This window comes from Primulina tabacum, chromosome 12, assembly GCF_025594145.1.
Source record: "Primulina tabacum isolate GXHZ01 chromosome 12, ASM2559414v2, whole genome shotgun sequence".
NCBI lineage: Eukaryota > Viridiplantae > Streptophyta > Magnoliopsida > Lamiales > Gesneriaceae > Primulina > Primulina tabacum.
In genome coordinates, this window is record NC_134561.1 from 9504174 (window position 1) to 9576262 (window position 72089).

Genomic DNA, 72089 nt, shown 5'->3' on the forward strand with positions numbered 1-72089 from the left:
CACAATCGCACGCAACATATCCTCTAACGTTTGAATCGTACGCTCAGTCTGGCCATCAGTTTGAGGATGATAAGCAGTACTCATAGCCAAACGCGTACCCATCGCTTCCTGAAAACTACCCCAGAATTTAGAAGTAAATATGGGATTACGATCAGATACAATCGAGACTGGCACATCATGCAGTCTCACAACATTCTCAATGTATAAACGGTCCATTCTCTTATAGGGATAAATCCGCTCATACGGAATAAAATGCGCAGATTTCAAAAGCCGATAAATAATCACCCAAATAGCATCACAGCCCTTGGGCGAACGAGGTAAATGAGTCAATAAATCCATAGCAATATGTTCCCAATTCCATTTCGGGATTTCAAGACTATGGAGTAATCCTCCAGGTTTCATTCTCTCGGCTTTCACTTGCTGGCAAACAAGACATTTAAAAATAAACTCAGCAATGTCCTTCTTCATACGTTTCCACCAGAATTGAGGTCTCAATGTCAAATACATCTTTCGACCTCCAGGGTGAATACTGTATTTACTACAATGTGCTTCTCGAAGAAGGGCAGATTTCAAATCAGAATCGTCAGGGACTACCAGCCGACCATTAAGTCATAAAGAACCATCAGACGTAATCTGAAATCCAGACTGATGTCCTGCAGATACAATTTCTTTCGACTTTTGGATCTGAGCATCGCTTCGTTGGGCCTTTTGTATCTTCGATATCAAGTTCGGCTCAATTTGCAATGCTGAGACAGTGACATAATTCCAATTCGAGTGAAAAGTCCAGCCAGAAGTACATATATCCTCATGTACCTTGGCGACATTGACAGAAGCTAACACAGAATCATGAACTTTACGGCTCAGGGCATCCGCAGTAACATTCACCGATCCAGGGTGATATTGAATCTCACAATCAAAATCCTTCAAGAGATCCATCCACCTGCGTTTCCTCATATTCAGATAAGATTGAGAAAAGAGATATTTCAGACTTTTATGGTCCGAATAGATAACAAACTTTTCTCCGTACAAGTAATGGCGCCAATTCAAGATCATGAACAGGATAACGTGTTTCATGATATTTCAATTGACGAGATGCATAAGCAACCACTTTGCCATGTTGCATCAGAACACAGCCCAAACCTTTACCAGACGCATCTGTACATACCACAAATCCTCCGGTACCTGAGGGAATAGTAAGCACAGGTGCTGTGGTCAATCTCGTCTTCAATTCAAGAAAACTAGCTTCACATTCATTTGACCAAATGAATCGCTGATTCTTCTATGTCAGTTGAGTAATAGGTTTAGCTATCTTCGAAAATCCCTCAATAAAGCGACGATAATATCCAGCCAAACCCATGAAGCTACGGATCTCAGGAACATTCGTAGGTCTTGGCCAATTCAACACAGCTTCGACCTTCGAAGGATCAACAGATATGCCATGTCTCGAAATGACGTGGCCCAGAAATACCACTTTGTCCATCCAGAATTCACATTTGGACAATTTAGCATATAAGTGACTAGTACGAAGAATTTGAAGCACCAGTCTCAAATGTTCAGCATGCTCCTTTTCGATTTCGAATACACAAGAATATCATCAATAAAGACGATAACGAATCGGTCAAGATAATCTCGGAAGACACGATTCATTAAGTTCATAAAAATAGCAGGAGCATTCGTAAGACCAAAAGGCATAACCAGAAATTCATAATGGTCATACCTCATACGAAAAGCAGTCTTGGGCACATCTTCGTCTCGAACACGTACTTGATGATACACAGAACGAAAATCAATCTTCGAGTATACAGAAGTACCCTGAAGCTGATCAAACAAATCATCAATACGAGGAAGTGGGTACTTGTTCTTCACAGTAGCCCGATTCAGTTGCCTATAGTCGATACACATCCGCATCGTACCATCTTTCTTTCGAACAAATAAAACTGGAGCTCCTCAAGGTGATACACTCGGTCGAATATATCCTTTATCGAGAAGATCCTGTAATTGTTCTTTCAATTCTTTCAATTCCAGAGGTGCCATGCGATAGGGAGCTTTAGAAATAGGCGCAGTCCCCGGCACAAGATTAATACTAAACTCAACTTCTCGATGAGGAAGAAAATCAGGAATCTCATCGGAAAATACATCCGGGAATTCTTTCGCAACAGGAATCTCATATAAAGAAGACTCCTTTTTCGAAATATCAATAGCGTAGATAAGATAACCCTCATCTCCACTAGTCAACAATCGGGACATTTCCAAGGAAGATACCAATGGAATCTTGGCTTGAGAACCCTTGCCATAAAAATTCCACTTGGGTCCACCAATCGGTCGAAAACGAACCACTCCATGACAACAATCCACAGTAGCTTGATTCGTCATCAAGATATCCATGCCAACAATACAATCAAAGTCGTGCATTGGGAGGACAATCAAATTCAGAAATACCACATTATCCTCATATATCAATACACAATTATGCACAACTTTCTCAGACAAAATAATCTTTCTTGATTCTGAGTCGCGGGGCAGGCTGCTGAGCTGACACTTAAGGTGGAGGAATATACTGTAGACCTCCTCGCCTTAGTCCAACTTCGGCTGCCTTTGCTCGTTCAACTGCCTCTGCGTAGCTGGTAGGCAACCCAGAAACAACATAAGTATATAAGATAGGATGTAATCCATTTACAAACCTGTTATATTTTGCCCTCGCATTCCCAACTACGTGAGGTGCATACTTCAACAGAGTAGAAAATTTCGAATCATATTCTGCAACAGTCATCATTCCCTGCTGCAGACTATTGAATTCATTCTCCTGAGCAGTATAATAAGAAAGAGGGGAATACTTCTCCAAAAACTGGGCCTTGAAGACATCCCAAGTGATTTCAATCCCGGCCTCTTTCAATCCAATCTCAGCGGCTTCCCACAAAGATTTATCTCGGTCCTTCAACTGATAAAGAGCAAGTTTCAGTCTCCGAGCCTTAGAATATTCCACAATATTAAACAAGTGCTCGATATCTTTCAACCAGGCTTAAGCTCTTTCAGCACTCTCAGTGCCAAAGAACCTCGGTGGTTTCAAATCCTGGAATCGAGCCATCACTACATCCATGGACAATCCTTCAAATTGCCCAACAATCCTCTCAGTACTGCTACTCGCAGTCTCATTTGTGGGATCCATCTACAAATCAAAAGATGAATATCACAAATCAATAACAATTTCATAATCTCATCATATCATATCGTCAATCTCATCAAATACTTACTCAATTCAAATCAAGTAAGAGCAGGTAATACAAATAAATCAAACACATACGCACAATTCATTTGTGCCTATTACGTGTGCACAGGACTCAATCGAGCATTCCCAGCTATGCTCTGATACCATAATGTGTGGGGTCCTTAGCTCCTAATCATTATTACAACACAATCTGATTAGGATTAACTAATTACAGCGGAAAACGAGTTTAAATTTTCTTTACAATGAGCCCAAATCATTTCTTCTATAATTTGAATACTAAAAATAGTATTTCATCTCACGTCATAAATATGCCCACACGTAATCAAAACCAATCATATACAAACAAATCATATCCTCGGGACATGCCCCGGTATATAGATACATATACATATATACTGGGAACAAGACATAAACATAAAACCTCAGCCCAAGCTGTGGCTCCCTCCAGAAGTACCCTCTCCGGTCTCCTGATATCCTGGAGTACCTGCCATTGTCCACACACAAAGACAACAACAGCCCCCCTTGGGGGTGAGCAAAGCTCCGTATGGAACAACCATCATATATACCACAGATATCTAAACGATGATATATGGTATGCAATGCATGTATGTCGTGGAGGTATCAGGTCAAATGCCCATCCACTGAGCACATGTCAGAATCAATCGAATCGCTATCAAATCAATGCTCGAGCTGGCACACCGGCCAATATGGGATACTCGTATGATAGCGTCGGCAAAGCGCCATCAAATCCCAAATCTCATATCCAATCATATGGGGCCACAATTGTCTATGCTTTACGGGTCATATAATACCGGCATAGCGATTGTGTTCACAAACCCCGGAATCCAATCCAATCATATCAAGGTATCCAAGGATCATAGCTCAACGTGCATGTCATGTATCGATTATGCATAAAATGATGTGTGTTAACAAAACATTTATTTTATACATCGATATCTCAATCTCAATATCATGTATGCCACATCAATCAACAAATAAGGCATATAGACACATAATCTCATTCCAATCAATCAAATCAATCCAACATATATCATATAATACAGATACCTGTCGTATGTTACCTAGTCGCAACATACCTCAATTCTTCGTTTCCAGTTGATGTAGCCTGAAGATATTGATATTACACTTTATCTACATCAATAACATACTCATTCCAATCAATAACATACTCCAAAATCATTAATATGAGTTTCAAATATCATTTGAAACTTCAAAAATTCATATCAAATCAAATTCATATCATAATTCAATTCCAACTTCGAATATAAGTTTCTTGTCGATTATTCTACTACATATCAGAAATTCAACTTCAAATACATGCTATTCCAGCACTTTGATATTTAGAGCTGCTGGAACTAGAAGAAAATTACTTCAGTCAGAATCCCTCGACGCGAAGATCACAAATATATAATTTGTTTCGCGTTTAGACAACGTTTCAAAGTCAATTCGGACGGAAGAAAATCGAATTCTCTCGTTTCTCTCTCTCGACCTACGGTTAGAATGTAAGAAAAGAAGAAGAAAACTCGTTCTTATCATCACCGCTTCGGCGCTCGTGCGGTAGAATTCTCGCGCCCGAGCGCGAGAGGTTCTGCCCCCGAGTCAAATATATACCGCGCTCGAGCGGTCACAAATTACCACTCGGGCGCGGCATGTTATGTCCGAGAACACACCATATTCCACACTGGCGCTCGGGCGGTCATTTTCTACCGCCCGGGCGCCACATGTACTGTACCAAATGTTGGTTTTGGTATTATATTGGCGTCCGACCTCTCCAATCGAGCTCTTACAACGTCAATTCATATTCAATATTCATTTCATCAATTCCATTGTCACGATATACATCAAATACATAATCACATGACAATTTCATTAATTATCGATAATCACATAAGATGTACGATAATACAATACACGGTCCTTACAGCTAACTTCCTAAAGTTGAGATGAAAAGGTGAAACTCTTGGCATGATAATAAGGTTACTAAAAGGTAAGAATCTATGTTTTATATTATTTAATCATTATTTATTGTTTATGTTATATTTATTTCTTTAAGCATTTTTATACCCTACTTATAAGTGGGAGTTTTGATTTATTGTTGCTATATGTTACACTAAATTCTTGGAACCATTTAAATGTTAGTTTGGTATTACCAACCATTTAAAGTAGATGCCTTGATTTATTATATATGAATATATTATAATATTAAATTACTTGGAACCATTTAAATGTTTGTTTGGTTTTACCAACCATTTAAAGTGGGAACCTTGATTTACTATATATAAATATATCATAATATTAATTTCTTGGTACCATTTAAAAGTTAGTTTGGTTTTACTAACCATTTAAAGTGGGAACCTTGATTTAGTGTTTACAAATATATATATAGCACAATAAATACTTGACAACATTTATAAGTTTTGGTATATATTATATACTTATAAGATAATAATATATAACATAATATAAATATGATTATTTAATATATTGGAACCATTTTATTAAGTGGATTTCAATAATGTTCGTTAATGTTAACTTTATTAAAATACCAAGAGTGGATCCTTTAATCTCAACTACTTAAATTAAAATTTGAACAATTAAAAATTACCAATTAAAGATTCAAACAACTAAAAGAAAAAATAAATAAAAAGACATTGTAGTGGACTTGTAATTATCTTAGCTTCCTCGTGGATACGATATTCGAACTCATCGAATTATACTACTTGTGGACAACCTGCTCTTGGGAGTGCAACAATCAAAGTCGCAACAATTCCAGAAAGGTGACAAAGTGTTTTTGAAAATATCTCTCCTTAGAGGCACTGTTCGATTTGGCATGCGAGGGAAATTATCTCCTCGATATGTTGGTCCATATGAGATCCTTGATCGAGTTGGTGATCTTGCTTATCGATTGGCATTGCCACCAGCTCTATCTGCCATTCACGATGTATTTCATGTTTCTATGTTGAGAAAATATGAACCAGATCCATCACATGTACTTGAACCTGATGAGGTTGAACTTGATCATTCTCTTTCCTATGTCGAACAACCTGTTCGCATTATGGATCGAAAGGAGAAGATATTGCGTAATGAATCGATTCCGCTAATTCGAATGCAATGGACACCACATGGTGGAGAGGAGTCAACGTGGGAATCATTGATTATGGACACGACAAGATGCGAGAATCATATCCGCACTTGTTTGATTATATTCCACATGTTCCAATGTATTCAATGTATAGTGATCCATTTACTGATTTTAGTTTTGATATGTACTATAACTGGTGACATTATATGTTTGCCAATGTTATGTATATAGAGATGTTTGGGATTTCGAGGACGAAATCTTTTAAGTTAGGGAGAAATGTGAGACCCCGAGAATAAAATAGTATTGATGGCATTTTTGTAAATAAGTTGAAAAATAATGAATTAATTTTAAGGGCAAAATGGTAATTTGTGACCTATCTTAGTCATATGAAGTCCAAATGATTTGAGATTTGGATATATCGTAGAAAACTCAAAGATATAGAAGTTTCATGTTTTGAGTTTTGGAAAATTTGATCGTTTGACTAGTCTAAAGAGATATACCGGCGTTAAAATTTTAAATATTATATATTATATTATATTATATTAATTTATAATATTAAAAATTTAAAAAAAATTAAAACTTGAGGCGGTGGAAATTCAATTCCACCAACCTCAGTAGTTTTCGACAGAGAGAGAGAAAGGTGCGGAGAGTGATTTCGATTTTTTCTTTCTGTCGTGCGACTTATCGGTTTATCCAATCGACGAAGCGACTTCAGTTCTGGGATCGTTGACACGAGGTCTTCGATTTGAGGTATAAATTTTATATTTTTGGTGATGTTTGAAATTCGTCGATTTTTGGAATAAATCCGATAAATTGTTAAATCATACAGAAATTGAAGATTGTTGAATAGTATATGATTTTAACGAAGAAAAGATGATTATAATGATGTTATTTTGAATTATTCCTAATTTATTATAATTAGGGAATTTTAATAGTTGGATTGAGATTGAAGAATTATTTGTCAGTTATTATTAATTCTGATAAATATATGTAGTAGAATAAACGACAAGAAACTCGTATTCGAAGTCGGAATTGAATTATATTATGATTTGGATTTGATATGAATTTTTGAAGTTTCAACTGATATTTGAAACTCATATTAATGATTTTGGATTATGTTATTGAATAGAATGAGTATGTTATTGATGTAGATAAAGTATTATACCGTTATCTTCAGGCTACATTAACTGGGAACGAAGAATTGAGGTATGTTGCGACCGGGTAACATACGACAGGTATCTGTATTATATGATATATGTTGGATTAATTTGACTGATTTGATTGAGAATATGTGTCTATATGCCTTATTTGTTGAGTTTATGTGTCATACATGACATTGAGATTTGAATATCGATGTATAAAATAAATGTTTTGTTAACACACATCGTTTGATGCATACATCGATACATGACATGCACGTTGAGCTATGATCCTTGGATACCCTGATATGATTTGATTGGATTCTGGGGTTTGTGAACACAATGCTATGTTTGGTATTACATGACCCTTAAAACATAGACATTTGTGGCCCCGACGATTGATATGAGATTTGGGATTTGATGGCGCTTTGTCGACGCTATCATACGAGTATCCCTTATTGAGGCCGGTGTGCCAGCTCGAGCATTGATTTGATAGCGATTCGTTTGATTCTGACATGTGCTCAATGGATGGGCATTTGACCTGATACCTCCACGACATACATACATTGCATACCATATATCATTGTTTAGATACTTGTGGTATATATGATGGTTGTTCCATACGGAGCTTTGCTCACCCCCAAGGGGGGCTGTGGTTGTCTTTGTGTGTGGACAATGGCATGTACTCCAGGATATCAGGAGACCGGAGAGGGTACTTCTGGAGGGAGTCACAGTTTGAGTTGAGGTTTATATTTTGTTCCCAGTATATATGTATATGTATCTATATACTGGGGCATGTCCCGAGGATATATAAGTTGTTTGTATATGATTGGTTTTGATTTCGTGTGGGCATGTTTATGATGTGAGATTAAATACTATTTTTAGTATTCAAATGAAATATTTTGGGCTCATTGTAAAGAAATTTTAAACTCGTTTTCCGCTGTAATTAATTAGCCCTAATCAGATTGTGTTGTAATAACGATTAGGAGCTAAGGGCCCCACAATATAGGTATATGTGTTTATATACCGGGACATGTCCCAAGGATATGAGTTGTTTGTATATGATTGGTTTTGATTACGTGTGGGCATGTTTATGATGTGTGATTAAATACTATTTTTAGTATTTAAATTATAGAAGAAATATTTTGGGCTCATTGTAAATAAAATTTGAACTCGTTTTCCGCTATAATTAGTTAACCCTAATCAAAGTGTATTGTAATAACGATTAGGAGCTAAGGGCCCCACAGCTATGATCCTTGGAAACCTTGATATGATTGGATTTGATTCTGGGGTTTGTGAACACAATGCTATGTTTGGCATTATGTGGCCCTTAAAGCATAGTCTTTAGTGTCCCCGCTGATTGATTGAGATTTTGGATTTGATTGCGCTTTGTCGACGTTATCATACGAGTATCCCTGATTGAGGCCGGTGTGCCAGCTCGAGCATTGATTTGATAGCGATTCGATTGATTCCGATATATGCTCAGTGGAAGAACATTTGACCTGATACCTCCACGACATACATGCATTGCATATCATATATCATTGTTTAGATATTTGTGGTATATATTGTGGTTGTTTCAGACTTAGCTTTGCTCACCACAGAGGGGGCTGTTGTTGCCTTTGTGTGTGGACAATGACAGGTACTCCAGGATATCAGGAGACTGGAGAGGGTACTTCTGTAGGGAGTCACAGTTTGAGCTGAGGTTTTATGTTTTGTTTTCCAGTATATATAAATATATATATATGTGTGTGTGTGCATCTATATAGCGGGACATGTCCCGAGGATATGAGTTTATTTGTATTTAGTTGGTTTTGATTATGTGTAAGCATATTTTATGATGTGAGATGAAATACTATTTTTAGTATTCAAATAATATATTTTGGGCTCATTGTAAAGAAAATTTAAACTCGTTTTCTGCTGTAATTAATTAACCCTAATCAAATTACATTGTAATAACGATTAGGAGTTAAGGGCCCCACACAGTGTAATATTAGAGCATAGCTGGAAATGCTCAATTGAGTCTTGTGTACACGTAATAGGCACAAATGAACTGTGCGTATGTGTTTGATTTAATTGTATAACTTGCTCCTACTTTATTTAGTTTGAGTAAGTTGTTGATGAGATTGATGATATGAGATGATGATGTGTAATTGATATTTATTTCTGATATTCATCTTCTGTTTTGTAGATGGATCCCACGAATGAAATTGCGAGTAGTAATACTGAGAGAATTGTTGGACAATTCGAAGGAATGCCCATGGATCTGGTGATGGCTTGATTCCAGGATTTCAAACCACCGAGGTTCTTTGGCACCGAGAGTGCAGAAAGAGCAGAGGCTTGGTTGAAGGATATCGAGCACTTGTTTAATATTGCTGAATATTTTGAGGCTCGGCGAATGAAACTTGCTCTTTATCAGTTAAAGAACCGAGCAAAATCTTGGTGGGAAGCCGCTGAGATTGGACTGAAAGAAGCCGGGATTGAAGTCATATGGGATGTCTTCAAGGCCCAGTTTTTGGAGCAGTATTCCCCTCCTTCGTATTATACTGATCAGGAGAATGAATTTAATAGTCTGCAGCACTGAACGATGACTGTTGCAGAATATGCATCAAAATTTTCTACTCTGTTGAAGTATGCACCTCACGTAGCGGCAGATGCAAATGCAAAATATAACAGGTTTGTGAATGGATTACATCCTGCTATATATACTTTTGTCATTTCAGGATTGCCTACGAGCAACGCGTAGGCAGTTGAACGAGCCAAGACAGCCAAAGCTGGACTAAGGCGAGGAGGTCCTCGGTATGCTCCTCCACCTCCAGTGACAGCTCAGCAGCCTACCTTGCATCCGAGAGGTAGGAAATTTAAGAAGACTGATTCTGCTGCTTCTTCATCTTCTTCGAGTTCCAGTGGATCCCAGAGAGGGAGTCCCGTGATTGCTCCTTATTGTGGCCATTGTGGAGTCAAACATACTATCGAGCAGCGTCGAGATATGTTTGGTACTTGTTATCATTGTGGACAAGAAGGTCATTTCTCTCGAGTATGTTCGAATAGGGGTACGACTTCTTCCCAACCCCAGCCAGGATTTCGAGGTGGCCCCAGTATGATGAGACCTGTTGTTCTTGTTTCCTCTTTCCATCAGTCGAATGTTAAAGAACTCATGACTGCACGCTTGTGAGAGGGGACTTCGGTCCATGAGCATGGTGTTAGGATGATTGGGCTTATCGAGAAATTCTTGGGACTCGACGTGGTTATTCCTAGTGAGCTCTCGACTGTTATTATCTTGCTGTCATTGTCTGCCTTGTTAAATGGATTTGTAGTTAACTTTAAGATGAACAAGCTTGAGGCCATCCTTGAAGAGTTGGTCAATATGCTTATCAATTATGAGGCCACAATTAAAAAGGAAAAGCCTATTTTACTAGTGGGTTCTTCGTCCAGTACAAAAAAGGGAGCCCCAAATAAAGGCAAGAAGCGTTATGCCCCTCTGAAGAAGAACAAGCCCAACAAGAAACCATACAAGAAACCAAATCCACGGCCCAAAAAGCCTGACAAGTCAGAACAAGTCTGTTTCCACTGCAACAAACCTGGACATTGGAGGCGTAATTGCGAGGAGTATCTTGCCCAGAAGCGTTCTAGCCATGGTATGTTTTATATTGAAGTTAATGTTTCTATTAATTCTTCTTCTTGGGTATTGGATACAGGGTGTGGTTCTCATCTATGCAATAATTTGCAGGTGATGGGAAGAAGCAAGAGGCTTAGAGATAGTGAGACCTTTCTAAGACTAGGAAATGGAGCAAGAGTTGCTGCCACAGCCATTGGCTGAATTGGTTAAAGACATTATTTCTATTTCTATGCTTGATAGGGATGGTTAATCTTGTGTTCTTGCTAAAGGTGTTTGCAATTTATATAAGAATGAATGTTTGATTGGAATTTGAGAATTAACAAATGATCTCTATAACTTAAAATTAAAGGATATTCCGTTAAACAATTTCCAAGCGCATACGAAAATAACAACAAACAAAAGAAAAATAGAATATCCAAATCCCGCACAAATATGGCACGCTAGACTAGGTCATATTTCCCAAAGAAGGATGCACAAGCTAGTGGGAGAAGGCATGTTTGGCTTGTCAAACATAAATTCTCTACCTACTTGTGAGTCATGTCTAAAAGAAAAGATGACTAAGACACCATTCAATGGAAACGTGGAACGAGCACATGGTCTACTGGATTTCATCTACACGGACGTTTGTGACCCGCTAAGTGTTAGCACAAAATTTGGGCATTCCTACTTCATTACCTTTACTGATGACCATTCGAGATATGTGTACGTTTATTTGATGAAACACAAATATGAAGCATTTGAAAAGTTCAAAGAATTCTGATCTGAAGTAGAAAACCAGCTAGAGAGAAGTATTAAGGCACTTCGATCTGTTCGATGTGCAAAATACTTGAGTGCTGAATTTTTGGGTTATCTAAAAGAGAATGAGATTCTCTCACAGTGAACTCCACCAGCAACACCACAATTGAATGGTGTTTTTGAACGTCGAAATCGAACCTTGATGGACATGGTTCGATCTATGATGACATTCACTGAATTGCCTACGTCGTTTTGGGGCTTTGCGCTTGAAATTGCGGCAATGTTGTTGAATAATGTCCATACTAAAGCAGTGGATAAAACAGCTTATGAGATATGGATGGGAAAAACTCTCAAATATTCTTAAATGAGAATATGTAGATGTCTTGCTTACGTGAAGAAGACAGCGGGAGACAAATTGGATAGTAGATCCACTTTGTGCTACTTTGTAGGATATCCAAAGAATTCTGTTGGATATTATTTCTATCATCCCGATGAAAATAAATTGTTTGTTTCATGAAATGCCACTTTTTTTGAAAAGGAATTTAATTAGATAGAAAAGGCAAGATGATAGAATTTGAAGATATTCAAAATACTCACTCAACTATAGAAGTTGAACCAATTTTCCAACAACCAGTAGTTGAAGTACAAGATCCTAGAAGGTCTGATAGGGTTATTAGACCACCTGCAAGATATACGCTTCTTCATGAACAAAGTCGTGATGAGCATTGTGTTGGATGTGATCCAATGAATTTCAAAGAAGCAATATCTGATACTGATTCAATGGCTTGAAGCCATGCAGTCTGAAATGGACTCTACGTATTCAAACCAAGTCTGGACATTGGTGGATCCACCTAAGGGAATTGTTCCCATAGGAAGCAAATGGATCTACAAAAAAAAGCTTGGGGGGATGGGAAGGTAGTGACCTTCAAAGCAAGGCTGGTTGCCAAAGGTCATACTCAAAGGCAAGGAATTGACTATGAGGAAACTTTTTCACCAGTTGCTAAATTTAAGTCAATTATAATACTACTAACCATAGCAGCATGGTATGACTATGAGATATGACAAATAGATGTAAAGACTGCATTCCTCAATGGAGACATCAAAGAAGAAATTTATATGTCTTAATATGAAGGATACACGTTAGAAGGAAGTGAGCATAAGGTATGCAAACTTCAAAGATCGATATATGGTTTCAAGCAGGCGTCAAGGAGTTGGAAACTCAGATTTGATAGCACTATCAAAGAGTTTAGTTTTGCTAAGAATCCTGAGGAACCATGCGTGTACAAGAAAGTTAGTAGGAGTGCAGTGACATTCCTTGTGGGGACCCGGACGCTAATTCATGTCTTAATCATTATTAATATCAAAAATAACAATTAAGAAAAGTGGGACTAAAATTTTTTTCTTTTTAAAATATTAATGCGGAAACGTAATGTAATCTATTTAATATACATATCAGTATAAAAGTACAAATCATGTACTAAAAGTTTCTATCTCAACTAGGTTCAACATCTATACATCAAGTGCTGAATCCTATTCTGCTTCTGGGCCCGGATCTCCACGCTAACTAACATCTCTCAACATCTTCCTGATCCTGATCCTGTTCCACCTGTTGTCATGCACACATACAAACAAGACAACAGCCGGATAACTCCGGTGAGAATTACATTCCCAGTATAAATCATGCATACATGCATTTCATATAAACAGATATAACAGCATGAAACAGATATTCATAACATGTATCAAAATCAGAACATGAATCAATATAAACTCCGAATCACACTCTGTGATTCTTAGACTCTGACTCGACTCATCCTAATCTAGGGATCCCAATCTGAATAAAAACGTAACAATCTCTCACCTACTCCCTCGGTTGTGGTGACGGTACGTTCTTATTACGGACTTTGGTCCTAGCTATACTGAATATCGAAAATATAAGTCGCTCTTCTTCTAAGTCACATCAATATGACCAAACGTCCGGTGTCTTGGCGGTTCTGTCCAAGACTAGGCACATCCGCCCTGGCATATCTTGTCGAACCTCTGTGACAATGTGCAATGGCCCAGTGACGATTCTTTCACTATTTGGTACCTCTGTCACGAGATCAATAGTCTACGACTAGGCGATCCGCCTATGACTCAAGACATAACTCAATAGATCAAAGATATCAATCACATCAATTGAAAATATCAGTGCAATAAAGTAAAGTATGTGATTTTGGGAAACTCAAGTCAAATCTAACTCGAGTTGTGCAATCCCGCATCAACATCAATTTATACCTTTCTCTTCTCGGTCTGACGAAGTCGAAGTCGAAGTCTCGAAGTCAAACCTGTCCATATCAAATCTGAAATGACAATATCGCATAGGCACAATATCAATATGCAACTCGATTCAAAACCTGTTCTGATCAATACTCAAATCAAACATAATCTGATCCATATCAACGATATCATGATACAATCTCAATCAATACTGAATCTGATCACAATCAATCTACAGATGTTTCGATGGCATAATAATACAGTCTTGATCGCCCCGTCAATCTCAATATCATAGAAATAATACCATAACTCCTAATCATCACAAATGTGTTCCATAATCTCAAAATCCATATAACTCAACTCAAGACATGCTGGAATTTGAACAAAATTCGCATATCATATCCGTTCTTCGATCCGGTTACGAATATAGGTATCTTGTAATCTAAAGAACATAATTTAGAGTTCAAATTATACTTCCTCCCATATATCAATTTCGAAACATGCTGAAATGGAGTAAAACTTACATCCTTTAGTAGCTAGTAACAAGAGGAGCAAGAATCCCAACTCGGATCGCTAATCAGACGGTTAGATTCTTCACAATCAAATGTCTAAGTTGGAATGAAGTTTGGAGGAATTTCTGAATTTGCTCTCGGTCCTTGGCTGCTGAAATGAAGGAGATGAAGACAATTCATATATATATCTTGCATGGTGAAGACACATGTTTCATTCTTTATTCTGCACGTCACACCGCGGGTGCGGTCACTCTGCACCGCGGGTGCTCTGAGCGTACTGGATCACTTCCATAATTTTAGAAGGCACGACCGCGGTTGCGGTGCATTTTTGACCGCTGGTGCGGTGACTATACTGTACCAACACCGCGGGTGCGGTCACTTTTATGGCGCGGGTGCACTGACTCTACTGTAACACCTCCAAAATTTCAGAAGAACCACCACGGGTGCGCTGGTTCTTTTACCGCGGGTGCGGTGGTCTTTCTACTCCAACACTATACTTTGCAACTAAACTCAAATTGCAACGTCGCTTCTCCGTGTCTATTCTTCCATTCCCTTATTCATAATACATAGTAACTCAAATGTATTACACTAAAATCTTAGGCGTTACATTTCTCCCCCTCTTAGATATGAGTTCGTCCTCGAACTCGCATGCAATCAATCAAAGCAAGTAAAAGAAGCAATATAATCAAAAGCTGAATAAATACTCACATCATGGAAATAACTCTGGATATCTCTGTCTCATTTCTGATTCTGTCTCCCAAGTTGCTTCTTCAGTGCCATGACGACTCCACTGGACTTTCACTAGCGGAATGATCTTCGTTCTGACCTGTTTTTCTTTCCAATCAAGAATCTGAATTGGCTGTTCAATATAACTCAAAGTGTCGTCAAGCTCGGCTTCATCAAGCTGAATGACATGAGAAACATCAGGCATATATCTACGCAACATCGATAGATGAAATACATCATGTATCCCAGATAGAGAAGGAGGAAGAGCAAGTCGATATGCACGATCACCAATTTTCTCAAGAATCTCGTACGGACCAATGTATATAGAAGACAATTTCCCACGTTTGCCAAATCTGACCATACCTCGGAATGGAGAGATCTTCAAAATTATTCTGTCTCTCTGTTCGAACACTAACGGTCGACGACGTACATTCGCGTACTTGGCTTGCCAATCCTGTGTTGTCTTCATTCTTTTCTGGATCAGTTTAACTTTCTCAGTCATTTCTCGGATCATATCAGGTCCAAGTTCTGGTACTTTAGATATATCATCCCAATACAGAGGAGATCTGCTCATTCTGATCAACTTTCTGAACTGTTTCAACTCTCAACATCAGCTCTGATTCGGCTTGTACGGTATTGAGTCTCAACTGTATACAATCTGTATCAAATACTGCTGCAGAAAATAATCATTCTCAAGCAATTCAGAATAAAAATCAGATACAGTAGCCTGCTAACTCATGCAACTACAAATTTCTGACACTGATGTCGAGCTCAGTCAACTAATCACGGCTTCACTGTACTAGAATCAACAGATATATCATCTTCAGATATAACAAACCCTGAGTACAATCTGTCGCAATCAAGATGCACATTTCAACAGTTTCTGTATCCTACTTTCCAGTTTCCAGAATATTCAATACAACACTCAGATATTCAACAAAATCAGTCATAATCTTCGAATATTCCAGAATATCATAGATCAACTAATCAGAGAATCATCAAAATATTCTGAACACAGAGTTTATCAACTCACAACCATAGCTGATACATTCCGAAAGAGAAATACTCAATCAGATGTAACTCTCGGTTAATAAATCTGTTATCTGATTTTTTTTTAAATCCCTCAATTCAATCAGTATCATTCAGTACGGTGTTTTAAAATAAAACAGTACCTGGTATCAAATCAAGGCTGAAATCAATCTCCCTGGCTGGAATCAAACTCGGAATCTCATCTGGGGAAAATCATCAGTAACTCTCATGTCACTGGCAAATCAGCCAATGATAGACTCGATTTCAGTAATCAACTGAATAGACAAGGAATCTCTCCGCTCCTTTCTATAACACTCGAGTCCTCAATATCACCCCTATCCAAGGAATCCTAACGTCCCGAGAATTTGAAGGGTCACGTAAACCACATGCATGCAAGTTATTAAATTTCTTTGGTATTTTATTAAATTGTTTTAAAGCATTAAATGCTTGTTTATTTCATTAAATTGTGTTTAATTATTTTTATGCATTTTATGCATAAATATTGCATGGTAGAATTTATTTCATGAAATTTTAAAGGTTCATGCATTAAAGATTTTTAAGTTTCATTTCGCGTTCAAACGAGGATCGGAGACCGGAGAATTTTCAGGAAAATTATTTTAATTACATGATTCATTTTTATTAATTAATATAAGTGTTTTTAAGAGTATTTTTCAAAAATGGGATTTTTGGGTAATTTTTACCCGCATGATTTTATTTTATCCGGTACGCAAATTTTATCGTATCGATGGACTTTTTCAGGGTTCGGCTATCATTTTCAAAAACTTTTCAACACGAAATATTTTTCAGGAGTATGTTTGGATTTAATGGGCCAACTTTTAAGCTTATTGGGCTTAAAACTCTTCTTACTTATTTTTCATTTAAAATTTGGAGCCCATTAACTAAATTATTCCTATATAATAAATTCCTTAACCAAACCCCAACCCTACCACCCTCACACCAACCGACACCCCCATTTTCAGAAATTTTATTCTCGGTTTCAGCATTCTCCAGCTGAGGAAGCTTTGGTTTGATCTTGTTCTTGCGAAAGGAATTCATCCGGGTCTCCCTCGTCTCGTTTTTGTTCTTCAAACATCATCAGGCACGCTTTGCACTATTTTTTTTGCATCATACCCGTGGTATATACTGTTGATGTTGTTCATGCATAAAATGTTTCGATCTAAGCATTTCCATGAATGATCTTTTCGTTTTTATGTGTGTATCGTTTCTATGAGTGTGGCTCATGTTTTTTTCTGAATATATGTGCAAGGGGCTGCTGTGTGGGGTTGTCAAGGACAGGAATACATCGAGAGTGAGAGCTGTAGGTGCAGGAGTGGGAATTTGAGCGAGTTTTGTCCTAAGCCGTGGAGGCTGTGTAGATCGGGACTTGGTGTAGTGGTTCGATCCTTTGCTTCTGGTACACCAGCCGTGCAAAGGCCATCTCCAGCCCTGGACCAGACCCTAGTGGATCTGAGTCAGGGTCTGGAATGGCTCGAGCCATGCTGGAAACAAGAGAATGGGTGATCGGGCGAGAGAAAGGAGAGTGAGTCTCGGTAAGGAACTTGTTGCGGATCCGGGTTCCTAGCGATTAAGGGTGTGCATGGGGTGCATGGCCTGGTTCAGGGACGTTCCTGGGTGTCTGGTCTAAGTCCACAGTACGTGGGTTTATTGCTGGAACGACAGGGTAGCTTGAGGTGTGAGTTTTTTAGAGATATGTGCACATGAGGGGGGTAATGGGATAGGACCGAGAGTGGATTTTAGATTCTGGAAATTTACAGCCGTGGGGTAGCAGCTTAATGAAATTGTTTAGGGCCTATCAAGTGGTTTTTATAATATGGTAAAAGTTGGGAAAGATTTGGATAAATGTTGAATCGAATCGGGTTAAAAACGGAACCTCAGTCTAAGTTTTCAAACAATTCGGTTAAGTTATGATATGGGCTCGAGTTTACGTATAGGAATGATTATAAATATGTTTTGGGATGTTTTAAGGAGTTTGGTATGTTTCGGATCAAAATAATAAGTTTTAGATTTATCCGGGATTTAGTCGCCGCATGAAACATTAATTAAAGAATTAAATTGAAACGCTTAGATTTAAGATTAATAAAATTATGGAAAATTTTATTTAAGTTCAAATAATTATTAGAAGTCTAAGTTTTTAATTTGGAAATTTTATGATAAGGTTTGGTTTAATTCGGGATTAAAACGTATTAATATGTTATAGTTAAAGATTAATTTTTAAGTCATCGATTTAAGCCAAATAAAAATATGGGAAAGTTTATGTAGGCTTAAATAATTATTTGGGACAAGTTAGAGTCAATGGAATTGAGAAAATGTCAAAGACGTGAAATTTTACGTCTAGGAAGAAAACGATAATTTTTGGCTTTACAGGGGAAAAATGGTCATTTTGCATCCGGGGTGAGATGTTGGTCCTGGCAGCACCCTGAGCACATTTTATCATGTTTTAAATTTTTATGCATCATGTTTACGATTTTTACGCAATTATAATAAATACGGTGCATGCTTGGTTTAAAGGAAAAATTACGTATATGCATTATTTTATTAAGTGATGAATATGATGACACGTTTTAAAGGAAGTGATTTAGTTGTGACTAATACGATGACATGATGATATGATTGGAGATATCGTGAGGGAAAAGGCCCCAGAGGGAGCCCGTTTACGGGAGAAGGCCCCAGAGGGAGCCCGACGATCGTATTTCCATTGACATGATATGAGATATGATGAGCTGAGGCCCGGGCTCAGTGGACGGGTAATACTGTCGCTGATGTCTCTCGCCGTCGGGTACCACGGTTACATGTAGATGGATCCATCGATAGAGCTGATACGAATGTCACAGCTAATGAACTGAATTCAATTAAAAAGAAAATGTATACGTATATTTTGACATGAGATGACATGCTTTAATACGATATGATTTTACACGACACGTTTACGAACATGATAACAAGAGATGACATGTTTTGACACGTATATGATGATATGAGATGACATGATTTGACACGACTTGATTTTATACGACATGTTATATTCATGTTTTTAAAGTTCATGAAAGATATGTTTACGTATATGATGATATGAGATTACATGCTTTGACACGACATGATTTTACACGAGACTTTGATGTTCATACTTTTAAAGTTCATGAAAGATATGTTTACGTATATGATGATATGAGATGACATGCTTTGACATGACATGATTTTACACAACACGTTTACATTATGCTTTTAAGTTCATGAAAGATATGTTGAGTATGATATTTTTCACTTCTGTGTGCTAGGTATATGTACTTGTTATTAACGGTGCAGGTGTGTTGAGTCTTTAGACTCTCTAGGCGTGTGTGATGCAGGTGAGCTTAATGATGAGGAGACTGGAGGTGCCGAACTCTGAGTAGGCAGACCTAGTAAGGTGACACGACCCGAGGACCACATGTTTTTCCGCATTACAATTTATGAGATTGAGAGGAGATGAATATTTTCATACGTTGATGATTTTAAGAATTTTACACGTTTATTTTTACGTATAATTTTAGACGAGTTGGGTTATTTTAAACTACGCTATTTTTACTGAAAAATATTTAAGATCATTTTTGTACATGTTATATTTTTCTATTACGATTTTTACTCTTTTACGTTTACGTTTGATGTTGGTCATTTTAAACTGTGATATTTTTATGGTAAAATAAAGACAATTATTTTAAATGTTATTTCGAAAATGCGAGCTTTTATTTAAAAAAAATGTCCAGTAGAATTTTAAAAATGAGCGAGACGTTTCAAAAATTCTTACCGTAAAATTTCCATTTATCAGCCATATCCGGTCTGAATTCCACAATCTGTTGGAAATAATCAACGGTAATTCTGTACTTGGTCAACATATTAGTCCCAGTAATGTAATCCCATTCAGATAACTCAAGTACCATATCATCTAACTCAATCTCATATATGTCATACAGTAGCATACCATGTCTAACAGATATCACTAATACAAAACCTCTCTCAAACATAAAAGAGATCGATACTACAGCATATAATAACTCCATATTCAAAGCATAGATCAATGCAATTCATTCAAGAATAATCGTATGGAATGCATTAGTATCCTCAATACATATGCAAAATAACCATACAATAAATAAGTACCTGCCACTACCTCGTCAGGTATGTCCTTGCCTTGGTTGTGATTGAGAAGTCGTCGGTGGTTGAGAAGAGTGAACAACCGGTGATTGTCTATGCAAAGGCCCTAGAACTCCTTGCTTGAAAAAAATTTGCGAAAAATTAAAAATTTTCTTTTTAAAAATAAATGGAGTGCCTCATTCATAAAATCAACTGATAACTCAAGTTCAATGTTTAAAATATAGCAGCGGAAGAAAATAAAGTTTGCCGAAAATAACAATTTAAAAATATTCAACAGCTGATAAAATGTCTGAGCATAAAAAGTGGCAAGTGCTGAAACTGAGGTCCTCGGGTGCCATTACTGCCGACCCAAGCTGGCTCACTGGTCCCCGCCCTCGGCCCTGGCCTCATCAGTACCTACAACAATCAAGTCTAGTGAGCCTAAAGACTCAGCATACAAATATCGTAGGTAACGAGTAAATACTGAAGTAAAATGTGCATGGGATAAAATATCATGTCATGAGGCATACTGAAAATAACCTGTACTGAGCAATTATAATACGTGCATAACTGAACTGAAATCATAGTAAAAATGTTTGCTCCTTGGAGCCCTGTACTGAAATAACTGGTAAAAATTTTCTGTTGAGATTATGGTCTACGCCTGTGGCCCCTGCACTGAACTGAACTGATCGGTAACTGGCTACCGGGGAGTATCAAACTGAACTGAGCTGGCCGGTCACTGGCGACCGGGTGGTACCAAACTGAACTGATCGGTCACTGGCGACCGTATAAAATAATGCTCCCATAATAGTGAATTGACCACAAGCCATATCGCATAAATCTCAAAAATAAGTATTTTTTATTTTCATGCACGTAATATTATTAATTGGCATAATGAAAAATCCTGTAATTTTACCAACTGGATTGGGTTGGATCGTCCCCAGGCTCGCTGCAACCTAACTGTCATGAAGAATATGCAATAGCTTAAACTTGACCAACTATGCAATTTACGTTTGAAAATGCGACAATTACGTCTACCGACTTCGTATTTAATCATGACTCCGAACCAACCCGAACCAACACTGAACCGACGTATAGTCATGATTAAAATACGTTTAAAATTATGAACTAATGCTCCTAAAATGATGAGGGTCGAAATCTAGGTGAAATGGAGGCCAAAACATGAAACGCTCTTTCGAGAGTCAATTTGGCACATCGCACCGTAAATTCTCGTACGACCTCAAAAATGATCCGAATAACAAACGGTCAAAAACACGACCTTCCCAACTCAAAGGGGCACTGTCCAGTCCAAGGCCATAGGCTAAAAGCCAACCGAGAACTCGAACGAGCCACCGAACCGACACAGCAACTTGCTGTAAAATTCCAGCAACTGTACCATTGCGTAACTTGTGTTGTTTTCGAGACTACCGGCCATTGGAGACGTGAACCACCGACCAGAGACTCTAACCAACATCCCAAGGAGTGATTTGAACCATGGCTAAGGGCCCTAGGCCAGCCACAATCCGCGTCACACCATAACTCAACCGAAACTCCAACCGAGAACCAACGTGCATGCGTGTGTAGTGTTTTGCTTTGATCGATGTCTTGCGTCGTTCCAGTGGCCATTTGATTGACCATGGCACGATCTAGACATCTAAGAGCATGGTATGAACCGTGGCTATGGGCCATAGGCCAACCAAGATCCATACCAAGCAACCCAAAACCGAAATGCATATGCTGAAATTTGAAGGGGCCGAAGGGACATGGGGCTGTTGTGATGTTTTTATTAAACCGATGAGCCATGGACCAAACCACCAAAAGGGCGACTTAGTCACGTCTTAGACATGCTAGGGGAGTGATCTAACCATGGCTATAGGCCCTTGGGGCAGCCAAGATCAGATCCTTCTTCCTTGCCATCAAAACTGAATTTCGAAACTCATAATGGACCAAATGAGAGGTTGCTGTCCATTTCTGAATTTCCAGCAACCAGGGGCTTGAACGAACGGACAAATCTGATCCTAATGCATCCTATTACGTGTATAGATGTTGCCTTGGGAGCCTGGAGTCGAACCATCCACCTGAATATACACAAACAAGCACAACCGTGAAGAGCATCATGAAGGGGCCGAAATCTGCACTTTGTATTTTTCTTAAAATTCTTGATATATTTCGGTTATGCTATAAAATGATGATCATGTAACGTTAAAAATATGATAATAGGACTTGATTGAGGTTTTGAAAGGATCTAGACATGCCTTGGTTATCGTTTGAAATAGAAACGAAAAGAAGAGACGAGACGGCGCGGAGGAGACGGAGTTGCTTGCTTCTCTACCTTTCTTGGCTCTCGATTTTTTCTTGCCTTTCTCCCTAGCTATGGCTCACGATTTTCTAATCTGAATACACTCTAAATTTCGAAAAGGAGAGGGGAGAAATGATGGTTATGAAGGTGAGGAGAAGGGTGCACTATAATAGGATCATATCAAGACTAAGTCTTCTCATTTGAATTTTGAATTCTAGTTTGATATCAAATGATTTGTTGGTGCTTGCTAGGTGTAGTGGCCGATTATTTCCATCCTAATCTAGACTAGGATCATGCTAATTAATTAATAAATGGAGGTTGATAGATAATTGGAATTATTAGCATGCTAAAAGATGGCAAAGAATTGGTCAAGGGTGAGTTGGCAAATGAGTTGATCAAAAATCTAATGGGGGCCGAAATTTTAAAAAAAAAAAGGTAGGGGAGATGTTGATTATCTAGTCAACTAATAATCCTTAAAAGCCTTACTAATCTTTTAATTAATTAGTGAGCTAACCCCTTAATTAAGCAACTTAAATGGGTTTATTTCTTAATCACCTCAAGCAACTTAAATTAAATCCTCACACCTTCTTTTTAACTTAAATGAACTTACTTGCTAGCTAAATTAACTTCTGGAAATATTTCTCAAATCTTAAATTCTATCTCAAAACTCCCACTCCAGTCCGGCCTCAATGAAATAACTGAAATGCTAAAAATCAAACTACTGAACTGAAATAATAAATAATTAACTTCAAAGAAATGCATTTAAAATAATCATGCAATGAAGTCAATTAATTTTTAAAAATCTAGAATTATGCATGGCTTATACGTCTACTGATTTACGGGTTCTACAGTCTATCAGGCGGTACCACTGATCCAAATGGTTCTGCTCCCTGAGATCGTCGAGAAGCTCTCAGTGAACATACTCTAGCAAAATGTCCTGGCTGATGACAGACGTTGCAACTACCAACCACACCTCGGCATTGCTCTGTGGAATGTCTTCCTCCACAAGTTCTGCAGTACTCTCTTGTATAACCTGGGCTAGAACTACTGGAGCTAGATGAACCACTCCCTAGCTTCTTAAACTGTTTCTTGCGAGCTTTCAGGAAATCTTCTTTCCCCTTACTACTACTACCACTATCAAATCGAGACGGTGCTTGCAAGAATTGAGCTGGAGGTTGTTGTTTCTGCGGGTGAACAACATACGATATTCCTCGTTGTTGAATCAAACTGGCCTTAGCTCTCTTTGCCCTGTTCAAGGCGTCGGCAAAATAATGGGGTCGTTCTACATATACCAATGCAGATATTTCAGGATTCAATCCGCTAATGAACTGCTCAACTACAGCTTTATCATTCCCAGCCACATTAGGAGCAAAACGTAATAAAGTAGAGAAGTTTGCCACATATTCTTCAATATTCATCTGGCCCTGTTTCAAGTTGGCAAACTCGGTACTCTTATCTTGTCGGTACGATACTGGAAGAAATCTTTTATGAAACTCAGCTTTAAAGATTTTCCATGTAATCACGGTACCATGCTGTTCCAAGGCTTCCTTGGTTGCGATCCACCAACTCTTTGCGACCTTGTGCAACTGATGCCCAATCAATCTAACTCGGCGTTCATCTGAGTAGTCCAGTGAATCAAACAGCACTTCAATATCAGTCAGCCAACTCTCACAATCCTCAGACGTCTCAGTACCCTTCAGACTCGGCGGTTGAAATGACTGGAATCTCTTCAACATTATTTCCATCGGAGTTTCTGACACATCTATCTGATAAACCGAAGTACCACCGGATTCTGGAATTCTTCGAGGAGGTATATCTGATTACCAAAAGAATTAGTAACCAAATACAATAAACCTGTTTCAGTCCTCCTCTGATCATCTTACTACTGATCAAGAATCGGTTCTGATTAATTCTCAATAATACATATTACCAATAAAATCGAATCATTCAGGTAAACATGTATTATAACGCAGTAAAACATGCTAGCAATCAAAAGCAGGAAAGAAAACTCAATCTACCCCGCTCACTAGTTCCTATCTCAGTCGAAAGGATCTATCGCTCTGATACCACCTGCTGTGGCGACCCGAACGCTAATTCATATCTTAATCATTATTAATATCAAATATAACAATTAAGAAAAGTGGGACTAAATTTTTTTTCTTTTCAAAATATTAATGCGGAAACGTAATGTAATCTATTTAATATACATGTCAGTATAAAAGTACAAATCATGTACTACAAGTTTCTATCTCAACTAGGTTCAACATCTATACATCAAGTGCTGAATCATATTCTGCTTCTGCGCCCGGATCTCCACGCTAACTAACATCTCTCATCCTCTTCCTGATCCTGATCCTGTCCCATTTTTTGTCATGCACACATACAAACAGAACAACAGCCGGATAACTCCGGTGAGAATTACATTCCCAGTATAAATCATGCATACATGCATTTCATATAAACAGATATAACAACATGAAACAGATATTCATAACATGTATTAAAATCAGAACATGAATCAATATAAACTTCGAATCACACTCTGTGATTCTTAGACTCTGACTCGACTCATCCTAATCTAGGGATCCCGATTTGAATAAGAACATAACATTCTCTCACCTACTCCCTCGGTCGTGGTGACGGTACGTTCTTATTAAGGACTTTGGTCCTAGCTATACCGAATATCGGAAATAGAAGTCGCTCTTCTTCTAAGTCACATCAATATGACCAAACATCCGGTGTCTTGGCGGTTCTGTCCAAGACTAGGCACATCCGCCCTGGCATATCTTGTCGAACCTCTGTGACAATGTGCAATGGCCCAGTGACGATTCTTTCACTATTTGGTACCTCTGTCACGAGATCAATAGTCTACGACTAGGCGATCCGCCTATGACTCAAGACATAACTCAATAGATCAAAAATATCAATCACATCAATTGCAAATATCAGTGCAATAAAGTAAAGTATGTGATTTTTGGAAACGCAAGTCAAATCTAACTCGAGTTGTGCAATCCCGCATCAACATCAATTTATACATTTCTCTTCTCGGTCTGACGAAGTCGAAGTCTCGAAATCAAACCTGTCCATATCAAATCTGAAATGACAATATCGCATAGGCACAATATAAATATGCAACTCGATTCAAAACCTGTTCTGATCAATACTCAAATCAAACATAATCTGATCCATATCAACGATATCATAATACAATCTCAATCAATATTGAATCTGATCACAATCAATCTACTGATGTTTCGATGGCATAATAATACAGTCTTGATCGCCCCGTCAATCTCAACATCACAGAAATAATACCATAACTAATAATCATCACAAATATGTTCCATAATCTCAAAATCCATATAACTCAACTCAAGACATGCTGGAATTAGAACAAAATTTTCATATCATATCTGTTCTTCGATCCGGTTACGAATATAGGTATCTCGTAATCCCAAGAACATAATTTAGAGTTCAAATTATACTTCCTCCCATATATCAATTTCGAAACATGCTGAAATGGAGTAAAACTTACATCCTTTAGTAACTTGTAACAAGAGGAGCAAGAATCTCAACTCGGATCGATAATCGGACGGTTAGATTCTTCACAATCAAATGTCTAAGTTGGAATGAAGTTTGGAGGAATTTCTGAATTTGCTCTCGGTCCTTGGCTGCTGAAATGAAGGAGATGAAGACAATTCATATATATATCTTGCATGATGAAGACACATGTTTCATTCTTTATTCTGCACGTCACACCGCGGGTGCGCTGAGCGTACTGGATCACTTCCATAATTTCAGAAGGCACGACCGCGGGTGCGGTGCATGTTTGACCGCGGGTGCGGTGACTCTACTGTACCAACACCGCGGGTGCGGTCACTTTTATGGCGCGGGTGCACTGACTCTACTGTACCACCTCCAAAATTTCAGAAGAACCACCACGGGTGCGCTGGCTTTTTTACCGCGGGTGCGCTTGTCTTTCTACTTAAACACTATACTTTGCAACTAAACTCAAATTGCAACGTCACTTCTCCGTGTGTTCTTTCATTCCCTTATTCATAATACATAGTAACTCAAACGTATTACACTAAAATCTTGGACGTTACATTCCTAGTACTTTATGTTGATGACATCCTACTAATTAGGAATGATGTAGGATTACTGCATTCAACTAAAGTATGGTTAGCAAGTAAATTCTCCATGAAAGACATGGATGAAGCATCTTATGTATTGAGAATACAAACCTATAGAAATAGATCAAAAAGGATGCTAGGATTCACCCAAGCCACTTATATCGATACCATTCTGAAGCGATTCTCTATGGAAGAGTCCAAGAGAGGATACTTACCAATGTGTCATGGTGTTACTCTATCTAAAGCTATGTGTCCCAAAACTGATGAAGAGATAGAGATGATGACACGTATTCCATATGTGTCAGCCATTGGTAGTATCATGTATGGTATGATATCGACACGCCCCGATGTTGCTTGCACTTTGAGTGTTACAAGCAGTTATCAGGCGAACTCTGGTCCAATACATTGGAAGGCCGTGAAGGATATTCTTAAGTACTCGAGAAGGACTAAGAACATGTTCATGGTCTATGAGGGTGGAGAATTGAAATTGGAAGGCTGCACTGATTCTAGCTTCCATGTGACGTAGATGATTCGAAATCGACCTCTGGTTTTGTATTCATGCTTAATGGTGCGGCTGCCTCTTGTAAAAGTCCCAAGCAAGACACCATTGCGGATTCCACCACTAAAGCTGAATACATTGCTACATCTGCTGTAGCCAAAGAGGCAGTTTTGATGAGGAATTTTGTCCAAGAGTTGGGTGTTATTCCTAATAGAGTTGATGCAGTTCCGGTGTACTGCGACAACACTGGTGCCGTTGCGCAAGCAAAGGAACCAAGGTCATATCAGCGATCCAAACATGTACTGAGGAAGTTCCACATCATCCGGGAGATTGTGAGAACAGTAGATATATCAGTCAAAAGAGTCCCCTCTACAGATAATGTTGTTGATCCACTTACAAAGCCCTTGCCAGGACCATTGTTTGAAAAGCATCGCGAAGCAATGGATTAAATTTTATGAGTAGTTGGCTCTAGGGCAAGTGAGAGATTGTTAGAGTAGATGTCCTACAAGCTAACTGTTGGCTAGGGATTTTATTGACTCAGTTGTATCAATCAACAATCTTTATTTTAATATAATTCATTATTTCATGGTTTGTTATTTCTTTATCTGTACACCCATTTTATCAAACATAGATAAAGACCTTGATTATACTTTAATATAAATGAATCGTAATTCGATGTTGAAATTCATTTGTAAACATTATATGATCTAAATTCGTTCCTAGTCGATTCAGCCACCTAAAACATGGATAAAGGTCAATTGAGCTCGAGACTAGCATCTGTGATGTTGTGTACTGCGTTTCTTGATAAGGGCATAAAGATGTCCAAACATGCATATGGGTAGTCATATGATGATTATAACGAACAACCCTCCCTCAGACTTTCCAAATGGTTATCATTCATCGAGAGTATAAGTCCGTGGTTATGATTGTACACCATGAGTCCTTACGACCCAGGACAACACTGAGGCTCTATATGCTAGGAATGTGCTTTGACTCGTTTACCGGCTCCAGGAGAGTAATCAGGTGGCGAGATTGGGTAAAGTTGCGACACATGTAGGAGCCAGTGCATTGTAGTCGAGAATTCACCGCTCACCTACGGGTGTGGATATCCTATGTGATCTGATGAAATAATTGTGTGTGGAATCTCTGGCCAGAGTATGAGATGTACATTGGACCTTCTCCAATGGTACATACGATGCCACTATTTATATGTATCACATAGTTATCGAATTAATATGCAACCCTCGATGAACCAATGGTTGCAGATTCGATCGGGATATATGAGATGAAGAAACCATACTATACGCTAATCATAATCGACTGGTTCTTGCAGGCACTATCAGTAATACCTAGGGAATCATGGGACGATGCTACTAGACGTTTTTCCCATTATTCGATGGGGTTTAATCAGAAATATGATTTCTGACATTCTCATTATCAATTGTTGATACATAGAATGGAGCAAAAAAGGATAAGCCCGAATAAAGGATTATGTCCTAAATCACAAGGAGTTGTGAACCCACGACTAGCTGTATCCCTAAACCATTGAGGGTCACACAAGCACTTAATCGTTTGTTCTCATTGATAGAGAATAAATTCAAGGATTTTAATTTATATTATGATATAGTAAATTCAAGGAGTTGAATTTATGATAATTAAATTTTGAGAAAAATAAATTCAAGGAGTTGAATTTATGAAATAATAAATTCAAGAAGTTGAATTTATGAATTTATAAAATTTGAGAGAATAAATTCAAGGAGTAGAATTTATAAAATCTGATAATTTAATTTATTAAACTCAAAAGTTGAGTTTATTAAATATTAAATTAAAATCGGTGAAAAGTATGTTTAATAAGTTTGTAGGAGTACAAGTCCAACATACTAAATAATTAAAGTTCTTAATGGAAGTTGATTAATTAATTAAACTAGTTGGACTAGCCCAATTAATTAATCAAGCTCATTAATGTTAATTATGTGTATTAGGTCTTAGCTTAATTATAAATAGAAGTGAGCAAGCCATAACTCTAGCCTCCATCACCTTGGAATTTTTTAATTTCCCTTCTCCCATAACACTCAATATTTCGGCCACTTCTCTTTGGAGGAAAGTTTGAGCCGTCTCTCAAACTTTGATCTCCAACGTAAAATCTCTTTTAATTTTTCTAGTGCAAATTAGAAGAAGAACAAATCATCTAGTCGTGGACCTGATTAGAAAAATAAAGAAAGGAGTTTCTGAAGAACGTTCGTAGGGAATTCATCAAGAGCTATATCTGCTAATCCCAAAAAAATTGGAGCCGTGTGAATATTTCACCAAAGGTATAAAATTCTAACGCCCTATGAATGTTTGATTAATTAAACCATACGAGTGCCCAAAACAAATATATTTTGAATGTCAAAATAAAATAAAATAAAATATTTTAAAACTTACACTGCGTTTGGATACAAGAAAACCGAGATCAAACCAAAAATTGGGACGCAAAAGCATATTTTATTGCATAAATTTAAACTCAAATATAATGTATTATCTTTGAAAGTTTCAAGAATTTAATGTACATTCAAATGTAAAATGTTCTTGCAAAAATGTGCAAGAAGCAATACAAGCATTGCCATTTCTAACAAATCGCTGAAGGCATTGGTCAATCATACAAATTATTGATGCTAAAAGAATGGTAAAATTTCTTCAATTGTCTTCTTCTTACCTCATAAATAGATTGTGAGGAGTCTCCCTCCATAACCCCTGTAGTATATTGTTTGCAGTTTACCACCCACCACCTAAACTATACACCGGTAAACATGTTATACATCAGCACACTTAGAAGGCGCGAATCCAAGCCTCGACTTTTTGACATCATACAAGATATGGAAATTCTGCTGCTGATAGTTCCCGATGATTGACAAAGCCGAACGAGGGGTCCCCAAGATCGCTAGGCAAACTACATCATCCGGCTCGAGCTTAATGAAATAGTTCTCGACCGGGAAATTCCATATGGCACCGTCCCCGAACAAAATCCCAAAACTGGGCAACTCCTGTTTAGCCACCCCAGACACGTTGTAACAAGGATCGAGAATTGGGAAATCTTTCACAACCGGATAGCCCCCCACCTTCTTTTCGAAAGCCTCCTTAATAATTTGATAGGCCGGATCAGCAAAATAACTGAGTGTCGTACCCGAGTCGATGATTGTCCCACCAGCACCTTCTGGAGATAAACTCCATGTCTCCTCCGGTATGCTTAGCACCTCCCCTCCAACAAGAATCGACTTTATTTGCACATAATAGAATGTATCCACTGGATTCTCTTTCCCCTTGACAAAAGACGTGAAATTTAAATTAGGGCGGCTGAGGAGGTCTTTGTCCTCCCCAAAAATAAGCTTGCTGCTAACACTAGTATTGCTATTTCTATCCACCAGACAATACGAAAACGAGTGGCCATATAAAGCTTGAAGCTGCGACGAAAAGGATAAAGGCCCTCTCCCAAGGCCTAATAGCCCAGCAGCACCATGAAAGAGCCCTCTATTCCAATGTCCACAACCAAACATCACATTTTCCACTTTCCTGAACTCAGATTTCCCACTCGGGGTCGTAAGATTAACTGTAAAGGCCTCAAGCGCAAAATCACCGGTAGTATTCGAGCTATCTCCATACCAATAATAATAAGGGCAGCTCTGATTCTCAGCCATGCAGGGCTGTGGCGGGTCGGGGGACGAAACAAGGTGACACCGTGGATCACTACAGCTAATATTTCTATATGAACTCGATTCTTTCGGAGTATAATATTGACCAGTTTGTTCAAAACAATCATAACAAGGTACACATTGAATCCAATTCAAATCACTGCCAGTGTCAAGAATCAAAGAGAAGTGTTTAGGAGGTGTACCCACAAAAACATCCATGAAGTACTCCCCGGAACCGAGACTCACCCCCGACTCCAGAGTCGCCATAAGCTGGCCGGAGAAACCGGCGGAATAAGCTCCCGGCAAGTCGTCCTGTCCGACAACTGGCTTCGTAAGCTGTTGATCACCATCTTTCTTCAATCTTGAAAGGGCGTTCTGATTTTTTCTCTCGATGATTCTTGTTTGGAGGGTTCGAATTCGTGTTAAATCCTTCGCTGTGGAATCCGCCACAGAATCCGAGGGCTCAACCTTTAGATTGAGCTTCACCGTTGGCTGGCCAGACTGTGGCTTCGAGTCTTCTCCAACATCATCTTCTTCATGAACCAAAATCTGATGGGTCGCTGTTTTCCTGGATTTCGAGAAGCTGCAATCCGAATCCACCGAAGAAGATACAGCATTGAAGCTAGAACGATCGGGCAACTCTATGGCCGAAAAATTCAAAAATCTGAGACCTAACACCACTCCATCCCCCCTGGCTAGAAACCCACAGAAGAACAAGCAAAAGCATCCAAGAACGCAGAAAGATTTCGACACCATCAGAAGAAAAGATGGAAGAAATTCTAAAAATCTTGCAGAAACAAGAGGATAAATTAACAACAACCCAGAACACAGAAAACAAAATAAAATCTTTAATTTTGAAGGAATCCAGGCCAAAGATTAGAACATGAAACTTTTAACAAGTAACAACAAAGAGCTTAAGACTCAAGATCCAGAAATCTCCTCCAGGATGAGAAATCTTCTGATTTTTTGGGCAGAATTCGAGGTGGAGAGAGAGAGAGAGAGAGATCAAACAACTTAATTGAATATGGAATTTGGAAATGGGAACAATTAAATTTGGAGGAGGCGTAAAAGTTGAAGAATATAGAAAGAATGAATGCTGGGAAGTAAGACTTTGAATGTCGCACCTTTTCTTTTCAATCCCCCCTATGCAACTTTTACGCGGTTTCACGTTATATTTCTGCACAAGTTTTTTTACTTTTCATTTTCTTACCTGAAAAATAAAACTTTATTTTTATTAGCTCAATAAAGAAGGACAAATTTGCAATAATTCTCTACTTTTCTTCTCAACTTTCTCTTTATTCTCTATACCTACAATTCTTTGTTTTAACTCTCCAATTTTCTAAAATTTCCCAAATTACCCTTACACCTCATGCTTATGGTACGTGGCATTATTTGACATATCGAGCATGTTCTTAAAGGCTTGTAGCCTCAAGACATACAGCTACGCAAGATTTTCAGCCTACATACCATGGTTAAATGATCGATTTTTTTTTAAGAAAATGTTCATCATGCTTCCGTATAATAAATTGAACATTTTACCTTTTTGACCAGAATGTCGTCGGGTTATATCCATCGGATTTTTACATACTACTCCTCACAGACTAACCACGCAGTCGCAACAGATGGTTCCTGACGCAGATTCCTTCAACAGCACTTAACACAAAACCCTGTTTCGTTTCCTACCTCCGGATGATAGTAAATAGTTCAATCTGAAACTAATACATGAGAGGGGCAAAAGTCTTGGTTCTTTTATTCAAACATACAAAATATTGTTACATAATAACCTCCTGTAGAGGAGGAGAAACTAGTTAAGCTACTAATAGTAGCTGAACGTACAACACACATAAACTTGAAAGAGAAAATATTCAGATTATTTTGAAGAAAAACGTAGAGGTTGAGTGATGTTTTCATCTTCATTCTGCCTTCTTATTTATACAAGCCCTTTACGAATTTGAATCTCGAACTTCAACTCTTGCCATTAGTTTTTCTTCGTTGTCATCCAGATGTGTTTGACACTATCTCTTGAGTGGGTTGAGTGGGTGGTTGAATGGTCCCTCTAACTTTTCTTGATTTATCTTTTTTCTATATCATTAATCTAGAAATAACTCTGTAGAGCTCAAATTTAGTACATGTAAAACCCATGCATTTATTTAAATTGTTAAATCATTTATTTACTTTTAATTGAGTTTAGCGGTGCATGATTTATGAAATTTAATTATTTTAAATTATTTATGTTTATGAGATGCACGTTAAAATACTTTCTTGAGTTTCATGTTTCAGGCGATTATTCGATGTGGTATCGAGGAAAAGAGACCGGCGACGATTTTGACGATTTTAAAATGTGGTAATTGATTTTTAATTAACAATGGGGCATTTTAAATGATTTATTTAGTTTTATCATTTTTTTCAAGACTAATTTAATTATTAGGTGACTTTACGACGTTAAAGTTTTTAAAAATTTGTCACTTGTACATTTTATTTTAAATTAAGAGATATTATTTAAAGTTAGAGGAAGATTAATATTTTAATTAGTTGTTAATTATCAATTAAGCACATAATTACCCCTAATTACCTACACTACCTCACGCACACACACATTTACACACACACCCCTACACGTTAAACACACAATATATGAGAGCCCGGAAATAAAATAGCATTGATGGCATTTTCGTAAATAAGTTGAAAAATAATGAATTAATTTTTATGGATAAAATATGACATATCTTGGTCATATGAAGTCCAAATGATTTGAGATTTGAATATAAAGTAGAAAACTCAAAGATGTAGAAGTTTCATGTTTTGAGTTTTGAAAAATTAGATCGTTTGACTGGTCTAAAGGCGTATACCAACGTTAAAATTTTAAATAGTATATATTATATTATATTAAAAAATAAAAAATAATAAAATTGAGACGGACTTTCAATTCCACCGTGACAACCATTTCGTGTGACAGAGGTGAGAGGGGAGAGGTGAGAGCTTTTCGATTTTCTTTTTTTATCGTGCGATTTATCGGTGTATCAAATCGACGAACCGACTCCAGATCTAGGATCGTGGACATGAGGTCTTCGATTTGAGGTATAAATTTTATATTTTTGGTGATGTTTGAAATTCGTCGATTTTTGGAATAAATTCGATAAATTGTTAAATCATACAGAAATTGAAGATTGTTGAATATTGTATGATTTTAACGAAGAATAGATGATTGATGCTGTTTTGAATTATTCTCAATTTATTATAATTGGGAAATTTTAATCGTAGGGTTGAGATTGAATAATTATTTGTCAGTTATTACTAATTCTGATAAATATATGTAGAAGAATAACCGACAAGAAACTCATATTCGAAGTCGGAATTGAATTATGTAATGATTTGGATTTGATATAAATTTTTTAAGTTTCAAATGATATTTGAAACTCATATTAATGATTTTGGGACTATGTTATTGATTGGAATGAGTATGTTATTGATGTAGATAAAGTATTATACCGATATCTTCAGGCTACATCAACTGGAAACGAAGAAATGAGGTATGTTGCGACCGGGTAACATACGACAGGTATCTGTATTATATGATATATGTTGGACTGATTGAAATGAGATTATGTGTCTATATGCCTTATTTGTTGATTGATGTGGCATACATGACATTGAGATTGAGATATCGATGTATAAAATAAATGTTTTGTTAACACACATCATTTTATGCATACATCGATACATGACATGCACGTTGAGCTTTCATCCTTGGATACCTTGATATGATTGGATTGGATTCCGGGGTTTGTAAACACAATTGCTATGTTGGTATTATATGACCCGTAAAACATAGACATTTGTGGCCCCATATGATTGGATATGAGATGTGGGATTTGATGGCGCTTTGCCGACGCTATCATACGAGTATCCCATATTGTCCGGTGTGCCAGCTCGAGCATTGATTTGATAGCGATTCGATTGATTCTGACATGTGCTCAGTGGATGGGCATTTGACCCGATACCTCCACGACATACTTGCATTGCATACCATATATCATTGCTTAGATATCTGTGGTATATATGATTGGTTGTTCCATATGGAGCTTTGCTCACCCCCAAGGGGGGGCTGTTGTTGTCTTTGTGTGTGGACAATGGCAGGTACTCCAAGATATCAGGAGACCGGAGAGGGTACTTCTGGAGGGAGCCACAGCTTGGGCTGAGGTTTTATGTTATGTCTTGTTCCCAGTATATATGTATATGTATCTATATACCGGGGCATGTCCCGAGGATATGAGTTGTTTCTATGTGATTGGTTTTTGATTTCATGTGGGCATGTTTATGACGTGAGATGAAATACTATTTTTAGTATTCAAATGAAATGATTTGGGCTCACTGTAAAGAAAATTTAAACTCGTTTTCTGCTGTAATTACTTAACCCTAATCAGATTGCATTGTAATAACGATTAGGAGCTATTGTGGGGCCAGAGCATAGCTGGGAATGCTCGATTAAGTCTTGTGTACACTTGAATAGGCACAAATGAATTGTGAGTTTGTGTTGATTTATTTGTATTACTTGCTCCTACTTGATTTGATTCGAGTAAGTATCTGATGAGATTGATGATATGAGATGATGAGATTATGAAATTTTTATTGATTTGTGATATTCATCTTTTGATTGTAGATGGATCCCACGAATGAAACTGCGTGTATCAGTACTGAGAGGATAGTTGGACAATTTGAAGGATTGTCCATGGATGTGGTGATGGCTCGATTCCAGGATCTAAAACCACCGAGGTTCTTTGGCACTGAGAGTGCAGAAAGAGCTGAAGCCTGGTTGAAGGATATCGAGTACTCGTTCAATATTTTTGAGTATTCCAAGGCTCGGAGACTGAAACTTGCTCTTTATCAGTTGAAGGACCGAGCTAAATCTTGGTGGAAAGCCGCTGAGATTGGACTGAAAGAGGCCGGGATTGAAGTCACTTGGGATGTCTTCAAGGCCCAGTTTTTGGAGCAGTATTCTCCTCCTTCTTATTATACTGCACAGGAGAATGAATTCAATAATCTGCAGCAGGGAACGATGTCTGTTGCAGAGTATGCTTCAAAGTTTTCTACTCTGTTGAAGTATGCACCTCACGTAGCTGGGAATGCGAGGGCAAAATATAACAGGTTTGTAAATGGATTGCATCCTGCTATATATACTTATGTTGTTTCTGGATTGCCTACCAGCTACGCAGAGGCAGTGGAACGAGCTAAGGCAGCCGAGGCTGGACTTAGGCGGGGAGGTCCACAGTATAATCCACCACCGGTGTCGCTCAGCAGCCTACTTTGCGGCCGAGGGGTAAGAAGTTTAAAAAGACTGGTTCTGTTTCCTCGTCTTCTTCGAGTTCGAGTGGATCACAGAAAGGGGGTCCTGTGATTGCTCCTTACTGTAGTCATTGTGGAGGTAAACATACTATCGAGCAGTGTCGAGGTATGTTTGGTACTTGTTATCAGTGTGGGCAGAAAGGCCATTTCTCTCGAGTATGTACGAACAGGGGTACGACTTCTGCTCAACCCCAGCCAGGATTTAGAGGTGGCCCTGGTATGACGAGACCTGCTGTTCCTGTTCCATCTTTTCAGCAGTCGAGTGCCCCATGATATCGAGGACCGGGTGGTCAGAGTGCCCAAGTTCCTCCTCAAGTTAGAGTGTATGCCATGACTGAGGATCAGGCGAGAGAAGCTCCTGGAGGCGTGATTGCAGGTATTTGCACGCTTTGCAATTATCCTGCACGTGTTTTATTTGATACAGGAGCATCTCATTCATTCATATATCATGCATTTGTTGCATCTCACGATATTGAGTGTACCCCGTTGTATGATACTCTGTCGATAGCCACGCCAGCAGGGAAGATTATTTTGTCTGAAAAAGTTGTGCATAATTGTGTATTGATATATGAGGATAATGTGATATTTCTGAATTTGATTGTCCTCCCAATGCACGACTTTGATTGTATTGTTGGCATGGATATCTTGATGACGAATCGAGCTACTGTGGATTGCTGTCATGGAGTAGTTCGATTTCGACCGATTGATGGACCCAAGTGGAATTTTTATGGCAAGGGTTCTCAACCCAAAATTCCATTGGTATCTTCCTTGGAAATGTCTCGACTTTTGACTAGCGGAGATGATGGTTATCTTATCTACGCTATTGATGTCTCTAAAAATGAACCTTCTTTATCTTAGATTCCTGTTGCGAAAGAGTTTCCAGATGTATTTCCCGATGAGATTCCTGATTTTTCTCCTCATCGAGAAGTAGAGTTTAGTATTGACCTTATGCCGGGGACTGCTCCCATATCTAAAGCTCCATATCGCATGGCACCATTGGAATTGAAAGAATTGAAAGAACAATTACAGGATCTTCTCGATAAGGGATATATTCGACCGAGTGTATCACCTTGGGGAGCTCCGGTCTTATTTGTTCGAAAGAAAGATGGTACTATGCGAATGTGTATCGATTATAGGCAACTGAATCGGGCTATTGTGAAAAACAAGTACCAACTTCCTCGTATTGATGACTTATTTGATCAGCTTCAGGGTACTTCTGTATACTCGAAGATTGATCTTCATTCTGGATATCATCAAGTACGAGTTCGAGACGAAGATATGCCTAAGACTGCTTTTCGTACGAGGTATGGCCATTATGAATTCTTGGTTATGCCTTTTGGTCTCACGAATGCTACTGCTGTTTTTAGGGACTTAATGAATCGTGTCTTTCGAGATTATCTTGACCGATTCGTGATCGTCTTTATTGATGATATTCTTGTGTATTCGAAATCAAAAAAGGAGCATGCTGAACATCTGAGACTGGTACTTCAAACTCTTCGTACTAGTCATTTGTATGCTAAATTGTCCAAATGCGAGTTCTGGATGGACAAGGTAGTATTTTTGGGCCACGTCATTTCGAGACATGGCATATCTGTTGATCCTGCTAAGGTCGAAGCTGTATTGAATGGCCGAGACCTACGAATGTTCCTGAGATCCGTAGCTTCATGGGTTTGGCTGGATATTATCGTCGTTTTATTGAAGGATTTTCGAAAATAGCTAAACCTATTACTTAACTGACACAGAAGAATCAGCGATTCATTTGGTTAGATGAATGTGAAGCTAGTTTTCTTGAATTGAAGACGAGATTGACCACAGCACCTGTGCTTACTATTCCCTCAGGTACCGGAGGATTTGTGGTATGTACAGATGCGTCTGGTAAAGTTTTGGGCTGTGTTTTGATGCAACATGGCAAAGTGGTTGCTTACGCGTCTCGTCAATTGAAATCTCATGAAACTTGTTATCCTATTCATGATCTTGAATTGGCTGCCATTGTATTTGCTTTGAAGATCTGGCGCCATTATTTGTACGGAAAAAAGTTTGTTATCTATTCAGACCATAAGAGTCTGAAATATCTCTTTTCTCAATCTGATTTGAATATGAGGTAACGCAGGTGGATGGATCTCCTGAAGGATTTTGATTGTGAGATTCAATATCACTTTGGATCGGTAAATGTTACTGCGGATGCCCTTCTTCGTAAAGTGCATGATTCTGTTTTAGCTTCTGTTTGTGTCGCCAAGGTACATGAAGATATATGTACTTCTGGTTGGACTTTTCACTCGAATTGGAATTCCGTCACTGTCTCAGCATTGCAAATTGAGCCGAACATGATATCGAAAATATGAAAGGCCCAACGAAGCGATGCTCATATTCAAAAGTCGAAAGAACTTGTATCGACATGACATCAGTCTGGATTTCAGATTTCTTCTGATGGTTCTTTACGACTTAATGGTCGGCTGGTAGTTCCTGATGATTCTGATTTGAGATCTGCTCTTCTTCGAGAAGCACATTGTAGCAAATACAGTATTCACCCTGGAGGTCGAAAGATGTATTTGACATTGATACCTCAATTCTAGTGGAAACGTATGAAGAAGGACATTGCTGAGTTTATTTCGAAATGTCTTGTCTGCCAGCAAGTGAAAGCCGAGAGAAGGAAACCTGGAGGATTAATCCATAGTCTCGAAATCCCGAAATGGAATTGGGAACATATTGCTATGGATTTTGTGACTCATTTACTTCGTTCGCCCAAGGGCTGTGATGCTATTTGGGTTATTATTGATCGGCTTTCGAAATCTGCACATTTTATTCCATATGAGCGGACTTATCCTTATAAGAGAATGGCCCGTTTACACATTGAGAATGTTGTGAGACTGCATGGTGTGCCAGTCTCAATTGTATCTGATCGTGATCCCAGGTTTGCTTCTAAATTCTGGGGTAGTTTTCAGGAAGCGATGTGTACGCGTTTGGCTATGAGTACTGCTTATCATCCACAAACAGATGGCCAGACTGAGCGTACGATTCAAACTTTAGAGGATATGTTACGTGCGATTGTGATGGATTTTCGAATGGGATGGCAAGATGCCTTACCATTGGTTGAATTTTCTTATAATAATAGCTTTCAGACGAGTATCGGTATGGCACCGTTTGAAGCTCTATATGGGAGACGATGTAGATCACCGTTATTCTGGTTTGAGATTGGTGATAGACAATTGACTGGACCTGAAATGATACAGGAAATGAACGATAAGGTTCAGTTGATTCGGCAGCGGATGAAAGCTGCTCAGGATCGTCAAACGAGTTATGCGAATAAACGAAGACGACCCTTGGAATTCCAGAAAGGTGACATAGTGTTTTGAAAATATCTCTCTTTAGAGGCACTGTTCGATTTGGCATGCGAGGGAAATTATCTCCTCGATATGTTGGTCCATACGAGATTCTCGATCGAGTTGGTGATCTTGCGTATCGATTGGCATTGCCACCAACTCTATCGGCTATTCATGATGTGTTTCATGTTTCTATGTTGAGGAAATATGAACCCGATCCATCACATGTGCTTGCACCTGACGATGTTGAACTTGATCATTCTCTTTCCTATGTTGAACATACTGTTCGCATTATGGATCGAAAGGAAAAGGTATTGCGAAATAAATCGATTCCTCTAGTTCGAGTGCAATGGACACGACATGGTGTTGAAAAATCAACGTGGGAATTGGAAAGCAAAATGCGAGATTCGTATCCGTATTTTTTTGATTCTATGACATCTGTTCCATTGTATTCAGTGTATTCTGATCCGTTTACTGATTTTAGCTTTGATATGTACTATAACTGGTGACATATATATGTTTGTCAATGTTATGTATATAGAGATGTTTGAGATTTCGAGGACGAAATCTTTTAAGTTGGGGAGAAATGTGAGATCCCGGAAATAAAATAGCATTGATGGCATTTTCGTAAATAAGTTGAAAAATAATGAATTAATTTTTATGGATAAAATATGACATATCTTGGTCATATGAAGTCCAAATGATTTGAGATTTGAATATAAAGTAGAAAACTCAAAGACGTAGAAGTTTCATGTTTTGAGTTTTGAAAAATTAGATCGTTTGACTGGTCTAAAGGCGTATACCAACGTTAAAATTTTAAATAGTATATATTATATTATATTATATTATTTTATTAATATAATATAATATAATATAAAAATAATAATAAATAAAAAAATAATAAAATTGAGACTTCTACCGTCACAACCATTTCGTGCGACAGAGGTGAGAAGGGAGAGGTGAGAGCTTTTCGATTTTCTTTTTTTGGTCGTGCGATTTATCGGTGTATCAAATCGACGAACCGACTTCAGATCTAGGATCGTGGACATGAGGTTTTCGATTTGAGGTATAAATTTTATATTTTTGGTGATGTTTGAAATTCGTCGATTTTTGGAATAAATTCGATAAATTGTTAAATCATACAGAAATTGAAGATTGTTGAATATTGTATGATTTTAACGAAGAATAGATGATTATAGTGATGTTGTTTTAATTTATTCTCAATTTATTATAATTGGGAAATTTTAATCGTAGGGTTGAGATTGAATAATTATTTGTCAGTTATTACTAATTCTGATAAATATATGTGGTAGAATAACCGACAAGAAACTCATATTCGAAGTCGGAATTGAATTATGTTATGATTTGGATTTGATATGAATTTTTGAAGTTTCAAATGATATTTGAAACTCATATTAATGATTTTGGGATTATGTTATTGATTGGAATGAGTATGTTATTGATGTAGATACAGTATTATACCGATATCTTCTGGCTACATCAACTGGAAACGAAGAATTGAGGTATGTTGCGACCGGGTAACATACGACAGGTATCTGTATTATATGATATATGTTGGATTGATTGGAATGAGATTATGTGTCTATATGCCTTATTTGTTGATTGATGTGGCATACATGACATTGAGATTGAGATATCGATGTATGAAATAAATGTTTTGTCAACACACATCATTTTATGCATACATCGATACATGACATGCACGTTGAGCTTTCATCCTTGGATACCTTGATATGATTGGATTGGATTCCGGGGTTTGTAAACACAATTGCTATGTTGGTATTATATGACCCGTAAAACATAGACATTTGTGGCCCCATATGATTGGATATGAGATGTGGGATTTGATGGCGCTTTGCCGACGCTATCATACGAGTATCCCATATTGGCCGGTGTGCCAGCTCGAGCATTGATTTGATAGCGATTTCTGCTGTAATTACTTAACCCTAATCAGATTGCATTGTAATAACGATTAGGAGCTATTGTGGGGCCAGAGCATAGCTGGGAATGCTCGATTAAGTCTTGTGTACACTTGAATAGGCACAAATGAATTGTGCGTTTGTGTTTGATTTATTTGTATTACTTGCTCCTACTTGATTTGATTCGAGTAAGTATCTGATGAGATTGATGATATGAGATGATGAGATTATGAAATTTTTATTGATTTGTGATATTCATCTTTTGATTGTAGATGGATCCCACGAATGAAACTGCGTGTATCAGTACTGAGAGGATAGTTGGACAATTTGAAGGATTGTCCATGGATGTGGTGATGGCTCGATTCCAGGATCTAAAACCACCGAGGTTCTTTGGCACTGAGAGTGCAGAAAGAGCTGAAGCCTGGTTGAAGGATATCGAGTACTCGTTCAATATTTTTGAGTATTCCAAGGCTCGGAGACTGAAACTTGCTCTTTATCAGTTGAAGGACCGAGCTAAATCTTGGTGGAAAGCCGCTGAGATTGGACTGAAAGAGGCCGGGATTGAAGTCACTTGGGATGTCTTCAAGGCCCAGTTTTTGGAGCAGTATTCTCCTCCTTCTTATTATACTGCACAGGAGAATGAATTCAATAATCTGCAGCAGGGAACGATGTCTGTTGCAGAGTATGCTTCAAAGTTTTCTACTCTGTTGAAGTATGCACCTCACGTAGCTGGGAATGCGAGGGCAAAATATAACAGGTTTGTAAATGGATTGCATCCTGCTATATATACTTATGTTGTTTCTGGATTGCCTACCAGCTACGCAGAGGCAGTGGAACGAGCTAAGGCAGCCGAGGCTGGACTTAGGCGGGGAGGTCCACAGTATAATCCACCACCGGTGTCGCTCAGCAGCCTACTTTGCGGCCGAGGGGTAAGAAGTTTAAAAAGACTGGTTCTATTTCCTCGTCTTCTTCGAGTTTGAGTGGATCACAGAAAGGGGGTCCTGTGGCTGCCATTGTATTTGCTTTGAAGATCTGGCGCCATTATTTGTACGGAAAAAAGTTTGTTATCTATTCAGACCATAAGAGTCTGAAATATCTCTTTTCTCAATCTGATTTGAATATGAGGTAGCGCAGGTGGATGGATCTCCTGAAGGATTTTGATTGTGAGATTCAATATCACTTTGGATCGGTAAATGTTACTGCGGATGCCCTTCTTCGTAAAGTGCATGATTCTGTTTTAGCTTCTGTTTGTGTCGCCAAGGTACATGAAGATATATGTACTTCTGGTTGGACTTTCACTCGAATTGGAATTCCGTCACTGTCTCAGCATTGCAAATTGAGCCGAACTTGATATCGAAAATACGAAAGGCCCAACGAAGCGATGCTCAGATTCAAAAGTCGAAAGAACTTGTATCGACATGACATCAGTCTGGATTTCAGATTTCTTCTGATGGTTCTTTACGACTTAATGGTCGGCTGGTAGTTCCTGATGATTCTGATTTGAGATCTGCTCTTCTTCGAGAAGCACATTGTAGCAAATACAGTATTCACCCTGGAGGTCGAAAGATGTATTTGACATTGAGACCTCAATTCTGGTGGAAACGTATGAAGAAGGACATTGCTGAGTTTATTTCGAAATGTCTTGTCTGCCAGCAAGTGAAAGCCGAGAGAAGGAAACCTGGAGGATTAATCCATAGTCTCGAAATCCCGAAATGGAATTGGGAACATATTGCTATGGATTTTGTGACTCATTTACTTCGTTCGCCCAAGGGCTGTGATGCTATTTGGGTTATTATTGATCGGCTTTCGAAATCTGCACATTTTATTCCATATGAGCGGACTTATCCTTATAAGAGAATGGCCCGTTTACACATTGAGAATGTTGTGAGACTGCATGGTGTGCCAGTCTCAATTGTATCTGATCGTGATCCCAGGTTTGCTTCTAAATTCTGGGGTAGTTTTCAGGAAGCGATGTGTACGCGTTTGGCTATGAGTACTGCTTATCATCCACAAACAGATGGCCAGACTGAGCGTACGATTCAAACTTTAGAGGATATGTTACGTGCGATTGTGATGGATTTTCGAATGGGATGGCAAGATGCCTTACCATTGGTTGAATTTTCTTATAATAATAGCTTTCAGACGAGTATCGGTATGGCACCGTTTGAAGCTCTATATGGGAGACGATGTAGATCACCGTTATTCTGGTTTGAGATTGGTGATAGACAATTGACTGGACCTGAAATGATACAGGAAATGAACGATAAGGTTCAGTTGATTCGGCAGCGGATGAAAGCTGCTCAGGATCGTCAAACGAGTTATGCGAATAAACGAAGACGACCCTTGGAATTCCAGAAAGGTGACATAGTGTTTTGAAAATATCTCTCTTTAGAGGCACTGTTCGATTTGGCATGCGAGGGAAATTATCTCCTCGATATGTTGGTCCATACGAGATTCTCGATCGAGTTGGTGATCTTGCGTATCGATTGGCATTGCCACCAACTCTATCGGCTATTCATGATGTGTTTCATGTTTCTATGTTGAGGAAATATGAACCCGATCCATCACATGTGCTTGCACCTGACGATGTTGAACTTGATCCTTCTCTTTCCTATGTTGAACATACTGTTCGCATTATGGATCGAAAGGAAAAGGTATTGCGAAATAAATCGATTCCTCTAGTTCGAGTGCAATGGACACGACATGGTGTTGAAAAATCAACGTGGGAATTGGAAAGCAAAATGCGAGATTCGTATCCGTATTTTTTTGATTCTATGACATCTGTTCCATTGTATTCAGTGTATTCTGATCCGTTTACTGATTTTAGCTTTGATATGTACTATAACTGGTGACATATATATGTTTGTCAATGTTATGTATATAGAGATGTTTGAGATTTCGAGGACGAAATCTTTTAAGTTTGGGAGAAATGTGAGATCCCGGAAATAAAATAGCATTGATGGCATTTTCGTAAATAAGTTGAAAAATAATGAATTAATTTTTATGGATAAAATATGACATATCTTGGTCATATGAAGTCCAAATGATTTGAGATTTGAATATAAAGTAGAAAACTCAAAGACGTAGAAGTTTCATGTTTTGAGTTTTGAAAAATTAGATCGTTTGACTGGTCTAAAGGCGTATACCAACGTTAAAATTTTAAATAGTATATATTATATTATATTATATTATTTTATTAATATAATATAATATAATATAATATAAAAATAATAATAAATAAAAAAATAATAAAATTGAGACTTCTACCGTCACAACCATTTCGTGCGACAGAGGTGAGAAGGGAGAGGTGAGAGCTTTTCGATTTTCTTTTTTTGGTCGTGCGATTTATCGGTGTATCAAATCGACGAACCGACTTCAGATCTAGGATCGTGGACATGAGGTTTTCGATTTGAGGTATAAATTTTATATTTTTGGTGATGTTTGAAATTCGTCGATTTTTGGAATAAATTCGATAAATTGTTAAATCATACAGAAATTGAAGATTGTTGAATATTGTATGATTTTAACGAAGAATAGATGATTATAGTGATGTTGTTTTAATTTATTCTCAATTTATTATAATTGGGAAATTTTAATCGTAGGGTTGAGATTGAATAATTATTTGTCAGTTATTACTAATTCTGATAAATATATGTGGTAGAATAACCGACAAGAAACTCATATTCGAAGTCGGAATTGAATTATGTTATGATTTGGATTTGATATGAATTTTTGAAGTTTCAAATGATATTTGAAACTCATATTAATGATTTTGGGATTATGTTATTGATTGGAATGAGTATGTTATTGATGTAGATACAGTATTATACCGATATCTTCTGGCTACATCAACTGGAAACGAAGAATTGAGGTATGTTGCGACCGGGTAACATACGACAGGTATCTGTATTATATGATATATGTTGGATTGATTGGAATGAGATTATGTGTCTATATGCCTTATTTGTTGATTGATGTGGCATACATGACATTGAGATTGAGATATCGATGTATGAAATAAATGTTTTGTCAACACACATCATTTTATGCATACATCGATACATGACATGCACGTTGAGCTTTCATCCTTGGATACCTTGATATGATTGGATTGGATTCCGGGGTTTGTAAACACAATTGCTATGTTGGTATTATATGACCCGTAAAACATAGACATTTGTGGCCCCATATGATTGGATATGAGATGTGGGATTTGATGGCGCTTTGCCGACGCTATCATACGAGTATCCCATATTGGCCGGTGTGCCAGCTCGAGCATTGATTTGATAGCGATTTCTGCTGTAATTACTTAACCCTAATCAGATTGCATTGTAATAACGATTAGGAGCTATTGTGGGGCCAGAGCATAGCTGGGAATGCTCGATTAAGTCTTGTGTACACTTGAATAGGCACAAATGAATTGTGCGTTTGTGTTTGATTTATTTGTATTACTTGCTCCTACTTGATTTGATTCGAGTAAGTATCTGATGAGATTGATGATATGAGATGATGAGATTATGAAATTTTTATTGATTTGTGATATTCATCTTTTGATTGTAGATGGATCCCACGAATGAAACTGCGTGTATCAGTACTGAGAGGATAGTTGGACAATTTGAAGGATTGTCCATGGATGTGGTGATGGCTCGATTCCAGGATCTAAAACCACCGAGGTTCTTTGGCACTGAGAGTGCAGAAAGAGCTGAAGCCTGGTTGAAGGATATCGAGTACTCGTTCAATATTTTTGAGTATTCCAAGGCTCGGAGACTGAAACTTGCTCTTTATCAGTTGAAGGACCGAGCTAAATCTTGGTGGAAAGCCGCTGAGATTGGACTGAAAGAGGCCGGGATTGAAGTCACTTGGGATGTCTTCAAGGCCCAGTTTTTGGAGCAGTATTCTCCTCCTTCTTATTATACTGCACAGGAGAATGAATTCAATAATCTGCAGCAGGGAACGATGTCTGTTGCAGAGTATGCTTCAAAGTTTTCTACTCTGTTGAAGTATGCACCTCACGTAGCTGGGAATGCGAGGGCAAAATATAACAGGTTTGTAAATGGATTGCATCCTGCTATATATACTTATGTTGTTTCTGGATTGCCTACCAGCTACGCAGAGGCAGTGGAACGAGCTAAGGCAGCCGAGGCTGGACTTAGGCGGGGAGGTCCACAGTATAATCCACCACCGGTGTCGCTCAGCAGCCTACTTTGCGGCCGAGGGGTAAGAAGTTTAAAAAGACTGGTTCTATTTCCTCGTCTTCTTCGAGTTTGAGTGGATCACAGAAAGGGGGTCCTGTGGCTGCCATTGTATTTGCTTTGAAGATCTGGCGCCATTATTTGTACGGAAAAAAGTTTGTTATCTATTCAGACCATAAGAGTCTGAAATATCTCTTTTCTCAATCTGATTTGAATATGAGGTAGCGCAGGTGGATGGATCTCCTGAAGGATTTTGATTGTGAGATTCAATATCACTTTGGATCGGTAAATGTTACTGCGGATGCCCTTCTTCGTAAAGTGCATGATTCTGTTTTAGCTTCTGTTTGTGTCGCCAAGGTACATGAAGATATATGTACTTCTGGTTGGACTTTCACTCGAATTGGAATTCCGTCACTGTCTCAGCATTGCAAATTGAGCCGAACTTGATATCGAAAATACGAAAGGCCCAACGAAGCGATGCTCAGATTCAAAAGTCGAAAGAACTTGTATCGACATGACATCAGTCTGGATTTCAGATTTCTTCTGATGGTTCTTTACGACTTAATGGTCGGCTGGTAGTTCCTGATGATTCTGATTTGAGATCTGCTCTTCTTCGAGAAGCACATTGTAGCAAATACAGTATTCACCCTGGAGGTCGAAAGATGTATTTGACATTGAGACCTCAATTCTGGTGGAAACGTATGAAGAAGGACATTGCTGAGTTTATTTCGAAATGTCTTGTCTGCCAGCAAGTGAAAGCCGAGAGAAGGAAACCTGGAGGATTAATCCATAGTCTCGAAATCCCGAAATGGAATTGGGAACATATTGCTATGGATTTTGTGACTCATTTACTTCGTTCGCCCAAGGGCTGTGATGCTATTTGGGTTATTATTGATCGGCTTTCGAAATCTGCACATTTTATTCCATATGAGCGGACTTATCCTTATAAGAGAATGGCCCGTTTACACATTGAGAATGTTGTGAGACTGCATGGTGTGCCAGTCTCAATTGTATCTGATCGTGATCCCAGGTTTGCTTCTAAATTCTGGGGTAGTTTTCAGGAAGCGATGTGTACGCGTTTGGCTATGAGTACTGCTTATCATCCACAAACAGATGGCCAGACTGAGCGTACGATTCAAACTTTAGAGGATATGTTACGTGCGATTGTGATGGATTTTCGAATGGGATGGCAAGATGCCTTACCATTGGTTGAATTTTCTTATAATAATAGCTTTCAGACGAGTATCGGTATGGCACCGTTTGAAGCTCTATATGGGAGACGATGTAGATCACCGTTATTCTGGTTTGAGATTGGTGATAGACAATTGACTGGACCTGAAATGATACAGGAAATGAACGATAAGGTTCAGTTGATTCGGCAGCGGATGAAAGCTGCTCAGGATCGTCAAACGAGTTATGCGAATAAACGAAGACGACCCTTGGAATTCCAGAAAGGTGACATAGTGTTTTGAAAATATCTCTCTTTAGAGGCACTGTTCGATTTGGCATGCGAGGGAAATTATCTCCTCGATATGTTGGTCCATACGAGATTCTCGATCGAGTTGGTGATCTTGCGTATCGATTGGCATTGCCACCAACTCTATCGGCTATTCATGATGTGTTTCATGTTTCTATGTTGAGGAAATATGAACCCGATCCATCACATGTGCTTGCACCTGACGATGTTGAACTTGATCCTTCTCTTTCCTATGTTGAACATACTGTTCGCATTATGGATCGAAAGGAAAAGGTATTGCGAAATAAATCGATTCCTCTAGTTCGAGTGCAATGGACACGACATGGTGTTGAAAAATCAACGTGGGAATTGGAAAGCAAAATGCGAGATTCGTATCCGTATTTTTTTGATTCTATGACATCTGTTCCATTGTATTCAGTGTATTCTGATCCGTTTACTGATTTTAGCTTTGATATGTACTATAACTGGTGACATATATATGTTTGTCAATGTTATGTATATAGAGATGTTTGAGATTTCGAGGACGAAATCTTTTAAGTTTGGGAGAAATGTGAGATCCCGGAAATAAAATAGCATTGATGGCATTTTCGTAAATAAGTTGAAAAATTATGAATTAATTTTTATGGATAAAATATGACATATCTTGGTCATATGAAGTCCAAATGATTTGAGATTTGAATATAAAGTAGAAAACTCAAAGACGTAGAAGTTTCATGTTTTGAGTTTTGAAAAATTAGATCGTTTGACTGGTCTAAAGGCGTATACCAACGTTAAAATTTTAAATAGTATATATTATATTATATTATATTATTTTATTAATATAATATAATATAATATAAAAATAATAATAAATAAAAAAATAAAAAAATAATAAAATTGAGACTTCTACCGTCACAACCATTTCGTGCGACAGAGGTGAGAGGCGAGAGGTGAGAGCTTTTCGATTTTCTTTTTTTGGTCGTGCGATTTATCGGTGTATCAAATCGACGAACCGACTTCAGATCTAGGATCGTGGACATGAGGTTTTCGATTTGAGGTATAAATTTTATATTTTTGGTGATGTTTGAAATTCGTCGATTTTTGGAATAAATTCGATAAATTGTTAAATCATACAGAAATTGAAGATTGTTGAATATTGTATGATTTTAACGAAGAATAGATGATTATAGTGATGTTGTTTTAATTTATTCTCAATTTATTATAATTGGGAAATTTTAATCGTAGGGTTGAGATTGAATAATTATTTGTCAGTTATTACTAATTCTGATAAATATATGTGGTAGAATAACCGACAAGAAACTCATATTCGAAGTCGGAATTGAATTATGTTATGATTTGGATTTGATATGAATTTTTGAAGTTTCAAATGATATTTGAAACTCATATTAATGATTTTGGGATTATGTTATTGATTGGAATGAGTATGTTATTGATGTAGATACAGTATTATACCGATATCTTCTGGCTACATCAACTGGAAACGAAGAATTGAGGTATGTTGCGACCGGGTAACATACGACAGGTATCTGTATTATATGATATATTTTGGATTGATTGGAATGAGATTATGTGTCTATATGCCTTATTTGTTGATTGATGTGGCATACATGACATTGAGATTGAGATATCGATGTATGAAATAAATGTTTTGTCAACACACATCATTTTATGCATACATCGATACATGACATGCACGTTGAGCTTTCATCCTTGGATACCTTGATATGATTGGATTGGATTCCGGGGTTTGTAAACACAATTGCTATGTTGGTATTATATGACCCGTAAAACATAGACATTTGTGGCCCCATATGATTGGATATGAGATGTGGGATTTGATGGCGCTTTGCCGACGCTATCATACGAGTATCCCATATTGGCCGGTGTGCTAGCTCGAGCATTGATTTGATAGCGATTCGATTGATTCTTACATGTGCTCAGTGGATGGGCATTTGACCCGATACCTCCACGACATACATGCATTGCATACCATATATAATTGTTTAGATATCTGTGGTATATATGATTGGTTGTTCCATACGGAGCTTTTCTCACTCCCAAGGAGGGGCTGTTGTTGTCTTTGTGTGTGGACAATGGCAGGTACTCCAGGATATCAGGAGACCGGAGAGGGTACTTCTGGAGGGAGCCACAGCTTGGGCTGAGGTTTTATGTTATGTCTTGTTCCCAGTATATATGTATATATATCTATATACCGGGGCATGTCCCGAGGATATGAGTTGTTTCTATGTGATTGGTTTTTGATTTCGTGTGGGCATGTTCATGACGTGAGATTAAATACTATTTTTAGTATTCAAATGAAATGATTTGGGCTCACTGTAAAGAAAATTTAAACTTGTTTTCCGCTGTAATTACTTAACCCTAATCAGATTGCATTGTAATAACGATTAGGAGCTAAGAGCCCCACACAACACACACATACACATTTCATTTTCATTTTTGAGAGCAAATTAGGGTTCTTAGAACAAGAGAGAAGCCGCCCCTCCCTCTTCAGTTTTCCAGCAGATTTTCGTTGGGTTTTCTTCAAGAAAATCGTTCGACGATGTCCCGGATCATAAACATTTTCCTTTTCTTTTTCCTTTGTTGAATTCTGATCGTTAATTGTGACTTTCTTCAAACCTCAAAAGTCGATGGATCCATCTACTTGAAACCGCAGTACTGGGCGGCGGGGACACCAGCAACACTCTCACCGGTCAACTGAGCCCTGGCCTATCCTCTTTCGAATAGAATACGATCGTCGGGGCTCCCTCTGGGGCCTTTTCCCATAAATGGGCTCCCTCTGGGCCTTTTTTCCTCACGATATTCCTATTTTTACCTCAACATCATATCCTCGTATCCTCATATTCGCAATAATAGAAATACGATCGTCGGGCTCCCACTGGGACCGTCGCCCTCACTATATCTCCAACATCATCGAATTAGTCACAATTACTTCACTTCCTTCAACGTTATACATTCTCATCACTTTATAAAATCATGCATAACATAACATTTTGTTTTTTGAAACCAAGCATGCAGCATGTCTTTTAAATGTCTTCCTTAAATCATAAAAATCTCATATATATTTAAAAATCATAATTTAATCATGAACATTTCATAAATATTTAAAAATAATCATAATATCATAAAAACAGCATTTAAAGCACTGTCATGACGTTTACTAATTTTTTTGGTGTAAAAAGACCGTTATACCCCTAGACGTAAAATTCCTCAGTTATTACTTTTTCTTGAATTCATTGACTCTAACATGTCCCAAATAATTATTTAAGTCTAAATTAATTTTCACATAATTTTATTTAGCATAAACATTAAACTTTTTCATTTATCTTGAATTAATTTCTTTGACGGTGTTTTAATCCCGAAAAATCCCGAACTTTAATATAAAATTTCTAAATTCAAAATTTAGTCTTTTTATATTATGTTAGCCCCCATGAACCACGACTTGACTCCCGTGAGCCGTTTTTAAATTTCTTTTAGTTTGGAAAACCTATTGTGACCTATAACCTTCGACCTTGAGTCATCTTTCGATTTTCTCGAGCTGCCCTCAAACCATGTTGAATCAAACTCTGACCAACCCACTAGAGTACCCTACTGTACCCTTAGATCACTTAGAACCCAGCCAAAGTCAACAACCCGAAGTCCCCAACCCCAAGCAAAAGCTGGCCGAGAACTCCTATGGTAATATGACTCTACGATTTCGTGTCCAGGCCTCTACCAGCGAGCCTAGCCCCTGAGCCAACCCCTCACACACCTTCCTAGGACCCTTAAGACTAACCCTAGCCTAGCCCCTGAGCCTTGGACCAAACCCCTCGACCCCTAGGTGCCTGCACAATTCTGCGCAGGGCATGCAACGTTCTCGGGTTGGAGTCCTTGATAACAAGGACTCCTTCCCAGCCCTCCTACTCGAACCCTTACGTGGTTAGGACCCCTTCCTAGACTAAACAACCCCTGACCGAGCCCTGACCCCAAGCCAAGACCCTCCAGCCCCCTACACCATGCAACCCGATCGCCCTAATCCCATGACAGAAACCGACTTCCAGCGTGCTTGTGGTGAAGCAAGGTTGTGGGTGATTAGGTCCTCTTTTAACTTAAAAAAAACAACACCTAGTTATGTATTAACATCATGGCAGCCCCTTAGTATTTGAAAAACGTGAATCATAGCATAAGACCGATGGTTTATATCAAGCACAAGAATAAATCCGAAAATAACAATAGAACACCATGTTTTTCATACAATCATAAAAAAAACGTTAATACGATGTGATAGATGAGAAAAGAAGATGAAGAACGGATCAAAAAACCTTGGCTTGCTTCTACCTTGAACCCTTCGAAAATTTCCTTGAAAGTGCTAAGTGTGTTGCCGTGTGTGCTATGAGCTTTGGGGAGAGTTTTCTGAATTTTTAAAAGTGGGAGGCGTGAATAAGAGTGTAGTGTTTTAGGTGATTAGTATATTAAATACTAATTAAATTACTAACTAGGTTTAGGCCTATTAAGCCACTAAATTAGGCCCATTAGTCTTAATTAGGATTTAACAAAATATTATCAAAGTTTTTGTTTAAATAAATTTGTAACGTCTACTAGTTTTAAAAATGCGGAATTTTTTTTTATATATATAAAGCTCGCATTTTCGAAATGAAATTTAAATTAATCGTAATAATATGACAGTAAAAATAGCACATTTTAAAATAGCCAAACTCATCCAAAATCATATGTAAACACAAACGAGTATTAATCTTAAATTCATCAACGTATGAAAATATTCATCTCCTCTCAATCTCATAAATCGTAATGCAGAAAACATGTGGTCCTCGGGTCGTGTCACCCCACAAATTCTGCCTACTCAGAGTTCATGTAGCGTTTCGCTCATTTTAAAAGTGCGGAAATATTTTTTTATAAAAGCTCGCATTTTAAAAATATCATTTAAACGCTTCGCATGCATGCGCTGCACAGAAAAATATAACATTTAAAAAAATGATCTTAAATATTTGTCAATAAAAATAGCGCATTTTAAAATAACCAAACACGTCTAAAATCATACGTAAACATAAATGAGTAAAAATTTTAAATTCATCATCGTAAGGAAATGTTCATCTCCTCTCAATTTCATAAATCATAATACGGAAAACATGTGGTCCTCGGGTCATGTCACCACACCAGATCTGCCTACTCAAAGTTCGGCACCTCAAGTCTCCTCGTCATGAAGCTCACCTGCATCACACACGCCTAGTGAGTCTAAAGACTCAACACACCTGCACCGTTAATAGCAAATACATATACATAGCACACAACAGTGAAAAATATCATACTCAACATACATTTCATGAACTTTAAAAACGTAACATAAATGTGTCGTGTAAAATCATGACGTGTCAAAACATCTCATCGTTAATCATCATTCATCATTCATCGTTCATCATTCATCTTTCATTCATCGTTCATCATTCATCATTCATTTATCGTTCATCATTCATCGTTCATCATTCATCTTTCATCATTTATCATTGGTGAATTCAGTTCATTAAAGGTGACTATCGTACATCATTTACAATGGATCCATCATACATAGAACCGCGGTACCCTGCGGCTGTCGGACATCAGTGAGAGGATCACCCATCCACTGTGCCTAGGCCTCATCATCAGCATTTACATATACGTCTTAACCATTTACATATACTTCGATAGCCACAACTAATTCCCATCATTCAAAACATTACCATTTTCATCACTTATAAAAATCTTGAATAAATGCAATTTTTCTTAAATCCAAGCATGCGACGTATATCTTCATAAAATCTTAAAATCGTGATCATGATGCATGAAAATTTAAAATATCATAAATTTGTGCTTAGGGCGCTGCCAGGACCAACATCTATCCCCAGATGCAAAATGACCATTTTGCCCCTGGAAACCCAAAAATTTCCATTTTGCCCATAGACGTAAAATTTCACTTCTTTAACATTTTCTCAATTCCATTGATTCTAACATGTCCCAAATAATTATTTAAGCCTACAAGAATTTTCTCATATTTTTATTTGGCTTAAATCGATGAATTTTAAATTAATATTTAAACATAACATATTGACGCGCTTTAATCCCGAATTAAACTAAACCTTAGCATAAAATTCCCAAATTAAAAACATAGACTTCTAATAATTATTTGAGCTTAAATATAATTTTCCATAATTTTATTAAGCTTAAATCTAAGCGTTTCAATTAATTCTTTAATTAACCTTTCGTGAGGCGACTAAATCCCGGATAAATCCAAAACTCATTATTTTGATCCGAAACTTACCAAACTCCGTAAAATGTCTCAAAACATTTTTAAAAGCATTCCTAACGTAAACTCGAGGCAAATTCAAAACTTAACTAATTCGTATTAAAACTTGGACCGGAGTCCCGGTTTTAATTCGAATCGACTCGATAAATAACCGAAATTTTCCCAAATATTTACCACGCCTTATCAACACTTAAAAGGCCCTAAAAACCTCAAAACTAATCCCCCAAACCCCTCGGCGGGACCTGCAAGTTGCTGAACTCAACTTCCTACCCACACCCGTAATCCCCATGCAGCATCCAAGTCACGTTTTTTCCTTCCTACCCCAAAACCATTCGGTCCAGCCCTTGCTCAACTTATCATAGACCACCCTATAACTCCTCTGAACTCAAAGAAAACATGACTCCAGCCCCCAAGCAGCCTACGCACTAAGCAATCTCGCTAGGACCCGAAGCACTCCACTCGCGACTCCTTTGCACTCGATTTGTGTGAGCTTCTCGAGGGTTCACCAGCAATGTTAGGGCCCTCCCAGGCCATGGTTTGGACACTACATATGGAGATCCGTACGCTAATCATCTTCTTAATCATTTTTGGGATTTAATTATCAATTAAGATAAACAGGGTCTAAAATATTTTCTTTTACAATACAAGGGCAGAACGTAATGGAATTTAATTAATATACATATCGGTATAAAAATACAATTCTGTACAATAAACATTCAGACTAGACTAAGGTTCAACTACAAGATTTCAAGTGTTAGAACCATATCTACAACAAGTCCGGAATCACCACGCTAAACTTGTCCTCTCTCATCATCTTCTTGACCCCGATCATGTCCCACCTGTTGTCATGCACACATACAAACAAGACAACAGCCGGATAACTCCGGTGAGAATAAATCCCAGTGTAAACAATGTGTACATGCCATGGTATAATAAAGCATGAAACAGATATCACTACATGTATCATAATCTGACAATGCGAATCGATATCAAACTGTAAATCAAACATGAATTGTAATCTACGAAACATAATTTATACAATCTGTAATTCAACTCATGACTCGGCATCTCAGACTCGACTCATCTCTCATCTAATCTAGGGATCCCGGTGTATAAGAACGTAACAGGTCTCTCACCTACTACTACTGGTCGCGGTGGCGGTACGTTCTTATTTCTGGACTTTGGTCTAGTCTATATCGAATAATCTGTAATAAGGATGCTATCTCTATCTGAAGCATCTCGATATATCAAACGTCCAGTGTCTTGGCATGTCTGTCCAAGACTAACCCTATTCTGACAATGTGCAATGGGCCAGTGACTCCTCTGTCATAGTCTAGCCCCTCTGTTAGTGACTCTCACTCAATAGCTCTCTGCTTTCTACTTTCTAATTCAATAGAATAAACATAATCATTAAAACACAAAGGTATAAAAACAATACCATACAAGTATGTGGTTTAGGGAAACTCGAGTTAAATCTAACTCAAGTCGATCTCCCAGTTAACATCGATTTATACCTTTCTCTTCTCGATCTGACGAAGACGAAGTCTCGAATTCAACTCTGTCCATACCCAATCTGGCAATGACAATATCGAACAGGCACAATATCAGTATATAACTCAATTCAGAACCTGTTCTGATCAATACTCAAATCAAAATATAATCTGATCAATGTCAATCGACATACATTACAACAATACAATCTCCATCAATCGTAAATCTGATCAATATCAATCTACTGATGTTTCGACGGCATAACAATACAGTCTCGATAACCCCGACAATCTCAACATCACAGATATAATCATACAACTCATAATCGCTATCAATACGAATAATAATCTCAATTCTGTACAGTCTCGCAATACCGGCAATACAATATCAGTATACTCGAATCAACAACTCATCTGATCCAAATCTGAATAATATCAATATACCCAGCGATACAGTATAAATCAGATATCAATTCCAACACCTCATAATCGATAACAACATAATTTTGATATCAAATCGTTATAACCACAATTGAATCAACTCTGAAAATTCATAACAATTGCATAAACAGTCTGTTCTTTAATCCGGTTTCGATTATACGATGTCTATTGTCTCGAGAACAACATATATGAATCATATTCAATTCCATCAACATCATATTTTCAAATCATCTCAAAACGTAATAAAACTTACGTCCTTGTGTAGCTCGTGTCGAGAGAAACTCAGAACTGAAGTCGGATTCGAAATCGGACGGACGGATTTCTCACAATTCACAATTTAACCTACAAAAACAAGAAAGCTTTATCCCTAGAGAGTCTCGGCTCTTTTCTCTCTGAATTTCGAAAGAAGACATCATATATATATACTGCATGCAACACCAGGAAACGTGGCTTATTTTTCATTCTGCACGTCACACCGCGGGTGCGCTCACTTTTGCACCGCGGGTGCGCTCAGTGTACTGATATACATCAAATTTTCCAGAAGCTTGGACCGCGGGTGCGCTCCCTTTGGTACCGTGGGTGCGGTGCACGTTTTGCCCAAAAACGTACCCTACTGCCCTCCAAGCGCGGGTGTGGTAGAAGCTTAAGCGCGGGTGTGGTGGCTATTGAAATAAAAAATCCAACTTTCTGCCCTTACACCGCGGGTGCGGTCTACTTCTTGGCGCGGGTGCGGTCTCTCTCTTTGTCAACAAACTCAATTTGCAACGTCGTTTCTCCACGTCTGTTCTTCCATCGCCTTATTCATAATATATAACAATTCAAAAGTATCAAACTAAAATCTCGGGCATTACACTACAGAAGCAGGTTTACAATCTGGAATTATCCTAACGCCGATGGGTTTTCTCCCTCCCTTTTTACTCTCGATCACCCCAAAGCCGAGCTCCACTACGAAACCCTCTCGATCTACAACCTAGCACTGTCCTCCATCAGTTCCAGCTTAGTGACAACATCCCTCACAGCCCTCAAACATTACAGTAACACCTCATGTCAGCCCCTTTGCAAACACAACAAGAAAATCGTGAGTAGGAAACAAATGATGCATGTATTTGAACAAAAACCGAAAAGCTTCCTTGTACATGGCTGCATCGAAATTTACACACACATAAAACAAACAACAGCACGTATATAACGTAAATGATGCAGAAATAAGGGTACGGGCGTGCCTTAGATGTTATAGAAGCGAAGAGATCGAAGAACGAGTGCCGGAGACTATTTTTCCTTCAAGAAGTGAGCTTGGCCGAGATTTTCTTTGCAAGAATGGAGGTGACCGAAGCTTTCTAATGGTTGGCTGCTGGGAAACCCACGGAAATGATGAATGGAAAGAGGGGTTGTCGGTTGGTTCTATTATTGGTGTAGGGTAGGTTTAGTTTAAATGATGTTTAGGTGTTTAATTAAATAGTAAACAAATACTTAATGGTCCCTAAATTGCTAATTAAGAGTTTAAAAAAAAATTTAAGCCCAATAAGTTTAAAATTAGGCCCATTAAATCCGAACATACTACCGAAAAATATTTTGTATTTGAAAGATTTTGAAAATATTAGCTGAACCTTCAAAAAGTCCCCCGATTCGATAAAAATTACGTATCGTTAAAAATTAAAATCTTGCGATTAAAAATACACAATAAATCCCAATTCTTGAAAAATACCTTTAAAACATCGTAAATTAATATTTAAAAACAAATCATGTAATTAAAATAATTTTTCTGAAAATTCTCCGGTCTCCGATCCTCGTTCGAGCGCGAAATGAAACTTAAAAATCTTTAATGCATATATCTTTAAAATTTCGTGAAATAAATTCTATCATGCAATAGTAATGCATAAAATGCATAAAAATAATTAAACACAAATTAATAAAATAAATATGCATTTTATGCTTTAAAAGAATTTAATAAAATACCAAAGAAATTTAATAACTTCCATGCATGTGGTTTACGTGACCCTTCAAATTTTCGTGACGTTACAATCTCCCCCCCTTAAATTGAATTTCGTCCCCGAAATTCGCTTATCCTTAATAATCAAAAAGTTTAGACTTAGTTTTCGTATCCCAATAGTTCACGCTTCCGCGGCGCTACTCTGATAAAATAATAAATCTTAAGATGTCCTTATGTCTCCTCGATCCTAATTATTTTGCCTATCAAAATCCTCGTTTGTGAAACTTAACTTATAAGGACCCATGGTGAACTAGTTCCCTTTTTCTATAACATCAAATTTCAAATTTTCTCAAAATTCCCAATATTAGAAATGACAGTCCGAGCTTATCGCATGTTACTTTCCTTATAATATACCCAAGATGTTTATTGACCTATTATATTTTAATATTGAAATCTTAACAACACCCTTTCTTAAATTTATTGAACTCAAGATATGTTAAAGATTCAAATCCAAGTATTGGCATTCATGCAATTCGACTTAGGAGATCTTAGCACCAAAATTTTCTAATCGATTTCTATATTGGTAAAACACTTAAAAGTTAAACCTTATCTCAACCCCATAATAATATTAGCCTAATATCCTTGAATCGAATCTTTATCTTACCACACCAAACTTATGTAACTTACTATTTACAAGTACATCCCGGATGTAAAATTGTTGCAAATCTTAAACCTTGAATAACGTTAATCCATAAAATCCAATTATACAATAATGATCTTTTACCTAATTAGTAAAACCTCTCTCGCAACAGTTGCATGCTTAAATTATTCTCTTCTCAATTACAATATAGTTGAGGCCTAAGACTCTTAGACTTTTTTCCTTGAAACGAATGTCGCATTCTTACGTATCCCTAATGCTTAATTAATATTAAAGTATAAAACTTAATAGGTTATCCCATGGTAGCATTAGATTAACTTTAATAAATCAACCTCACTTATAACCCATAGAGTTCTAGAATCCCCATATCAAGATTTTAGATTTTCCACTCGATAAAAATCTTAATATTCATTCATTGATAAATTATGTTGAACACAACTAATTCTCTTTTGTTTTTATTTCATCCAAAATTTCCGTATGAACACTTATCTCATAAACTTTAAATTCAAGCTTACTCAACTCAAGTAGTATTAGATGGTATAATTCCAACACACATATTCACTTATTCCCAAGTTTCTTAATGACTTACCAAAAATTTCTCAAGACAAGGTGTCTACCAGAATTCTTACATGCGTCTATCGAGTAACCTAACCATCAATCATACCCAACTTTCTAGAAAAAATCAAATTCCAACAAAGGTATAGTCCTAACTAATAAGATCATGACTAAAGCTTATGACACGACAAACATAAATTCTGCTAACTCAAGGTCTACTCTTATAACTTAGCTAACCAATCAACTTCACCCTATATTGTCATCACTCTAAATTCTTAATTCTTCACAGCATTGTTCCATTAACACTTAAATTTCAAGTCTAATATCGATTCATCCTACAATGCCCTTGATTACCATTCCTTATAACATTATAATCCAATTGTTTCAATCTTCTAAATGTCCCTTCAAACCTAAATCCCTAAAAGTCTTGTCATTTAATTTATTCAATTCTCACTTACTGCTAAACTAATCCCCAAAATTTCTTAAAATTGCAAAATTAGTTCTTACTTTCCTTAAATATTACCCAATTTGTCCTAACTTTCGAGAATTCCACAATTACTCATAAGTTCTCGGCGTTCCTAATTCCATTTTATATGTTCATCGTAAAACAAAGTTCAAAAATTTTAAGCTTATTAAACCCAAAATCAATTCCCATGACCTCGAATAATTACTGATTTAACCCAGTCTTCCTCAAAGTTTGAATTAAATCCTCAAAATTTTCGGAATTTGCGATTTGGCCCTTAAAGTTCTCGAAAATTACAATTTTGGACCTACACTCTTCGAAATTTGCATTTTTGTCCTCATAAGATTTTCAATTTTATCCTCATTAAATCTTAAAATTCTCGGAACTCATAATTTAATCCCAAAGTTTGGTAATTTCGAAAATACTCCCTTAGAATTTTATTTTTTTACACTTAGGTCCTCAAATTATTGGTTAATATAGTTAGGTCCTTAAAATTCTCAATTCATGCAATTCAACCCTTAAATCCCACTAGGTAGAGCACGCATACTAAATAATTTCTACAATTTTATACTTTCAAAAATCGTCGTAGTCTTCGAATCATTATTCCTTACGTCGAGTCCTCAAAATTAACTTACCTAGCAACCACAAACCTTCAGCAATTTCTTAGAAATTCTACAAGTCCCAAAAGCTTTCATAATTTTCAAGATTAACTTATCATAAGTAGAACATCAGTATTAATAACCCAAAAATTAATATAATCAAATCATTTTCAACCTCTACTAAAGCCCAATATTCGAATTCTTAGACATGTCCAATTCCAAACGTAACCAACATGCAATTTAATCTGACTATTTTTTTAAAAAAAACAGTAAATCATTAAATCATAAAAGCAGTTAAACATATACCGTTGATCGTCATAAAGCGTAAATCATGTTAACATGCAGGTGATAAGAGTAAATCATTTAAATCATAAAAGCTTACAGATTTGAGGCTTGAAGACTGAGCGGCAGAAGCTGGCGGTCGCACAACCCTATACAGGACCCTTGCTCTGATACCAACTGTAGCGTTTCGCTCATTTTAAAAGTGCGGAAATAATTTGTTTTAAAAAGCTCGTATTTTAAAAATATCATTTAAACGCTTCGCATGCATGCGCTGCACAGAAAAATATAATATTTTAAAAAATGATCTTAAATATTTTTCAATAAAAATAGCGCATTTTAAAATAACCAAACACGTCTAAAATCATACGTAAACATAAACGAGTAAAAATTTTAAATTCATCATCGTAAGGAAATGTTCATCTCCTCTCAATTTCATAAATCATAATACGGAAAACATGTGGTCCTCGGGTCATGTCACCACACCAGATCTGCCTACTCAGAGTTCGGCACCTCAAGTCTCCTCATCATGAAGCTCACCTGCATCACACACGCCTAGTGAGTCTAAAGACTCAACACACCTGCACCGTTAATAGCAAATACAAATACATAGCACACAGTAGTGAAAAATACCATACTCAACATACATTTCATGAACTTTAAAAACGTAACATAAATGTGTCGTGTACAATCATGACGTGTAAAAACAGCTTATCGTTAATCATCATTCATCATTTATCGTTCATCATTCATCTTTCATTTATCGTTCATCATTCATCGTTCATCATTCATCTTTCATCATTTATCATTGGTGAATTCAGTTCATTAGAGGTGACTATCGTACATCATTTACGATGGATCCATCATACATAGAACCGCGGTATCCTACGGCTGTCGGACATCAGTGAGAGGATCACCCATCCACTGTGCCTAGGCCTCATCATCAGCATTTACATATACGTCTTAACCATTTACAGATAGCCACAACTAATTCTCATCATTCAAAACATTACCATTTTCATCACTTATAAAAATCTTGAATAAATGCAATTTTTTTTAAATCCAAGCATGCGACGTATATCTTCATAAAATCTTAAAATCGTGATCATGATGCATGAACATTTAAAATATCATAAATTTATGCTTAGGGCGCTGCCAGGACCAACATCTAACCCCAGATGCAAAATGACCATTTTGCCCCTGGAAACCCAAAAATTTCCATTTTGCCCATAGACGTAAAATTTCACTTCTTTGACATTTTCTCAATTCCATTGATTCTAACATGTCCCAAATAATTTTTTAAGGCTACAAGAATTTTCTCATATTTTTATTTGGCTTAAATCGATGAATTTTAAATCAATCTTTAAACATAACATATTGACGCGCTTTAATCCCGAATTAAACCAAACCTTAGCATAAAATTCCCAAATTAAAAACTTAGACTTCTAATAATTATTTGAGCTTAAATATAATTTTTCATAATTTTATTAAGCTTAAATCTAAGCGTTTCAATTAATTCTTTAATTAACCTTTCGTGAGACGACTAAATCCCGGATAAATCCAAAACTCGTTATTTTGATCCGAAGCTTACCAAACTCCTTAAAATGTCTCAAAACATTTTTAAAAGCATTCCTAACGTAAACTCGAGCCAAATTCAAAACTTAACCAATTCGTATTAAAACTTGGATCGGAGTCCCGGTTTTAATTCGAATCGACTCGATAAATAACGGAAATTTTCCCAAATATTTACCACGCCTTATCAACACTTAAAAGGCCCTGAAAACCTTAAAACTAATCCCCCAAACCCCTCGGCAGGACCTGCAAGTTGCTAAACTCAACTTCCTACCCACACCCGTAATCCCCATGCAGCATCCAAGTCACATTTTTTCCTTCCTACCCCAAAACCATTCGGTCCAGCCCTTGCTCAGCTTATCATAGACCACCCTATAACTCCTCTGAACTCAAAGAAAACATGACTCCAGCCCCCAAGCAACCTACGCACTAAGCAATCTCGCTAGGACCCGAAGCACTCCACTCGTGACTCCTTTGCACTCGATTCGTGTGAGCTGCTCGAGGGTTCACCAGCAATGTTAGGGCCCTCCCAGGACATGGTTTGGACACTAGAGAAGCAGGTTCACAGTCTGGAATTATCCTAACGCCGATGGGTTTTCTCCCTCCTTTTTTACTCTCGATCACCCCAAAGACGAGCTCCACTACGAAACCCTCTCGATCTACAACCTAGCACTGTCCTCCATCAGTTCCAGCTTAGTGACAACATCCCTCACAGCCCTCACACATTACAGTAACACCTCATGTCAGCCCCTTTGCAAACACAACAAGAAAATCGTGAGTAGGGGACAAATGATGCATGTATTTGAACAAAAACCGAAAAGCTTCCTTGTACATGGCTGGATCGGAATTTACACACACATAAAACAAACAACAGCATTGATGTGATCTCGTTGAAATGGGTGAGCCGGGTACGGGGCTCCAACGGACCAAATCAATAATTTATAGTGTTTGGGAATTTGAGTGAAGATAATGGCTTAGATCAACACCTGCAGACAAGAAAGTAACTCGTGAATGGGCGTCGGAGGGATGTCTGGCGTGGCAACTCCGATGCTTAAGTCAGCAGGCTTTTAGATGAACACAAGCAATATTTGAGGGAAAATATGTAAGTGCTTTTAGTTCAAAGATTTCAGAATCATTAAATGACTTTAATAACTGCTATTTATAGTGGAAGAATGGGTAGTTACCTCGATTATCACACCACCTACTAAGTCGGTTGACCATACTAGCTTCTGATGACTTCTCGGACACTCCAAACCCAAGTTGTTCTGACAGATTAGACTGTCTGTATCGATCACACTCGAGTATGGTGCAATTCTCGAGGTGTTCTGGGTAGTTGGTTACCTGGGTACCTGTATGATAGACCGGGTGGAGGAAAAGTACTCGGGCAGTTGGCTTCTGATCCGGGCTATTCAACCGATAACCCGGGTCATCATTAACCCGGAAATGGGTCATCATTAACCCGGACCTTTACAGGGGTATCACCACACATCCTAAAAATAGTCGGGCTAGAGCTTGACTCGCTGTCCCGATCAGTCATGCATGTTTACTCCAAAACATATCCCAGAGTGAATAAGAGTATTGTGTCTCTAAATATCCTGCAGAAGTGATGAGGTGTCAGGTTTCCATATCTCTCAGGTTTTGAACATTCATCGTTTAGTACTCTCAGGAAATCCAATGACTGTCATTATGCTGCATGCGTTAACAGTGATACCGTCGAAAATTGTTCGTATTCCGAGGTAATAATGCGCCTGTTTCCTCGATATCCGTACACGTCTTTTCATCTGCCTGCTCAATTTCCTAGATTCCCTCTGATCGTCCGATTGGATTCGGATCGACGGTGGAGACTGATTCCTTCCTATATATATATACAGTAACCCGCTTACCTATTCTCCTACATTCCATCAATTCAGTCCTCAAGAAGTGCAATGGCGGGTTCCAGTGGTTCGAAAGCTCCCGACATGGAAGCAGAGTTCATGCAAGCAGTTTTTGAGAAACGGAAATCTGAATTGGAAGATGAAGTCTTCCAAAAGATCCTCCATTACTGGGGGGAGCTGCAAGGACTTCAGCTTCTTCACGAGTGGGAGGAGGCTATCACTCCTGAGCTGGTGGCCAAGCTTGCAAAGTATCGGGAACGCTTGCAGATTTTTGATACGGAGAACCTCTTTGAGGACGACTACATCCTCCAACTATTGCTTCATAAAGAGAGGAGGACGCTACAGAAGATTGCCGACTCCGCTAGCTTTACGAAGGCGTTCACTGGTAGCTCTGTAAAGAGTTTTGTGATTAAGTGGATAGCCTCTGTAGAAGAGGAATTTTTTAATGTAACGGGTAAAGAATTTTCGGAATAATAATAATAATAATAATAAAAATGCTTATCTAGTTACTCTTATTGCCCGTATTTCATTGCCACCGTATGATATATGTACCATAAAATGAATCAGAATAAATATCCAGAACTGATAAGTGACCAACTGAAAAAGCCGGGCCCTAAAATTCCCCATGCTCAAAATGAAGTACCGGGGCCTTACTCTTCCCGGGATTAAGATAAGATGCCGGGGCCTCAAACCTCCCGGGCTTAAGATAAGATGCCGGGGCCTCGAACCTCCCGGGCTTAAGACAAGATGCCGGGGCCTCAAACCTCCCGGGCTTAAGAGTAAATGCCGGGGCCTCAAACCTCCCGGGCTTAAGAGTAAATGCCGGGGCCTCAAACCTCCCGGGCTATAATGAGATATTGGGTAACCCATGGGGTGCCATGATAATGCGTGCCCTTTCTTTCAACGGTCAGGAACGTTTCGTATTTCGAGGAGCCGATAAGTCTGACATTTTTAATTATTGCGTGTGTCCCGTCGTATGCCTGGTACAATTTTCTAGGCAAATCGTGGTCATCCACGCGTGCTTTTTAAATAAACGGCTGAGATCTTCCCCCACCGCCTATATATACTAACTAACAGGTTTTCCAAAAATTACTCTCAAATTCGAAATTGCAGCGAAGCTCTTGCGAATTCTCTTCTCGAGACTCTATTTGTGCGAAATCATTTCCGGCAATCTTCCACCGCATATATCGTCGTAAGTTTTCTTCTCTTAAAATGTCTCACTCCACTTATTCCACCTCAGGAGCGAATGCGCGAGGCTCTCCTAGCGCTGAGTCTTCCGCACTTCATTTCGATTCTCCCCCCTCTCCCCCACGTCGCTCCATCACCCAACCTTCTAAAAAACAGTGACACTTCCAACCAAACCTCTCTTTTCTAAACCTTCATCTTCTGGCCCCTCCCGGGCCCGAGCTCTTGCGAAGAACAAGGGTAAGGGTAAAGCAAAGGTCTCGAGTCCTCGGGCGATCGAGATCCCGGGAACTCCCTGGTTCTCCTCTATGCGAAGCGCCTTACGCTCGGGGGCAGATGAGGAACTCCGAGCGCTGGGCAATATTCCTTCTTCCGTTTCTATCTTGATACCTTGGCCTTCTGATAGGGCCGATAACCCTCCTCCCAGGTACACAACTTTCTTTCGGGACCAGGTTAGGAATGGTCTTCGATTTCCCGTTCATCCCTTTTATATTGATGTTGCCAAATTTTTTGGTGTACCTGTCAATCAACTTCATCCCAATTCTTTCAGGATTATGGCCTCGGCCTATGTCCTTTTTAAAATGAATAATCTTCTCATCACCCCCCTCATCCTTCACTATTATTTTTCTTGCCATTTCGGGGATAATGCATTTTCCCTTAAATTCCGGCTAAACACCCGATTCCTTGATGACATCCCTTCTTCTCAAAAGGGATGGAAAGAAAGATTTTTTTTTATATCCAACTCCCGGGTCCTCTACCCTATCTAACCCGGTTTCTCCCTTCCCTTCCCCAACAACCTTCCCTTCCTCCATCCTACAAATTTGAGGAGACTTTCCTCATGAGCCAAACCCTCGTGGAGGGACACAAGTACTCCTCTTCCATCCTTATCTCAGAAGAGAACTTAGTGGCCTACGGGTTGAGTTCCCGGGCTGAGGACCCCATAGATCGGGTAATTGATGAGGTGGCTGGCTCGGGCTCTCAACCCGGTACATACTTTATCTTCTGTGCTTCCTTATTTCTTTGTCCTGTTTATTTAATGTATCATAACCCTGTCACTCCTTTATGCAGATAACTTTGAGATGCAAGCAGCTTTTGCTAAAAGGCGTGCAGCTGAGAAGGCAGCCCGAGAAAAGAAACGGCGGCTCGCCGGGCAGCCGCGGAAGAAAAGAAACAACGGGATGCAGAAGCGGCAGCCTTGAGAGCTGAGGTGTCCTGGGAAGAACCTCCCCAGGATGGCGCTTCCCGGGCGATGACTGAGAACTCGGAGGAATCTAAAGATCTCATTCCCATCAGTCAGAGAAAACGAAAAGCTACTGCAGAACCCGAGCTGGTTATTCTCGAAGACCCTCCCGAGGGTGACCAAGGCGCCTTCCGATCTGCTCCACCTCCTCCTCTCCCTCCCCCTAGTCCAATGAAAAACCTTGCCAAGAGCTCCCTCCAACCGACCAGCTTTCTCTAGCCAACATCTTCTTCGAGGGAGCTTCCGCTGTTGGTGTTAAGCGCTTCAAGAAGGTGCTCAGCCCTGCTGAGATAGCTATCCTGAAAAGCACTCCCTCTAGTGTGAGGTTTTTGGAGGGGTCCAACCGTCTTTTGTCTGTAAGCTTTATTCTTTTATCTCTTTTCCCTTTCTCTCCCCCACCCCTTTTTCTTTTTTAAGATTCCTTCTTGTCCAGGCTGCCCAGATGCTAGTTTCGGCATTTGAAGAGGTGGCAGCGGTGGCAACCAAGAAGGGTAAGCAAGCCCGGGCGGCTCAGGATATTCATGACCATCTCCAAGGAGAGATGGTCCTGGCTCAGAAGCTTCACGAGGAGACAACTGCTAGTCTCCAAGCTTCCTTGGAAGCAGCTAATCAAGAGCTGGCCGCGGCATAACTTTCTCGTGATGAGAGCATAGCCCGGGAAGAGGCTTCTCAGAGGCAAACTGCGTTCCTGGCATCTCGGATTAGCTATCTCGAGGATGAGGCCAGTGCCAAGCAACATCGAGCCGAAATTGCTGAAGATAAGCTTAGACTTTTTCAGCTGACCCATGAAGAATGGAGGACTATTTTCCTTCAATCGGCGGAATTCCAAGCAGCTGTTGAAGATAGGGCATACAAATACTTTACGATTGGCTTTGAGAAGTGCCAGGAGCAATTTGAGGAGATAGGTCTGATTCCAACAGATAAGGAGGGCTTTCTCGATATTGATAAGGCCATTGCTTCCCTTCCCAAAGATGATGCTATCGAGAAAGAGGCTGAGAAGACTCCCGGGGAATCCGGAGAACCATCAGGGCAGCAGACTTTAGAATAAGCTTGTAATTTACTCTGTATTTTTTCCTTTGTATTTCTTGCCTTTGAACTTTGTAAGGAAATGTTGATTTCTTTCCATCGCTGTGCCTTTTTCAATATTGTTTTTGACAATTTTTCCGCAACCCGGGTAATGCAATAACTTACGAATATTTCTTAGTATGAGAAAACGGTAATTTCAATAAAATACCCGGGGTCCCGGTCCATACGTTAAATAAGTAGCTTAACTAATACTCCAGATGTAGAGATTTAAACCTGAACTCAAAAGGAGTATTTCTTGGATTCCACAAACCAGGGTGTAGTGCCCTAGGCTTTTTAAGAACCAAGGTACGGAGCCTCGGGCCGGGGATCATGTCCCGGGACTTGGGAATGGTCGAGGTGTGGTGCCCCGAGCCAGGGTGTAGTGCCCTGGGCTTTTTAAGAACCAAGGTACGGAGCCTCGGGCTGGGGATCATGTCCCGGGACTTGGGAATGGTCGAGGTGTGGTGCCCCGAGCCAGGGTGTAGTGCCCTCGGCTTTTTAAGAACCAAGGTACGGAGCCTTGGGCCGGGGATCATGTCCCGGGTCTTGGGAATGGTCGAGGTGTGGTGCCCCGAGCCAGGGTGTAGTGCCCTGGGCTTTTTAAGAACCGGGTCATAGCAGCTCCCGAGATATAATAACAAACGCAATACTCTAAGAAAATATATTTTTTATTGATTTCTTCCATCAAACAATTACATCTATTATGCATAGTACTTCTTTAAGTTAAACACATTCTAAGGCCTTTTGAGGGGACGTCCCTGCGCATCTTCTAAATAAAAGGATCCCGTGTTGACTCTCCGAGTTATTTTGTAATGTCCTTCCCATCGGGCTTCCAGCTTCCCAACTTCCCCAGCAGGGTTGACTTTTTTCATGACTAAATCCCCAACTTGGAAGTCTCGGATGCGGACCTTCTTGTTATATGATTTCATCACCCGACTTCTGTATGCCTCCATTCGAATAAATGCCCTGTTCCTTTTTTCTTCTATTAAGTCCAATTCCATGGCCCTGCTCTGGTCATTGTCCTCTGGGTAAGATTCTACCCGGGAAGAAGTCTGCCCGATCTCTATTGGAAGAACTGCTTCAGAACCATATACCAAACTGAAGGGAGTTTCTTGAGTAGGTGCCCGGGGAGTAGTTCTGTAAGCCCATATAACACTAGGTAACTCCTTCACCCAATTCTTCCTTTACCTTGAAGTCTTGCTTTTAATGCTTGCACAATGATTCTATTGACAACTTCTGTTTGACCATTGGCTTGAGGATATGCAACAGAGGTAAAAGATTAAGTGATTTTCATTTCCTGGCACCATGACGTAATTCCTTTGCCTTGAAATTGTCTTCCATTGTCCGAGATTATTCTCCTGGGCACACCGAACCGGCACAAAATGTTCTTCCACAAGAATTTCAATACTTCCTGCTCGGTGATCTTTGCTAAAGGCTCAGCTTCAACCCACTTGGAAAAGTAGTCAACAGCTACTAGTAAGAATTTTTTCTGAGCCCGGGCAACCGGAAAATGACCCACAATATCCATGCCCCATTGATCAAAAGGGCAGGATGCCCAAATAGGCTTCATGAGAGTGGCCGGGCTGTAGCTGAAATTCGAATGATGCTGAAAGCCCTCACAAATCTTGACGAAACGAGCAGAATCTTGTTTTAAGGTGGGCCACCAGAATCCAGCAAGCATTGTTTTTCGAGTTAAAGACATTCCTCCGAGGTGCTCGGCACAACACCCCTCATGAATCTCTCGAAGAACATAATCCACCTCTTTTTCATTTAAACACTTCAAAAGCGGTCCTTTGAATGATCTTCTGTACAAAATTTTATTTAAGAGAACAAACCTGGGAGCTTGTCTTTTGATCTTCTGAGCTCGGGCTTTATCCTCAGGGAGCTCATGGTTCGTAATGTACGCGATCAGCGGTGTCATCCATGAATCTTCAGGCATGGGTGATGCTTCTTCCTCCGTAGAGAGAACCAGCCGAGTAATATGCAGCACCTCCCGGGTATTAACTTCTGATAAAGAAGCAGCCATTTTAGCCAAAGCGTCTGCCTCACTGTTTTCTTCCCGGGGTATTTGTTCAATACTCCAATCCATGAAGCTTTCTTCTTGGGCTCGAATGAGCTGTAAATATTTAAGCATCCTGTCATCCTTAACCTCATAAATGCCCTTTATTTGTTGAGTGATGAGCTGTGAATCAGAATATAGAATAATCCGAGAAGCTCCAACTTCCCGGGCAACTCGAATACCTGCAAGAACAGCCTCATACTCAGCTTCATTGTTGGTTATCCGGGAATCAATTCTTAATGCTAATTTGACCTTTTCTCCAAGGGGAGATACTAACACACCCTACTCCGCACCCCACCAGGCTAGAAGCCCCATCCACTGACACTTTCCATACCTCCTCCTCGCTGGGCTGGATCATTTCAGATAAGAAATCTGACAAAGCCTGCGCTTTAATGGCCACTCGAGGCTTGTACTCGATGTCATATTCCCCCAACTCTACTGTCCATTTTATCATTCGCCCGGATACTTCAGAGTGAGTCATGATCTTACCCACAGGACTATTGGTAAGAACAATAACGTGATGTGACAGAAAGTAAGGTCTTAGCTTTCGGGCGGTCATGACCAGGGCCAAAGCAATTTTCTCCACTTCGCTATACCGGAGCTCGGGCCCCCTCAGATCATGGCTGACATAATAGACAGGTTTTTGATCAGTTCCTTCCTCTTTTATTAGAACAGAGCTGACAGCATACTCTGTAGTGGACAGGTAGACATATAATTTTTCTCCAGGTTCTGGTTTCACCAACACCGGGAGCCCGGCAAGATGAATTTTTAAGTCCTGGAAGGCCTGTTCACATTTCTCATTCCATCCGAATTGCTGGGCCTTCCTTAAGACTTGAAAAAAGGGATAACTCCGGTGTGCTGATCGGGAAATAAATCTGGAAAGGGAAGCAATTCTCCCAGTTAGCTTTTGTACCTCCTTGACAGATCAGGGAGATGGCATGCTTTGCACAGATTTGACTTTCTCTTGATTCATCTCGATCCCTCGGTCTGTCACAATGAATCCCAAGAATTTGCCATTCTTTACGCCAAAAATACACTTGGCAGGATTAAGCTTGATTCCATAATGCATGAGAGTGGCAAAAGTTTCTTCTAGATCACTAATAAAGCTGGCACCCTCCCGGGATTTGGATAGAATATCATCCACATAGACTTCCACATTCCGTCCCAACTGCTTCTCAAAGACTTTATCCATCAGACGCTGGTAAGTAGCCCCTGCATTCTTCAACCCGAAAGGCATTACAATATAACAAAATGTACCTCCCGAGGTGATGAAGCTGGCTTTGTCTTGATCATTTTTAGCCAGGGGATTTGATGGTACCCCTGGTATGCGTCCATGAAACTTAGCAATTCATAGCCCGAGGTGAAATCCACCAGCTGATCAATCCTGGGCAGAGGATAATGATCTTTGGGGCATGCCTTGTTGAGATCGCGGAAGTCTACACACATGCGCCACCTCCCGGTAGATTTGGGTACCAAGACCACATTCGAAAGTCATGTGGGGAATTGAATTTCCCGAATGTGGCCAGCTTTCAGAAGCTCCTTAATTTGCGCATCAATCACTTTGTCCTTTTCAGGGCCATCTCTTTTTTTGTTTTACTGGGTGAGATCCTGGGAGGATGTTCAATTGGTGTTCTGCTATCAAGGGAGAAATCCCTGTCAAATCCTGTTGGGACCAAGCGAACACACGAATATTAGTTTTTAAACAATTAATCAGACTGACCCGAGTGGATATACTGAGATCTCGGGCCACCCGGATTTGCTGGCCCGGTCCGATTTCTATTACTTCTTGTTCTTCTTCTGCCACAAAATGCACCTCTCCTCTCCCCATCGTTCTTTCCCCGTCCACCCTTGCCTTCTTCCCTTCCTTCCTTGTTCTACTCTGATCAGCCCGGACTGCCTCCACATAGCATTTCCGAGAGGATGGCTGATCTCCTCGGACTTCTCCCACCCGAGCTTCTACTGGAAATTTTATCTTTTGGTGGTATGTGGATGCTATGGCTCTCAATTCGTTCATAGCTGGTCTCCCCAAAATGTTAT

At 38.7% G+C, this 72089-nt stretch overlaps 1 protein-coding gene and 1 long non-coding RNA gene across 2 annotated transcripts; one reads left to right on the forward strand and one right to left on the reverse strand.

The window, feature by feature from the left end:
* The first annotated feature begins 6983 nt into the window (after positions 1–6983).
* Positions 6984–50571, forward strand: LOC142520982 (uncharacterized). Its single transcript, XR_012814044.1, has 3 exons — positions 6984–7079; positions 7481–7535; positions 50448–50571. It is a non-coding gene; the product is annotated as an uncharacterized LOC142520982 (long non-coding RNA).
* Positions 29947–32208, reverse strand: LOC142520865 (aspartyl protease family protein 2-like). The gene has a single exon (XM_075624014.1). The coding sequence runs from the start codon at positions 31829–31831 to the stop codon at positions 30200–30202; it is 1632 nt and encodes a 543-aa protein (XP_075480129.1). The 5' UTR covers positions 31832–32208; the 3' UTR covers positions 29947–30199.
* Positions 50572–72089: the final 21518 nt, after the last annotated feature.

Excerpts from the sequence above, each read along its gene's own strand:
- LOC142520865 (XM_075624014.1), bottom strand. The coding sequence starts at position 31,831 with ATGGTGTCGAAATCTTTCTGCGTTCTTGGATGCTTTTGCTTGTTCTTC.